Source organism: Rhinichthys klamathensis, unplaced genomic scaffold, assembly GCF_029890125.1.
Source record: "Rhinichthys klamathensis goyatoka isolate OS25496 unplaced genomic scaffold, OSU_Roscu_1.1 h1tg000040l_1, whole genome shotgun sequence".
Classification (NCBI taxonomy): Eukaryota; Metazoa; Chordata; class Actinopteri; order Cypriniformes; family Leuciscidae; genus Rhinichthys; species Rhinichthys klamathensis.
The window spans coordinates 6,016,495-6,087,680 of NW_026606587.1; the positions used below are offsets into that span (position 1 = coordinate 6,016,495).

At 39.3% G+C, this 71,186-nt stretch overlaps 2 protein-coding genes across 2 annotated transcripts; both read right to left on the bottom strand.

The window, feature by feature from the left end:
- Positions 1-804: 804 nt before the first annotated feature.
- On the bottom strand, positions 805-38,457 carry LOC130081766 (uncharacterized). Its single transcript, XM_056246473.1, has 20 exons — positions 38,350-38,457; positions 37,057-37,166; positions 36,938-36,982; positions 36,701-36,836; positions 36,478-36,593; positions 36,207-36,251; positions 35,981-36,119; positions 35,772-35,880; positions 12,429-13,493; positions 11,435-11,489; positions 4,722-4,781; positions 3,600-3,644; positions 3,386-3,515; positions 2,093-2,202; positions 1,974-2,018; positions 1,737-1,872; positions 1,514-1,629; positions 1,243-1,287; positions 1,017-1,155; positions 805-916 (listed from the first exon to the last, which is right to left on the bottom strand). Exons 1-20 carry the CDS (start codon positions 38,373-38,375, stop codon positions 805-807), a joined length of 2,784 nt encoding a protein of 927 aa, XP_056102448.1. The 5' UTR covers positions 38,376-38,457.
- A 24,996-nt stretch (positions 38,458-63,453) lies between these two features.
- On the bottom strand, positions 63,454-68,994 carry LOC130081767 (L-rhamnose-binding lectin CSL2-like). The gene is made up of 11 exons (XM_056246474.1): positions 68,984-68,994; positions 68,051-68,118; positions 66,938-66,982; positions 66,724-66,853; positions 64,740-64,849; positions 64,621-64,665; positions 64,384-64,519; positions 64,160-64,275; positions 63,889-63,933; positions 63,663-63,801; positions 63,454-63,565 (listed from the first exon to the last, which is right to left on the bottom strand). The coding sequence occupies exons 1-11, from the start codon at positions 68,992-68,994 to the stop codon at positions 63,454-63,456; spliced, it is 957 nt and encodes a 318-aa protein (XP_056102449.1).
- Positions 68,995-71,186: the final 2,192 nt, after the last annotated feature.

A 71,186-nucleotide genomic window follows, 5' to 3' on the forward strand; every position in this document is an offset into this window, starting at 1 on the left:
CATCTTGAGCACGTGTTCACCAAAGACTTTCAGGCATTTAACCAAAACATCATTTCATACAACCCATGACTTCAGGACAATGGAGCCCAAAGTACTAAGATACCAACTCATTTCTGGGTTTTGTCCTATGAAAACCATGTTGATGCGGATTTTGCGGAAGAGATCAAGTAATGATCACAATTTTCTACAGAGCTGCTTTAGTTGAATTGAACTAATTTCATAGATCTTTACAGTTATTGAACTGAATCACTGAACAATGAATACCACTTTCTCTTTAGAGCTGTGCTAAAGCAGCATTTATCCATTTGCACCATTAAACAATTTCAATGTATAAGTGCTACAAAAGTTGAGTCGACTAAGGGGGGTATGGTTAGTTCAAGAGATGGTCATGCCTCCGTTACAAGCTTTTTATAAATTGATCAGTGGTACAATTTGAATGGGAACAGTTTCCCAAATGTTTCCCTCACACTACAAACAGTTAGAGCAAAAATAAAATATAGCATATTTAGGCTAGTTATATTTGCTGGCATTTGTTTTACTTTGCAGTATAACTGGTGTACGTGATGGTTTGTGAAATGATCAAACTACTAGGAAGCACTCCAACAAGAACAAATGTCTTCCAAGGCATTTATTGCAAAGAAACAACTTTGAAATAGGTTTGAAGCTAAATTCCACAAGTCCAGACACTGTATTCTCCAAGAAAGAAAACGAATCATGAAGCGAGCTAACAATCTAGCGTCTTGAATAATCCTAAAAACAAGGTTGTACAAAAAAAACCCCAGCAATTTCACTAGACAGTAACACTTAGTCATCTACACAGCTGTAAGAGACATACAGAAACTTGAATGTGCCGAAACATGGATCTGAGAAGACACCATTGGAGGCTACTAGGTCACAGCTATTGATTCCTTCACACCTATAAAAAGGGAGAAATAAGAGAAATAAGTCGGTCAAGGTTCTATGAAAAAAAAAAAAACACTGCATTTAAACTGAATTTATAAAAAGAATAAACTCACTCATCAGTAACCATTGCCAGGGAGTTTGAGGAGTAGCAGTCTGTTTTGGCAGTCTGAGAAGCAGGTTTTCTGATAGAACATGTGCTGCGATCAGTTCGCCCATAGTTAGCAGTGTGAACGTTAATGACAGTCCCTGGCTCTAAAAACGACAACAATTCAGCTTCAAAATCAACTTGCTCTAAAAACAATTCAACTTTAAGCAACATTCATGTAGCATTATACACACCACATTTCAGAGTAGCATTTGCATTTTCGCAGATCACACTTGAACCTACAGAAAACAGAGGATGTTAGATCATTAGTAAAGTGAGTAGTAGTCTTTCAAATAAAAGGCTTGAGCTTGTGTAAAGTGATCATGCTTTTGAAAAGCATGTCTGGTGGTGACTGGTTTGTGCGTCGCTGGTGAACAGGAGACAAATAACTAAATATTTCACCATTAGCTCAAACACTTCCTGGATCAAAGTGAATTGGAAGTAGACATGTTGAGGGATACTCACGGAGTGCAGTTGGGAGGCAAAAATAGGAGACTGTGAGGTACTTATACGTGCCAACGCAGGGATCAGTAAAGACTGTTTGTGTCGCAAACAACTCACAACTTGCCAAGCCATTGCAGCTTTACAGAAAAAAAAAGAAAAGAAAAGATCCTTACATTCGTCATTACTAAAGACAAGGTACAGCAGAAGTTACATACAACAGTATTAAACTTTCTTTTCATCAAACCTTTTCGACACAGGAGCCAGTGCATTGGGAGAATAGCAGTTGGAGTTTTGGAGCTCACTCGATGGACGTCCTTCCGAGCAGGTGAATTTATCTGTACGTCCATAGTGTGCAGAATTCATCTGAATCGTACCACTTTCTACAGAGATTTAACAAACAAAAATATGCATCTTGCATGAACATGTGGAAAAGTTCAAGATAACCTACATTTTCCAAATTGAACATGGAAAAATAGCTCACCACATGTCAAGTAAGAGTATCCACCATGACAAGTTACACTTTTTTCTGGAAGAGGAAGACCATTACAGGCTTGCACAGAAAGTTGAAGAAATGGAGGAAGAGACAAACAAAATCCAAACCTGCTTGGATGCAAATATAGTTGGTAGTGTAGTACTTGTAGGTGCCATCACAAGGATCTCGTGCTGCAAGTCCTTGCGTGCTTAACTCACACACGCTCAGTCCATCACACCTGTTTAAAAGGACAAAGATGCAGTCCTGACTGGACTCTTGGAAACCTTAAATCTACATAACTAACCTGTTAAAAAAAAAAAAAAAAGCGCAGAGGGAGCTGAAACTCAACATAGCTAAAAATCAATGCAAGGAATCCATAGAAAAGGACTTGTGCAAATACAAAGAAACTGTGGGCCATCATGAAATCCATTACAAATATGACTCCCACTAGGAAACCATTACACAAAACTGATGACAATACTATGGCAAATGATTTGAATAACTGCTAGATTAGGTTTGATTCACATGACTTATCTTTTAAACTATACCATAAGTGATGATTGGGTTCCAATGATAGACAATAGTCCCTTGGAAGTCACAAGACTTTTTAAAAGAACAAACACTATAAGGCAACAGGCCCTGATGGCGTCTCAGCTTTCCTTTTGAAGACATTTGCAGAGGAACTTACACCAGATGGGTCCTTGTCTTTCAAAGGTCTGTTAATTCACACAATAACATCTCTGGGAAAAGGCAATCATTACTCCCAAAAAACCTGTTCCACAAGAAAATGATTAGACCAGTAGCCCTGACTTCCATTATAATGAAAGTATCTGGAAAAGCTAATGGCATGGATGCTGAGGTCAAACATAAAGGGACCGCTAGATCCGTATCGGTTTGCCTATAAAGACTATCGGGGCACTGAGGATGCTATACTAACCAGAATACACCATTTAGCAAAACCCAAGGCCTACACCAGACAGCCATTTCTAGACTTCAGCTCTGCTTTTAATACTCTGCAGCCACACATCCTTCTCAGTAAACGCAGACAGATGTCTATTAACCAGTACATCATCTGAGGCCTGTTGCATGAAGCTAGTTGAACAAACTGAGTTTCAGAGTAGGTTTAGAGTTGACAGATCCATATAAATCCAACCTGGTATAGGTTAGGTTCACAACGCTCGGTATAAACTTGTTTTGGTGTCTGTATTTTTGTTTTGGTGTCTGTACACTGTATTTTTTGAATTGGCTGTATCTATTGCTGTATTTTTATGTGGCAGCCTTTATGTCCAAGACAAATTTCCCTAGGGACAAATAAAGTAACCTCTTGAATCTCAAGAACGATGAAATCGAGCAACAGAGCAAGCAGACTCAATTCTACCCATAATTGTTCTGTCTCAAGTCACAAAGAAAGAGATCCTTACCGTTTAGAGACTTCAGGAACACCCATTGAACACTGAGTATTAATCGTTTGTCCTTGTGGTCGTCCAACACTGCAAATGTTGCTGTTTGTCCGGCCAAAGGTTGCTGATTCCACATGGATCACACCAGAGGCTAAATGGAAGAAAAACATCAGGACATTGATTACTCAAGAAAAAAAGTAAAATATTTTAGTTGAATGACATTACAACATCTTACCACAACTGAGACGCTGGACAAACCCATCACATGTGACAACAGTCTCTGAAAAGATAAGATTCCAGCTTCAGGTTTTATTTGTAGTAAGGTGAGACTGACAAACTATAAGGGGAGAGAAACTCCAGATACTACATCTGCAAAATACTAAATACTGTGAGAAAGAAAACCTTATACAGTAATGTGGGTTTTAGAGTGAATGATACATAACAAGGAATGTTATTGGATTACCACGATGCATCATTTACAGGATCTTTAACTCCAAGTTCTTCAAAAAAAAGTGGCAGTTAAGAGTGAGCATATCTTAAAGCAAAACTGCTTTCTTTATGCCTTCAGAACAATATGCATTGTCTGATTTAAGCTTTATGACTTAAAATACCATTACGGCAGAGCGCTATAGTGTGAGGATCTTAAAGATGCTGAGCCCCAACTGTTTTTATATGCAGGGCTTGAATGCCTTGCTTACAGATTTGACCATGCTCAGCACCAGCCAAAGCACAAAAGCAAACTTGAATATAGTCATTGACCCACACTGAATGTTCTAATCACACTGTGTGATCGTACACAAAAGGTTTAAGATAAAAAAAAAAAAAAAAGTGCATTCACGCAATGTATATAATTGAGATTCCATCTTGTACCACCTGACCGCTGCAAATTCATTTAGGTGTTGACATAAGTCTGAGGACATGAACAGCTCCAAGTAGAACCTCACATGTCATCTCATAATAGACCTTAGTCAGGGTAGCCCCATATCTTTTGACAGGAATGAAAACTAGGCTGTGAGGGATAGAAGTACAAGTGGGTTCAATGGATCCTACTGTTGTTTAACGCAATTGTCCAGCTAACAAAAAGAAATTCAATAGACAAACTCGATAAATTGGTTTTGAAAGTTATGTTACGAAAATTACATGATCTAAGACCTTTTTTAGCCCATTCAGTGTGCGGTCTGCTCACCATTGTAAAGACTGCAAGTCAATCCCTCAGAGCCCTGATTTTCATCCAGGTTACAGTAAATTCAATATGGCATCTACCCTGACTAAGGTATATTATCTTAATTACAGCATGCTGTGCACACAGCATAAGTAATTGTGTAACTGCTGATTGGCAACTGGACTGATGAAGTACCGGCAGATATCAGCAACCTGGAGTTTAGAAGCACTGTAAAAAAAAAAAAAACACAAGTCACTAAATTAATGACAAATCATACATTTCATTACCCATAAAAATGTACTAAAGTTACATTTCAGAACTTCCAGAAGAGATGGAAGTGCATCAAATTAAAAATGAAACACTGTAGGTTATGGTACGATTACAAAGACGACCTGTATATTGATAAGGAGGAAAAAAGTCGGACGGAGAGGCAATGGTACCATATAGTTTGTTTTATTTTTAATTTTACGAAAGCTTTATGTGCAGATAATTATTCGTCATGCTATACATGCAAATTGACGAGGGCGGATACACATTCTGAAGCATTTTTTTAGGTCCAAAAGAGGACATGTCCGGGCGAAAAAGGACTTAGTCAACCAGCTAGGATCAAAGATAAACTGAAATGTACGGCGCTTTACCTGCGCACGGATTGAAGCCCGTTATTGGACCTAACAAAAGCTCTGCTAACGTGGACTTTAAGTTCTAATTTAACAATTTATGAACTTATCGAACACTTACATTTTTAAAACACGAAAGGAATTGAATCAAGAATACACACTTACAGGTAAAGATGATGACGCTCAAATAAACCATGTTGATGATAAAGGAAGAAATTCTATCTCTGCTTAGTTGATATCAGATGAGAGGATCTACTTGTACAAGTTCGTTCCGACGTCACGACCAATTGGGTCCTTCAAACGCAGGTGATGCTGTTTGTAATTTAATTTAATTGAATTAGGATACCTCGGCCGTTTCTCAATATGCGTTCTTGTCTGTACTTGTGTTCTTGTGGACTTGTGAAACGTCATCAGTCACTGCCCAAGTACTGTTCCAATTCAAAGTTCACATCTAGCCAAGTCCATTTCAAATCCCCGGATGTGTTCTTGATCCGCCCCGTTTACCGAGGATGCATCGAGAGGTGACCATACCCAGAGAGAGAGAGTTGCGACACTCCCATAGCAGGCGCGGAGTTTGCGGGGGGGCAGGGGGAGCATTGCTCCCCCCTGGTGGCTGAAACCCGTTTAAATTTTTTTTTTGCATTGTAAAAAAATATATATATTATAAATATTTTAAATAACACAAAACAACTAAATGGTGGTAGGTAATATACATCTGATTTTATATACTGCTTTAGTAAAAAAAAAAACTGCAATGGAAACAGGTTTTGCAGCCCCGGGGCCCGAACAAGGAGGGGGCCCTTGATTGGCTGTGGAGCAGATACTAGGCTTGTTTGAGATGCGCCTTGCCTCGCCTGCAATGTAGTCGAGAGTAGGCGGCTGCAGTGAGAGGAGGAGTGAAAAAAGCGCAGGCAAGCCGGACAGATCTCGCTTCTCGCAGTGGATCAGACACCTGTGAGATCAAAGGCGGATATCGCGGGATTCACGGGATTCACGCCCGTGCACGGTGTTGCTAATAAACTGGATGTAATTGAAGTTTTGTTGCTTGAATATGAAAATAAATATAAGGAACAAGACACCCAAAGTACTTATTTTAATTCCATTTTAAATAGGCCTATGTGTTTATCAATCATTTTTTCTTTAATACAGATATGTGTTTTTATTTTTTATTTGTATTTTTCTAAATTACATCACATAGATCACACTGTCAGAGAGTTTGGGAATATCCACACATAATTTATACACATAAAACATGATATCAGAGTTTTAAAATCAAACATTTTAAAAGAGAACAATACATCACGGTTGTTTAAACCAATGAGCATTAAGCTGTGTCGTCAGCAAGTCGTTTCCCATCGTGCTTTTGATCAGTGCAGTCGGTGGAGAGCAACTGCGCGCGGCTGCAGAATCCGACACGTGCGCCTTGCGGTCGCGAGAGTTTTTTGACATACGTCGGCATGACATCAGAGCAAGGCGGACCGCACTCGGACACATTTCTAACCGGCATGCATCTCGCGCTGATCACCGGTGATCGGTTCTGCGCAGATTTTGCTCATCTCAAACAAGCCTACTACTACCCTTCTGATTGCCAAAGCCTTACCACGCAACGCCCCCCACAAATTAGCCCTGTTATTTAGTAGTGCTTTGCCGAATATTCCATGCATTATCATGGAATCATTATCATTAATATTATAGTGACCGCTCGCAAAGACCCGCCTTTTTTAGTTACTGTGTGACAAGCCAGGCGGCTCTCACGAGTCACGCACATTCTCACTCATGCACTGAAAAATAGTAGCCTACATCGCGGGGCAAAGACTAATAGGCCGGGAGCCAGGTCCACTCATCAGGATGTTTTTTGCTACCTTTTTTTCACTATTATTTCCTATTATTTTATACCTTGGGCCATCACAAGTTGATAATGACCACCCCCAACTCGGCCCCGTTTGGTCTCAGGGGCCAAAAAACACCCTTTTTGGGGAAAGATTTTGGCGGAATGATGTAATTGTGAATATTAAGGTACTGCAGCTACATAAATTGTCATATAACCCCCAAATTTTGCATGGTGTATCCTGACACATAGGGTAAACTAGCAGAAAAAGATTCTGGGGATTGCTGCTTTTTTGCTGTCAAATATCACCCTCAACATACCCCAAAAGACAAAAAAATGTCTGTCCGCCTGACAAATTGTCATCACAAGTGACCATTTTCAAGCATTTTATTATACACATCACTGCCCCAAATGTACATGAAAAACTTCCCAAGTTTATAAGCTTCAATTTAAGTCCAAGATGACCTTTCTATCTAGAGGATTGCAGATGGTATAACCAAAGTTCTCCACTGTACCTCCAATCGGAGAAAATGGAACTTTCAAACATTACCATTCCATAGGGAATTGAAGGTACAATATGCAGGATTTTTCGCCACCAAGGGTCGCAAACCTCTTACAATAACAAAGGCATATATTGATGACGTATATTCCGCATTAAGCGAAATTATGGATCTTGTCGTCAAGCTGATGGATCTTTTATGGATGAGTGAATACATTGATGTTTTTAACATGACTGTTGTGTGAAGCAGGGCGCGATTGCTAGACGTATACCAGCGCCACACGCAATGCGAGTCCCGCGGATATAAAGCATAAGGACATTTCATTCTACCGACTACACGCAAGTGCTGCATTACTACTCACACAGGTCAGTTTATTAAACTAATGAAACTTGAGGTAACGCAGCGCTGTTTCACTTGCTCTAACAGTTACACTATCACACTAAATGGCATTTGAGTTTGTTGAATGTTGTTAGTTAGGTTGTTTGTATGAGACTAAGTAAGCTAGATCAACATTAGAATAACATACAGATCATATTCTAACATTTCATCATGTTGAACTAAATAACGTGTGTCGCCATGGTTACTATTGCAGTACGAACTCAAACCTGGCGGAAACCAGGGCTAATGCGGATATGACGCCATTGACTGGCGACTCCTCACCCCTGCTCACACACCCCGTTTCCTTGGTTAAAATCGCAATTTTCTCACGATTTACAAATAGTTGGAAAATTTGGGATATTGTAAGTAGCCTAATCAACTAAACAAAATATATAACATGGGCCTAGTGGTTTTTGGATATTTTACTGCAAAAATCCTGGATATTGTACCTTTAACCCTCTGGGGTCTAAGGTGTTTTTGAGGTCCTTGAGATGTTTGGACATGCCCTGACATTTGTGCTTTTTTCAGTTGTGCTTTTTTTCAGCAAAGGTGTAATTACACTCTATTTAGCACAAACAGGGCTACCATAATATGTGAGCAACATGTATGTACATGTTTGTATTTTTGAGAGAATATCGTTTATGCATGGTTATTGAAAAAACTAAAAATTAAAGTTTCTGAAATAAGGCCACAAAACACATACAAAATATCTGTCCACAAGACTTTTGACTAATGGATGTTGTCGCCTAGAGTTTTTGCTTCAAAATGATCTGAAAATCATCCTGCCTAATCATTCACATAACACAATAGATTGCTTTAAATTGTGAAAAACATTTTTTTGTTTGGAAAGGCAATATGCGGATGGGACAGCCCAACCACTTATCATGAATAATTAGATGGTTCACACCTGAGAAGACCTGCATAATAATGAGCCTTTCATTTAGTTGTGTCACACAAGAAGGAATGCAAGGGTATATATATATATATATATATATACACTCACCGGCCACTTTATTAGGTACCCCATGCTAGTAACGGGTTGGACCCCCTTTTGCCTTCAGGACTGCCTCAATTCTTCGTGGCATAGATTCAACAAGGTGCTGGAAGCATTCCTCAGGGAGTTTGGTCCATATTGACATGATGGCATCACACAGTTGCCGCAGATTTGTCGGCTGCACATCCATGATGCGAATCTCCCGTTCCACCACATCCCAAAGATGCTCTATTGGGTTGAGATCTGGTGACTGTGGAGGCCATTTTAGTACAGTGAACTCATTGTCATGTTCAAGAAACCAATTTGAAATGATTAGAGCTTTGTGACATGGTGGAAGTAGCCATCAGAGGATGGGTACATGGTGGCCATAAAGGGATGGACATGGTCAGAAACAATGCTCAGGTAGGCCGTGGCATTTAAACGATGCCCAATTGGCACTAAGGGGCCTAAAGTGTGCCAGGAAAACATCCCCCACACCATTACACCACCACCACCAGCCTGCACAGTGGTAACAAGGCATGATGGTTCCATGTTCTCATTCTGTTTACGCCAAATTCTGACTCTAACATCTGAATGTCTCAACAGAAATCGAGACTCATCAGACCAGGCAACATTTTTCCAGTCTTCAACTGTTCAATTTTGGTGAGCTCTTGCAAATTGTAGCCTCTTTTTCCTATTTGTAGTGGAGATGAGTGGTACCTGGTGGAGTCTTCTGCTGTTGTAGCCCATCCGCCTCAAGGTTGTGCGTGTTGTGGCTTCACAAATGCTTTGCTGCATACCTCGGTTGTAACGAGTGGTTATTTCAGTCACTGTTGCCCTTCTATCAGCTCGAACCAGTCTGGCCATTCTCCTCTGACCTCTGGCATCAACAAGGCATTTCCGCCCACAGAACTGCCGCTCACTGGATGTCTTTTCTTTTTCGGACCATTCTCTGTAAACCCTAGAGATGGTTGTGCGTGAAAATCCCAGTAGATTAGCAGTTTCTGAAATACTCAGACCAGCCCTTCTGGCACCAACAATCATGCCACGTTCAAAGTCACTCAAATCACCTTTCTTCCCCATACTGATGCTCGGTTTGAACTGCAGGAGATTGTCTTGACCATGTCTACATGCCTAAATGCACTGAGTTGCCGCCATGTGATTGGCTGCTTAGAAATTAAGTGTTAACGAGCAGTTGGACAGGTGTACCTAATAAAGTGGCCGGTGAGTGTATATATATATATATATATATATAAAATCAAAATATAAATGAAAGTCAAAAGCACATTTTTAGTCATATCTGAAAACAAATCCTGTTTAAATAGGCTATATGGGCCATTCTACAATTCTGTAGAATGGCCCATATAGCCTATTTGAACAGTTTCAAAGTTAGAGTTGGAAACATCTTGAAAAGAAAATGGTATTTTTCCATTAAAAATGTCTTAAAGTATTATTTTTTAAAGTAGGCTAATACATTATTATACATATTTCAAAGTTAAGTTCATTATTCATTATTAAAATTCATTATTTTGATATAGCTTGCATTGGAACAAACACTAGAACATCTTAGTTGATTAGTTTATTTTTGACAAAACATACTATATATTTAACATATGAGCAGAAACTGCTAACAAAAGCTTATTTGATGTCTATTTTAGAGTAAAAACTTTATAATCTATCCAAAACTAGTCAACGAAATGACTCGCATTCATTCACTCACACACAGACACCCGATTCATATTTAAACAATATTAGTAAACAACAGCGCCCATCTGTGTCGTTAATTCATTCACACACAGAAACGTGATTCAAATTTAAACAGTATTTTTGCGTTTACAGACACTATCTATATCGCGATTAGAACAAAGCACAAAAATAAAAAACGTACACAATTCTCAGCTGGATGCTTTGGATAAACCAGCACTTATTCTGAGGTAAATGTCCCAGGATTATTCCTCACAACCTCGCAAGACGACATAGTACATTAATCTGATTATACTCGATGTGTTTTACCGAGTTTATGTGGGCGTTTACACGTCTCCATGTGATGCTTCAGATAATTTGCGTTTGAATAGTGCGCGCTCTCCGTGGGCATGTCACATTAGCAGAATAATGAGCTGCGAGAACGATAATGAGAATCTCTCTCTTTTTATATAGATTACATAAACAGAGAATATTTATTTTAGTTTGGAATTAGATCATTTAAAAGTACACACTTAAATGATTATAAAGATATATTGCTCATGCCTGGGGGAATAGTATTCGCTGAGTTTTGTTTAAATTTAGAGACGTGCTCCAGAAAAGAGTTAACGGAGACAGAGAGGCAGAAACCACACCCTGTTTATTTTCTTTAATTTACAAAAGCACAATGTTTTATTTCGATTGTAAGTAGACACATAAAAAAATAGACATTTAACAGTTTATTTTTTCATATTTCTTAAGTCTGTATGACCAGAAATTATGGAGTATTTTCAGTCAATTTTTCTGCTATGTGAAAAAAAATCGAGTTTGTCGCGCCGGCGCGATAGCCGACCCCAGGGGGTTAAGCATATTTTTTGCATATGAACAATATTTCTGAAACAAGTTGAGACTTAACTTATGTACTGCTATACTGTCACGGGTGCGTTGCGGAGAATGGAGCGAGGACTCAAATGCAGAGGTGAAAGCCTTTAATTAAGTAAAACATAAATTAAACAAAGGAAATCCAGGTTGATAAACTAATTGCTAAATCCAGAAACACGACATGGCAGGAACAGAACAACACACAACTCAAAATCCCAAGTAACAAACAACGAACGAGCACAGGACAACAAACACAGGAAGACTAAATAGGGAGGCAAACAAAGGAGGGTAACGAGGCTGACAGGTGGAACAAATAAACCAATAACCAGATAACAAGGGGGAGGGATCAAACAATGACAAGAGCACATGGCTCAAAATAACAAAACACCCATGTGCATCACAAGACAGGACAGACATGTGACATTACCCCCTCCCTACGGAGCGGCTACCAGACGCTCCATCAGACCAGGGCGGGACAGGAAGGAAACACCAGGGCGGGACGGGAGGGACAGACCAAGGTGGGACAGGAGGGACAGACCAGGGGGGAATGGGAGGCCAGGGTGAAGCGGACAGTCCATTGGGCGGCCAGGGCGAAGCTGAAGACCCCTCGGGCGGCCAGGGCGGCGAAGACCCCTCGGGCGGCCAGGGCGGCGAAGACCCCTCGGGCGGCCAGGGCGGCGAAGACCCCTCGGGCGGCCAGGGCGGCGAAGACCCCTCGGGCGGCCAGGGCGGCGAAGACCCCTCGGGCGGCCAGGGCGGCGAAGACCCCTCGGGCGGCCAGGACGGCGAAGACCCCTCGGGCGGCCAGGGCGGCGAAGACCCCTCGGGCGGCCAGGGCGGCGAAGACCCCTCGGGCGGCCAGGGCGGCGAAGACCCCTCGGGCGGCCAGGGCGGCGAAGACCCCCCGGGCGGCCAGGGCGGCGAAGACCCCTCGGGCGGCCAGGGCGGCGAAGACCCCTCGGGCGGCCAGGGCGGCGAAGACCCCTCGGGCGGCCAGGGTGGTGACCTATAGCCCCCCCGCAACCAAATCTTGGGGAGAGAGACAGGTTCAGGGACAGGCTCTGGCTGGGCAGATATGACGTGGGCAATCTCTGGCATGGCGTGGCTGGCGTGGACAATTACTAGCACGGCGTGGCTGACATGGACAGTCTCTGGCACGGCGTGACTGACGTGAAACGCCGGCTCGGCGTGACTGACACGAACAGTCTCTGGCTCGACAGACGTAAGGATCTTGGGCGGCGCTGGCAGGGCAAGACGTCTGGGTGGCGCCAGCAGGGCGAGACTCTTTGGTGGCGCCAGCAGGGCGAGACGTCTGGGTGGCGCCAGCAGGGCGAGACGCTTGGGTGGCGCCAGCAGGGCGAGACGCTTGGGTGGCGCCAGCAGGGCGAGACGCTTGGGTGGCGCCAGCAGGGCGAGACGCTTGGGTGGCGCCAGCAGGGCGAGGCGCTTGGGTGGCGCCGGGAGAGCAAGGCGTTTGGGTGACTCGGTTGCAGTTCCCACTGGATGCTTCGAGGTCCCGGCTGAAGGCTTCGGAACAACCTCCGGATCTCGTGGTTGACTGGAAGCTTTCCTCCTTCTCCGTTTACGTGAGCGAACGGTCTTTATAGGTTCCTCGGCCACCAATGGTGGCGCTGCAGGGTAAGGGAACCGCTCTGGGACAACCGGATCTGAGACCACTGAAGTCACCTCCTTAGGGACCCCCGGACTTGGGACCACCGAAGTCAAGTCCCCCTGAACAACCAGGCTTGAGACCACCGAGCTTGTGACCACCGAACTTGGGACCGCCGAAGTCGCATCCTTCGGGACCCCCGGACTTGGGACCCCCGGACTTGGGACCACCGGCGCCGGATCCTCCTGGACCACCGAAGTCAGATCCCCTCGGCCCACCAAGGATGGATTCTCCCAGGCCACTGAATCAGGAGGAACTTCATGACGTTCAAGGAGTATTATAAATTCCCCAAACGTCAAACTCTGCAAACTTCTCATAATACCAAAAGGTATGGGGTCATCAAGTGCATAATTAAGTAGATCCTTCAGAGCCCCCTCACTAAGCTTCAGTCCCACTGCCACTGCAGAGAACTTCCGGGCAAAGTCCCTCACCTTAGTCCCCTGTTGCCGAAGAGAGGTCAATTCCCTGAATTTCATAATCCGTTCGTATTGCGGACATGATGAAGGAAAGACTGGTGGTTCCTTTGAATTCTTCCTCCGCTGAGTCCTCATGATGGCTCGTTCGTTCTGTCACGGGTGCGTTGCGGAGAATGGAGCGAGGACTCAAATGCAGAGGTGAAAGCCTTTAATTAAGTAAAACATAAATTAAACAAAGGAAATCCAGGTTGATAAACTAATTGCTAAATCCAGAAACACGACATGGCAGGAACAGAACAACACACAACTCAAAATCCCAAGTAACATAAACAACGAACGAGCACAGGACAACAAACACAGGAAGACTAAATAGGGAGGCAAACAAAGGAGGGTAACGAGGCTGACAGGTGGAACAAATAAACCAATAACCAGATAACACGGGGGAGGGATCAAACAATGACAAGAGCACATGGCTCAAAATAACAAAACACCCATGTGCATCACAAGACAGGACAGACATGTGACATATACTATATGAAGTGAATTGCATGAAAAGTGAGTAATGTTATGCCCCTAGGTGGACTGGGGTCAGGGTGCAACATAGGGTACTTTCATACAAATCAATTAACCAAATGTGAGACTTATTAAATAGAAAACATTTCTTTGGTTCTTAGATCTTTTTGCTGCTTATCCATGCTGTACTTAGACGAATGGTCACGTTAGTGTATTGTATTAGTGTACAATATAAACTCTCAATCATCATTTTCCTCCTCTTCCTCCTCTTCACCTATATTCGTATGGATTTCATCAGTCAAGTCCTCTTCATTTGTTTCATTTTCTGCCAAGACATCAACAAGGGCTTGGGGGATGACGTCCCCCTCAAACCATAGTGGTTCTAGCTTGCCTGTCTCTGTGTTTATGTGACATCCATTGAAATACGATTGAAATCATAGAAGCGACACGTGAAGTCTTGAACACCGCTGAGAATCTGTTCATCGAGCTCCCAAGAGTTCCCCACTTCAGCAAAGATCTGAATAAACTTTGAATTCTGACTAAGAATCTTCATCGGACGGACCTTCCCTCTGCCTTTGAATGCTGAAGTGCAGTCAGCACCAGTGAACAAATGCAAGGCCAGAAGAGCTGAATGTGTTCCTGTGAATAATCTTCAGCCAGCTGGTTGATGTTGATTAGTCTATCTCCCATGTCAAAGATGATGTTGACAGTTGATGACTTGGCATAATACAGGAGGATCAAGAGTCTTTTGCTCTAACTGTTCTGATGTGAGGCATTTTGGTTTGGATATACTGCATGTAAATGATCACCCTCACATCTGTTTCTTCATGTTTTGAACAGATCTCTGGTAGAAGTTCTTTTGACATAACTCCATTGCATTCTATCTTGAAAGCTTGACCAGCCTCTATGAAAATGACAGGCCTTCGGTAAAAACTGTAAAATTGTAACAGCCTTTAAAACCTCTGAGCCACCTTGGCCTCTGAGGGCTCATGATCTCCATGATCCAAATGAGGCTGAAATGGGTTGATAAAACTCTGAAAAGCTTGTACTGTTTGCTGCACTTGCTCCTCAGACCGAGTGATTTCACGTGGTCAGAGATCCGTTGCTTCTCTGTTTGTTCGCCTCGGCCACTTGTCATTTCCCACATGGCTTCTACAAACTCTCATTTGGCATGCATGCAGTCAGGAAATGATCAGTAGAATGAGTCTCAGTGTGGCTCAGAGGTTTTACAGGCTGTTACAATTTTCTTGTGAAGACCATGGCTGACCTCTTTGCTCCAATCAGTAATTTCCAACTCATAAACTGAATGCACTGTCCTCTCAAAAGAGAAGTTCATACGTGATCGACTTCAAACAAAAAAGGTCATTTTCTTTGAACCCATCAAGAGGAACAGATTCAAGACAATGTCATCTACCACACCTAAAAGGAAGCTTGTGGCATCAAACCAGAAAGTGATCCAGTACAAGGCCACAAGTGGGTTTATCTTTCAGATCTTCATCAAATCACAAGAACTTAAAATCACAAATAAGCATCTCTGACCTAATGACCTATCCCTTGACGCCATACTCCATCTCAACAATCGATTGCTTTTTTTTTTTGGTCAAGCTTTCAAGATAGAATGCAATGATGAGTTATGTCAAAAGAACTTCTACCAGAGATATGTTCAAAACATGAAGAAACAGATGTGAGGGTGATCATTTACATGCAGTATATCCAAACCAGGAAGAGCAAAGAGCAAAAGACTCTTGATCCTCCTCTATTATGCCAAGTCATCAACTGTCAACATCATATTTGACATGGATTTCACATAAACACAGAGACATGCAAGCTAGAACCACTATGGTTTGAGGGGGACGTCATCCCCCAAGCCCTTGTTGATGTCTTGGCAGAAAATGAAACAAATGAAGAGGACTTGACTGATGAAATCCATACGAATATAGGTGAAGAGGAGGAAAATGATGATTGAGACTTTATATTCTACACTAATACAATACACTAACATGACCAGTCGTCTAAGTACAGCATGGATAAGCAGCAAAAAGATCTAAGAACCAAAGAAATGTTTTCTATTTTATGCTTTAATAAATCTCACATTTGGTTAATTGATTTTGTATGAATTTTGTATGTTGCACCCTGACCCGTCCACCTAGGGGCATAGCATTACTCACTTTTCATGCAATTCACTTCGTATAGTATAGCAGTACATAAGTCAAGTCTCAACTCGTTTTAGAAATATTGTTCATATGCAAAAAATATGCTTAAAGGTAAATTGTGTGAAAATTGCTATTTTAACCAAGGAAACGGGGTGTGTGAGCAGGGGTGAGGAGTCGCCAGTCAATGGCGTCATATCCGCGTTAGCCCTGGTTTCCGCCAGGTTTGACCTCGTACTGCAATAGTAACCATGGCGACACACGTTGACAACTGGGTGCCCAGCAGGACGCTCACGCTGTTGTTTTGTTCAAACATTATGGACCATGGCAAGCAGACTTTGAGACAAACATCTTTCGAGATGCCGAGAGCTGCATGTCCGCGACTAACTTCAACGTGACAGAGACGCGAGTGTTGCATGTTCTTTATTAGACAGGTGAGCAAATGTACATAAAACTAATCAATGTTATTTAGTTCAACATGATGAAATGTTAGAATATGATCTGTATGTTATTCTAATGTTGATCTAGCTTACTTAGTCTCATACAGCCAACAAACAACCTAACTAACAACATTCAACACACTCAAATGCTGTTTAGTGTGATAGTGTAACTGTTAGAGCAAGTGAAACAGCGCTGCGTTACCTCAAGTTTCATTAGTTTAATAAACTGACCTGTGTGAGTAGTAATGCAGCACTTGCGTGTAGTCGGTAGAATGAAATGTCCTTATGCTTTATATCCGCGGGACTCGCATTGCGTGTGGCGCTGGTATACGTCTAGCAATCGCGCCCTGCTTCACACAACAGTCATGTTAAAAACATCAATGTACTCACTCATCCATAAAAGATCCATCAGCTTGACGACAAGATCCATAATTTCGCTTAATACAGAATATACGTCATCAATATACGCCTTTGTTATTGTAAGAGGTTTGCGACCCTTGGTGGCGAAAAATCCTGCATATTGTACCTTTAATTCCCTATGGAATGGTAATGCTTGAAAGTTCCATTTTCTCCGATTGGAGGTACAGTGGAGAACTTTGGTTATACCAGCTGCAATCCTCTAGATAGAAAGGTCATCTTGGACTTAAATTGAAGCTTATAAACTTGGGAAGTTTTTCATGTACATTTGGGGCAGTGATGTGTATAATAAAATGCTTGAAAATGGTCACTTGTGATGACAATTTGTCAGGCGGACAGACATTTTTTTGTCTTTTGGGGTATGTTGAGGGTGATATTTGACAGCAAAAAAGCAGCAATCCCCAGAATCTTTTTCTGCTAGTTTACCCTATGTGTCAGGATACACCATGCAAAATTTGGGGGTTATATGACCATTCATGTAGCTGCAGTACCTTAATATTCACAATTACATCATTCCGCCAAAATCTTTCCCCAAAAAGGGTGTTTTTTGGCCCCTGAGACCAAACGGGGCCGAGTTGGGGGTGGTCATTATCAACTTGTGATGGCCCAAGGTATAAAATAATAGGAAATAATAGTGAAAAAAAGGTAGCAAAAAACATCCTGAGGAGTGGACCTGGCTCCCGGCCTATAACGTTACACAATTGACTACGAGAGAGAGTTCAGAGCAGCTTACTGTTGATATGAAACAAAGTCTCAACTTTCAAATATTGTAATTTAAATAATTTAAACCATACCGTTTTCAAGTTCAAGTCCACCGACGTTAATCTACTGACAGCTTTGTTGTCTGACAAAATTGCGTATTCGGCGTTATGATTGGCCAGGTCGCCTGTCAATCAAACCCCCGTGGGCACCAGGACAGGGCATGGTGAAATGAAACGTCACGTTTTAATTTAACATAATACATTTATTCTATATTTAACTTGTGAACGATCGACCTGCTGTTGCACATAGGCCTATATAGATGGCTGCCTGGAGTGCCTGCGCCTTATTAGAATATAGCTACGCATCAACCAATAAATCGCCTCCACCCTTCACTCTAGAGTCTAGACTATTTTTTAAAACACAGCGTCATCGTCGACCCCACAAATTTTCGGTAAGTTTGATTATTAACTTGATGGATGTTTGATCTTGCTTTTTGTGTTTGATCAAACTCTATATTCGCCTAAAGGGCTGGCGATAATAGTATATCCGGTAGAAATATGTAAATTTTGCTGAGACATCATGATGTAAGTTTATAAATTAAACACGTTTTTAATAATTGTGGTTTGGAAGGATACAAATTATTTTAAATGATAACTTGAGGCGGTTTTGCACAGCGCACTTGAGTTCCGACCTGAGGTCTTAAAGTGACAGTAGCTGCTAATAAAGCTGCTGTCGCCATTTGTGTAATGTTAATCAAACATCAGAAAGAAAGTAATTTACTGCCCTTGAATGAATCACTTTTGTAAAATTAATAAGAATGAATGTTGAATTTATACTGAAAACTATGTTTTGTATATTTGATTAGGGCTACTTTATACAATATAATATTATTCAGTGCTTTAAATTTTTCAAGGTCGATTTCTTATGTGCCTTTGTTCTATTGTTATTTGTGACTCTTGTCATCGGTAAGCTTGAGATTCTTTTCTTAAGTTACTATTATTGAAATTGGTCACAAGAATTATGAAATGTTAGTCCCATTAAATTTTGATATGATAAAAAATCGTTTTAAAAGTAATATAACTTAACTGTGAAGTATATCATAGATGGATAAAATGACTCATAATGATAGAACATTTAGCTCATGTAGGCTAGTTGGTGACCTGTAGTGGTGGGGGGCCCTGCAGTAACTCATAGCCCCGGGGCCCAGTGAGCTCTTAATGCGGCCCTGGCTGACTTAGAGAAGACGCGGGGATAATAATAATAATTATCATCATTATTATAACATTTATTAGGCTATATATGTAGAAGACGCTTATCAAAAAAAAAGGAACAAAGCAATTCGTCACATATCATTCATAATACAGGGCTAAGATGATCACAAATAGGCTAAACAAGATTTTGACGCATATCCAAGTGTGTGTGCGGAATGTGGAGTGCGCACTGGATGGCACGGAGGCGCGGGGCGCGGGGCGCGGGCGCGAACACTTGCATTTTCCTATCAACAGTGGAAACAACTTAAAATAGGCTAGCCTACTCTATCATTTCTGGTCAGAAAATAATAATACATTATTCGCAACTACTTTTATTTGTGTACACTCACAATAACAAGAAAACGTTGTGCTTTTGTAAAATAAAATAAAACAATCAGGCGCGCTTCATGGTCTCCGTGAACTGAAGCGCTATAACTGAAACAAAATAGCCTAAGCTAAAGCTTGAAATGTCCACTTTAAAACGAACAAATTCGAATCGAAAGCTAATACCTTCTGATTATGTAATCCGTATGAGAGGTGCATTTCTCTCTAAAGGTGCATCCTTACAGCGGAGATGGAGATATGTTTTAGCCGACACTAATTTTTTATTAATAGGCTAAACAATTAAAATGCCTTGTTATTTTTTCAGACACATTTATTAATTATTATAGCCTATAACTCACCTATAAATCCCCTTTCTGTAGCCTGTGGTTATCTTCTCATTCAGCACTACGGGAAAAATATAATTTCCAGGTTCTAATTTGGCCTTAGAAAACCAGTTAAATCTACATTTTTTTTTCATATTAATTTGTCAATATTTTAAATGTTTAATAAAGGGGCAAAAAGTCATAAACAAAAATCTGAAAATTCGTCCATATTAATTATTTTGCGCAGCATTTGGTGTGTAGCAGTTAAAATTAAAATTTTGGTGTTCGACTTTGCGTTTTAAAAATACAACCGTTTATTTTTCGTTTTGCAATCACGGGTTAAATAAGGAAAAACGAATGGACACAAAAGTACACTGACCGTTTGGACATAATACGAGACAGAGTTCTTTATTAAATTCATAAAAGAAACAATAATTACAGGAATACTGGATTCTAAACCTCAAAGAAATGCCACAATCAAGACCTCGGAGCAGAAATGAGGGAGAAACAGCCAGGAACTCTTAGGCTATAGGCTATGTGCCGTTCGCAGTATAAGGGTCTGCCATTAATGCTTGGATTACACCACGTCTCCTTCCATTACCGTTTGGACATAATACGAGACAGAGTTCTTTATTAAATTCATAAAAGAAACAATAATTACAGGAATACTGGATTCTAAACCTCAAAGAAATGCCACAATCAAGACCTCGGAGCAGAAATGAGGGAGAAACAGCCAGGAACTCTTAGGCTATAGGCTATGTGCCGTTCGCAGTATAAGGGTCTGCCATTAATGCTTGGATAACACCACGTCTCCTTCCATTAATAATAATGTCTAGTGCGGTGGCTGTGATATAGCCTAGGCTTTAAACCTACCATCCGTTTACCATGATTTTTGGAATGACTTTTATCGCGAGAGGAAAAAAATATATTTTAGTCGCATAACATCGGTTAATTAATGGAAACGCCGTCATTTCGCAATAGTTTTTTTATGGACATTTAGAAAAAGTCGCAAAGGTTTTGCGCAAATCTGTAATGGAAACGCGCCTAATGATTACTACATGAATGAATGAATGCTACAATGATTTTTTTTTTGCCCCCCCTGGCTCGAATGTCAAACTCCGCCTATGTCCCATAGCCTGACTTCGTCATACTCATATTCTAGTCAGAATGTGAGTCTGATACTGCTTCATAGGGCTTTGATTATGAGGCGTGTCTTAACCGAACCAGGAAAAAAAAAACTCTGCACTCAATTGGATAGACCTACAACCAATGTGAGCAACGCAGTAAGTCAACTACTTTGCATAGCACAGTTGTCAACTACAGAACTCAAATGCACGCACGCTGGAAGAAGTAAAATAACGAGTGTTGCTTCTTTTACTTGGCCCTCTATGAGTGCGACCAAAGGAGAAACTACAACGACCACAGGGTTTTCATTGCGTCCCATCTTCTTAGTTACCATCGGAGCCAGCTGATAAATTAAACTTTTGCCGAATCCCGTGAGACACCCCTCGCTGCAGCCTGTAGCACGATGACGTAGCTGGATGGTCCAAGACGTAGCTATTGGATGGAGGTGTGTTTTGCTGACGTCATATACGCATGCGCAGTGTCGATCTCTGGATTATAATTCGCATGCGCTGGTTTTAAGTGACATGTATGCTCAATATTGTACTGATATGATGTTCTAACCTGTGTAGTATAGTACTGCTAAATAGTAATTATTGATAAATAAGTAATTATTTACATAAATGGGATGCTTATCCGAGTTTCACACATAGGCTATGCAAAATAATTAATTTTACAACATTTTAAATCACATGATTTTAAACCTAAATTTGATAGATTAATAGCATGTCCTCAGCACCGCAAGTTTTTTTTTTTTTTTAAAGCCATTTTATTTTATTCAGGTCACATTTGCTGTTGAGTGGAAGCAAAAATGAATCAAGTAGCCTAATTGTCTTTGTAATTTTAAAGGTAGCCTACAATACAATAAAGTCTGTAAACGTTTTAAAATACCAGTACACATTCAAGGGAAAATGCAAAAATAATAACAGCATCAAGAAAATAAATCTCGTCAGATGTAAAAAAAGAAAGAAAAAAAAGTGCTTGATATTTTGCCTGGTAAGAGTTCCTTCTTTAATGGCTATACTCATTTTCCCACAGTGATCTGTAGCCTATGGTTCCTCTTAATTTGCTGTTCAGTGTCTGCAATACATATGGTAGGCTATAGAAGCTTGTTTTCGCCACAAATAAAAAAGGTAACTTTTTATCTCACTACTCTGACTTTTTATCTCAGAATTGAAGTCGCAATTGCAGGTTATAAAGTAAGAATTGCGTGATATAAAGTCGCAATTGCGTGTTATTAAGTCAGAATTATGAGATATAAACTCGCTATTGCGAGGCTACTTGAAATTCTGGCTTTATAATACGCAAATTGGAGATATAGGCTAAAGTCAGAATTGCATGATATAAAGTCGCAATTGTGTTATAAAGTCGGAATTGTGAGAGAACTATTCTGAGGTAAAATTTGACTTTATAACTCGCAATTGCGAGTTTATATCTCACAATTCTAAGAAAATATGTCAGAATTGGGAGATATAAAATCTTAATTATGTGTTATAAATTCAGAATTGCGAGAAAAAAGTCAGAAATTTCGACTTTATAATACCAATTGGGAGATATAAAGTCAGAATTGCATGATAAGTCGCAATTGCGTGTTATAGCCTAAAGTCAGAATTGTGAGATATTAAACTATTCTGAGGTTAAAAAAATAAGTAATTTTTTCCCTTAGAATTTGACTTTATAATTCGCAATTGCGAGTTTATGTCACAATTATGAGAAAAAATGTCAGAATTGGGAGACGTAAACTCCCAATTATGTAGGCCTATTATAAATTCAGAATTCTGACTTTATAGCACGCAATTCTGACTTTATAACATGCAATTGAGACTTTACATCTTGCAAACTGACTTTATTTCTCAGAATTGTGAGATATAAAGTCAGAACTGCGTTAAGTAAACTCGCAATTGTGAGGAAAAAGTCACAATTATATATTTCTAAATGTTTTATTCTGTGGCGGAAAAGAGCTTCCATACTCAAGTGACCATTTATATTTAACTTTATTCTTCTTGGAAGATCAAAGCACGTGCGATCGTTCACCAACTCTCTACTCTCTCTACACCTACTCTAACTATAGAATCAATTCTTAATGCGCATATGAACGCCATCAGCGTTTATCACAGGTTCTTAAACATTATTTAAGAACCGCTATAAAGCCAAAACAATCTCATTTACCTTAAATTATATGTTTATCTATGCTTTGAAACAATCTACATTGTTAAAAGCGCTATAAATGAAGTTGACTTGACTTGACTAGTGCGCATGCGTCTATGACGTCCCCAAAACACACCTCCATCCACTACGTATTGGACCATCCAGCTACGTCATCGTGCTACAGGCTGCAGCGAGGACCTCTTGAATCCCGTAGGAAGGACGGCAAACACATCTTTCCGATCGACAAATGCCTTGATTGCAGTTCTATGTTCGTCTTTTAAAATGAATGCGCTGTCGATTTCTTTTACAACAGACGCGATAGCGGAATCTATACATATCAATTCTCCAGCGGCAGTCATCTCTGAGGGAAACCAGTTCAACCCAAGCGCTCTTTGATAACGTGAGGATTACGTCCAAGGGGGTAATCCATCGACCGGAAGTTGAAGCCGGCCGGGTGCCGCCATGTTGTAGCAGAACTTCACTTGCGTTAGCATTTCCATTGACTCCCATTCATTTTGGCGTCACTTTGACAGCGAATAACTTTACATCTGAGGCGTTTAAAGACTCCATTTGTCCATTATTTATTTCTAAAGAAACACGACAATGTATAAAGTGCTCCATTACCTTCTATGTTACATTATGGCCCCGTAGAAACAGTTTTAGTAAAAATAGGCTAACGATTGCGTCATAACCACTCGACTCTCTGTCGCGCTGTACAGAAATTACCGTACAGACAGGAGGAGAAGCTCGCAGGCAATCGGGGGGACGTCCCGTCAAGGGAGAAGCCCATATGAGTCCATAAAAGCAACGGAATACTTATTCCTGCTCACTCACGCCAAAGAACTCTTTGCTCAAGTTCCCTGTCTCTGCAAGATTAACGTTGGCAATTTTCACGCACAGCTACTAGAAGAGTAACGTCTGTCAGACAGGTTGCTCACGTCATCAAGCTTAGTTTGAGTCGGTTTGAGTCTGCGCGTCAGGAACGGAAGTGCTCAGAAATCGCTAAAAATGGGCTTCAACTGTCTCAACTGAGTTCCAATGAGATGGCTCTGTCCATTTCTTATACTGTCTATGATTACGTCCCTGCAGATCATCTGTCCATCATCGTATAAAGCCCGCCCTGGCAATTTGATTGGCCCGACGATTTCTGAACCGATCATAATTACTCCTCAATGGAGCGAGTCCAGACCGAACTTCCCGATCAAAAAATGTTGTGGGTGGGGTTCGGGCTGGCATCCAGGCTAACACTATAGACCGCCATAGGAACTTTGGAATGCGGAAGTAACGCGTGTCGTGGAGCGGCCAATAGTTCCAAACACTGATAGTTTCTCCATTGAACCCCATTCATTGTCAGTGCTTCCGAAGTACGCTCGCTGGTAAATTAATGAAATTACTGTATTTTTTTACTTTTACACACATTAGCCGACCTCTCGTGAATCTAGTCTGTAGTTATATTTTATGTAGACCGTTTTAGTAAATGTTTATTGGAAGATAATAGTTAATTGCAGCGATAGCTTACGTGACCAACACTTCACTAACGTTAGCTAACTGGTAACCTGATGTATATAATATATAATATTTTTAATAATATTTTATATATATATATATATATATATAGCCTATATATAATATTATATACATACACACAGACACACACACACACACACACACAATTCATTTATTTAAATGGGTTAGGGTTATGCATATATGTGCTTATGTATTTAGGAACATAGTTAATTCACTCATTAACTATCTCTCCGGTTTAATTTTATGAAGAATATTTTTCGGTTGAATATTTACCGATCATTGCTGTATATAGTCGTTGCTTTCTACGTTATGGGAGCAGTCTATTTCCCTCCTAAATCATTCATTTGTACATGCACAGCGTAATTATTTATATTTTATGTTGGTTGGAATTCTGAACGGACCGCAGACCTCTTTGCGTGATCACGAAGCGGAATTTATAAGCAAGATCACGGGAATCAATCAATAGCCTAATACAGCCCAGTTGTGCTAAAATAAATATCATGAGACGTCCATCATCAGATGAATGACATGGAAAAGTTAAGTTAGAGCCGCTAAAGCCAGTGCTACCCATGCGAACATGAACACTAGCGTTTCCCTCCAAAAATATAGCCTAAAACTTATCTAAGTTGTCACCCTGCCTCTCCAAATGCAAAACTGACATTAACAAAATGCAATAACAGCTGAAAAAGTACTTGGGTGTGTGTTTTATTTTATATTTACCGTTTAATAATGCAATCGCTGCTGTCTGTCCATAGAAGAACATGACTTTAGACTTTGTGAACATAGACTTTGTGAGATCATAATGGCAGCCTCTAAATTTGGTAAAACAATTGAGATTTGGTCAAACTTGCCCATTTATGTTGAATGTATTTGTGCTTGTGGAAGTTTTCATTTTTCATAAGATTAATTAGCCTAATAAAGACAATAAAGAGCATGTATCTTTCCAATGGCTGGATCTCACAAACCTACAGGGAAATGTTACTATTATATTATAAATGTATGGGCTAATGTACTTCTCTCATTCAGCACAAATCCAAATGTTTCCATGGTTGTGATGTAACATTAAATTGCTAACCTATTATTTATTTGGGAAAAAGCTGTGTGCTTCACTCGTGTGGTAATGTTCACATAAAACATCATTCACATACGAAAAGCTGTTTTGGTGTACCACCACCGGTGGTTAAGTTGACCGGCACAGCCCTATTTTAAGTTTTCCATCAAAGGAAACTTTAGGATGACCATGGCACTCTTTAAAATTAAAAAGCCTTCATTGTCAGATGGCTACATACAAAAACTCTAAAAACTCTCCAACACGTTTCGGCCCATGCCTTCCTCAGGGAGAGCAACACAACAATCTCAGTCACAGGTGCAAGCAGTTTCATTTATTAAGACATCTGATAGGTTAACAGTTGTCATGTGATCAACATCTCTTTGCAGCATTAAACATTCACCAATACATTTTCAAAAGCACCACAAAAAGTAAAGGACATCAAAAGAAAGGAGTAAAATCCAAGTCTTCGTTCAATTCTGGATATTTATTGGCCTTTAATTTATAAATCCAAAATGTCTCCCTCTGATTCAGTTTAAGTTCTCTATTCAATTTCCTGATAGTACTGTACTGTTCACATGATCAAAACCTAATATTCTCAGGATAGAAGGGTTACTGTTATGCATTCATTTAAAATGTCTTGCCATAGGATATTCTTCATTGCATATTTATGTTCAGCCAATCGATCCAATAACTGTCTATTTGTTCTTCTAATGTAAAATACTTTACATTGAGGACATTCCAGTCTATGAATTGCATGAGTAGTTTGACAATAAAATGTTTAATAGAATAGATCTTGTTTGCCTGTACATCTAGAAACGTTTTATTTTGTATAACATTATCACAATGATTACAGTGATGGCATTTAAAGCAAGCCTTAGGTTTAACCCCTAACCAGGAGCTTCCACGAGTGGGTGGTAAATAGCTATGAACTAATTTGTCACTTTGTAAAATGCCCCAATTTTTTTAAATAATTATTTTAATTTTTTCAGCGACTGTACTGTATTTAGTCACAAAATAGACTTTGTTAGATCTCTCTGCTCTTGTTTTTCTCTTTAACAAATCTTCCCTTGTCATATCTTTTGCACGTATCTTAGCTTTTTTGAATAGTTTTAAACTTATACCCTCTATTTAAAAATCGTTTTTCCATACCCTTAGCTTTGTCCTCGAAATATTGCTCTTTGTCACAAATTCTACGTAATCTTTGAAATTGCCCGAAAGGTATATTCTTAATCAACTTTGGGGGATGGAAACTTCTAGCAGAAAATAAGCTCTGTGACAAACGTTTGATTCTTACAGGTTGTTTAAGAATTCACAATTGAACGGGCACATGACCAAGCTCACAATGTCAGCACTAAGCCAGAAGCTACTGGCAACTTGCAATCTTTTATTTAAAAATGTTTGTGACCAGATAAGTTTTTGATTCTTGCATGTTTTGCTCATCAGGATAATCTTAAGAATCAAATGAATTTTGAAGCCTAAAACAATCTCCAGAAGTAAAACACTAATCGTAGGCTATACCCTCCTGCTTCCAGCTTAGCTACTGTTCGGACTCTCTTGCTTACTGCTCCGTGCTTTACTCTACCGCTTTTATATTTTATCTCCTAATTTTAACTTCAGAAAATCAGCACAGTAATCAAACGACAAAGCTTAGCAAAGCTTGTGACTGGAAGATTACTACAAAAAGGGGGGATTTTTATTATCCAAACAGCCTCCCACGGACAGCAGCCATCAGCTTACTCTCCTGAAAAGGGATGTCTCTTCTGGAATCTACTTGCTGCACAAACTGCCACAGACTTCTACAAAGCATTGAGGTTCTTGAAACAAAGTTACTTGCGGGACTACCAGACGGAACACACAACCGAGCTTAGTCATGGATGCCCTCAGCATACAGCCGGTGAGTCCCATGAATCTAGCGCTCCTCAACAGGCCATACTGTGTAGAGAAACAAACCGTAACTGATCAACACACTAATCAATGGAACAAACAGGGAGCAAGATTGTCAGATTGTCACGAGAATCACATATTGCTGCAGTAACATCCTCTACCCCAGATACGGCTATGACAAGGATTGCAAACACTGGTTTCCTACCATCGCCTATACGTCTTAAGAACAGATTTGAAGTATTAATGAATGTGGGTGAGGAATCCCCAGAGGTGATGAATGTAGGTGAGGAATCCCCAAACATGATCAGACATAGATCAAATCAGCCAGTACCTAACACTGATGCTAACTGCCGCTCAAGATTGAGCAGACAGCGGCACTCAGCTCAGAACGCAGCCGAGCATAGGACTCTGATAGTGGGTGACTCCATAATCAGAAACATTAGTAGTAGGACAGCTACATGCTGCCTTCCACAAGCAACAGTTTCTGATGTAAACATGTTTCATCAGAATGGTCTGAAGTTCCCTAAGACTGCAAATCGACTTATCAAGCATGTGGGAAAGAATGAAATTCGGAAAGAGCAGTCAGAACTCCTCATGGGGAATTTCAATGAACTTTTTGAAACACTTAGAAGACCGTTCTTCCATAGAAGAAGTTCAGCCATTCATTCGTGGACCACTCCCAGCAAGGGGAACAAACAGGTTTTTACTTGGGCTTAACCTGCAACATAAAAGGAGTGAACTTCAATCTTTTCTGGTGTCAGAGACAACTGTTTCAACAGGATGGTCTCCACCCAAACAAACTTGGTGCAAGAGTGCTAAAGGACAATATCTACTTCTCTCTCCATCATCCTTCGGCAGTGTGTGCCAATCCAGTCAACCTGAATGGCACACACACACCTGGACAGTGTATGAATGACCACAGCAATTCAGCACCTGAATGGACATCCGGTTGACACATCCCACAAGGACAAAGATAACACCAAGCAGCCACAACAACCACTGCTCAAAAGGTTAGACTGTTAAGTTAGCACTTATAAACATTCGCTCACTTAAAAATAAATCACTCCTAGTCAACAACTTAACCACAAACAACCTGGATTTTATGTTTCTAAATGAAACGTGGCAAGAAGACAGCTGCAGTGCAACAGTCCTCAATGATAAAGTCATTTGGTGATTAGTTTTCATTCGAATATCTGGGTATTGTGTTAAAAGGTGTTTCACGCATTCTACTTATTATTTACAGGCCTCCAAAATACTCTCCAGCCTTTGTTGAGGACCTTGATGAAAGTGTTGATAACAGCTCGGTAGAGTTTGACTGTTTTGCTATTGCTGTGGATTTTAATATTCACATACACTCACCTAAAGGATTATTAGGAACACCTGCTCAATTTCTCATTAATGCAATTATCTAATCAACCAATCACATGGCAGTTGCTTCAATGCATTGAGGGGTGTGGTCCTGGTCAAGACAATCTCCTGAACTCCAAACTGAATGTCAGAATGGGAAAGAAAGGTGATTTAAGCAATTTTGAGCGTGGCATGGTTGTTGGTGCCAGACGGGCCGGTCTGAGTATTTCACAATCTGCTCAGTTACTGGGATTTTCACGCACAACCATTTCTAGGGTTTACAAAGAATGGTGTGAAAAGGGAAAAACATCCAGTATGCGGCAGTCCTGTGGGCGAAAATGCCTTGTTGATGCTAGAGGTCAGAGGAGAATGGGCCGACTGATTCAAGCTGATAGAAGAGCAACTTTGACTGAAATAACCACTCGTTACAACCGAGGTATGCAGCAAAGCATTTGTGAAGCCACAACACGCACAACCTTGAGGCGGATGGGCTACAACAGCAGAAGACTCCACCGGGTACCACTCATCTCCACTACAAATAGGAAAAAGAGGCTACAATTTGCAAGAGCTCACCAAAATTGGACAGTTGAAGACTGGAAAAATGTTGCCTGGTCTGATGAGTCTCGATTTCTGTTGAGACATTCAGATGGTAGAGTCAGAATTTGGCGTAAACAGAATGAGAACATGGATCCATCATGCCTTGTTACCACTGTGCAGGCTGGTGGTGGTGGTATAATGGTGTGGGGGATGTTTTCTTGGCACACTTTAGGCCCCTTAGTGCCAATTGGGCATCGTTTAAATGCCACGGCCTACCTGAGCATTGTTTCTGACCATGTCCATCCCTTTATGGCCACCATGTACCCATCCTCTGATGGCTACTTCCAGCAGGATAATGCACCATGTCACAAAGCTTGACTCATTTCAAATTGGTTTCTTGAACATGACAATGAGTTCACTGTACTAAAATGGCCCCCACAGTCACCAGATCTCAACCCAATAGAGCATATTTGGGATGTGGTGGAACGGGAGCTTCGTGCCCTGGATGTGCATCCCACAAATCTCCATCAACTGCAAGATGCTATCCTATCAATATGGGCCAACATTTCTAAAGAATGCTTTCAGCACCTTGTTGAATCAATGCCACGTAGAATTAAGGCAGTTCTGAAGAGGGGTCAAACACAGTATTAGTATGGTGTTCCTAATAATCCTTTAGGTGAGTGTAGATAAGTGTTTTTGCTGTATCGATTTCTGCATTAACACTTTTGATCTGACTCAGCATGTACATGGACCCACACACACAATCGTGGAAACACTCTAGATTTACTGATCAGGGTCTAAAAATTTCATCGATTGTTAAGGATGTGGCACGGTCTGATCGTTTCTGTATTTTCTTTGATATATTGATCTCTCCTACTACTGAAGCTAGATCTGTCTCTCAAGAAGAGATGCTTAAATGAGAACACTAGTGTGCTATTTATGAAGGCTATATCTTTAACACCAAGCATATCCGCGGACTCTGATTTTCTCCTTGATTCCTTTAACTCAAAAGTTAAGAGTGTAATTTAAGATATTGCTCTTGTGAAAGTCAGGAAGAATAGTGGCAGAAAAAAGCACCTTGGAGAAACACAACACCAGTGCAAAATATGAAAAGACAATGCAGAAAAACTGAGCGTATGTGGCGGAAGACAAAACTTGTAGTTCATTATAACATCTATAAAGACAGCCTTCATGCTTTCAATGTGGAACTAGGCAAAGCTAGACAGAACTTGTAGTTCATTTTAACATCTATAAAGACTTCCTTCATGCTTTCAATGTGGAACTAGGAAAAGCTAGACAGACCTTCAAAAATATTATAAACAGCAACTTAAACACGCGCACTCTTTTTGCAATTGTTGAAAGACTAACCCCCCCCAAAAAATTATTTTTTGGAAGAAACAGTTAAGCACCTAAAAACATCAACCCTTGACACACTTCCCAGTCCCACATCTTTTTTTTTCAAAAATGTGTTTACCACTTCTAGGAGATCTGCTTCTAAACAGGTCAAACGCCTCACTTCTTTCTGGGACTTTTCCAAAGTCCCCATAAAAACTGCAGTAGTTAAGCCCCTCCTGAAAAAGAGCAATCTGGATAACACCATACTGAGCAACAGACCAATCTCAAATTTTCCTTTCATAGGCAAGATCATTGGAAAGGTTGTTTTCAATCAGCTGAATAAATTCTTAAGCTTAAATGGATACTTTGACAATTTTCAATCTGGTTTCCGACCACATCACAGCACAGCTCATTAAGATAATAAATTATATTCGCTTAAAAATGTATACAGGAAAAATATCAATGCTGGTACTACTCGACCTCAGTGCTGCATTTGACACAGTCGACATACTTCTTGACAGGCTGGAAAACTGGGTCGGGCTTTTTGGGATGGTCCTAAAATGATTCAGGTCATACTTAGAAGGGAAAGGTTATTATGGGAGTATAGGTGACCATAAGTCTGAGTGGACGTCAATGACATGTGGAGTCCCTCAAGGCTCAATTCTTGCACCGCTCTTGTTCAACCTGTATATGCTCCCACTGAGCCAAATAATGAGAAAGAACCAAATTGCTTACCACAGCTATGAAGATCAGATTACCACAAGATTACCAGCTATGAAGATCAGAAGATCAGTCAATGGGGCTGCAGTCGTTAGGCGACAGGGCTAAGTAGATGATTTATGCTTAATGATATAACTGCTCATATGAAGCCCACCAGGTCTCCTGGTGATGTGCTCCCTTCTTCTCTGTTTAAGAAGGTACTTGATTCAATTGGCCCAAGTATTCTGTCTATTATGAATACTAGTCTGTCATCTGGTGTTGTTCCGGTTAGTTTTAAGCATGCGGTTATTGAGCCCCTTTTAAAAAAAAACGGCTTAGACCCCTTTGACATGAGTAGTTTTCGTCCGATTTCAAAATTGCCTTTTATTTCTAAGATACTGGAAAAAATTGTGAATGCACAACTTAATGACTTTTTAATGAGAAATAACATTTTCGATAGATTCCAGTCAGGTTTTAGAGCTGGTCATAGTACAGAATCTGCTCTTCTGAGGGTCTCTAATGATATCCTACGAGGTGTTGATTCCGGAAATCGTGTTGTTTTGCTTTTGTTAGATCTTACAGCGGCATTTGATACAGTTGATCATAACATTCTCATTGATCGTCTTAGGGATCAGGTTGGTATTCAGGGCTTAGCCCTGAAATGGTTCTCTTCCTATTTGAAGGATAGGACTTTTTCAGTCAGTTTAGGGAATTATTTTTCTTCCGTTGCCCCTCTTGTGTGTGGGGTTCCACAGGGCTCTATACTGGGGCCAATTTTATTTTCCCTTTATATGCTTCCTCTAGGTTCGATTTTTGAGAAATTTGGGATTCAGTATCATCTGTATGCAGATGATTCTCAAATTTATTTACCACTGAAATATGGCCATAATTGTGCCATTCAGTCTCTTCATGCATGTTTGGCTGAAGTTAAGTGTTGGCTTGCGAATAACTTTCTCCAATTAAACGAGGATAAGACAGAGATGATTTTATTTGGAAATAAGGGGTGTGTGGATGATGACTGCCTGGGGTTGTTTCCCGGGAAAAAACTGTCTAGCGTGAGGAACCTTGGTGTCATTTTTGACTCTGAGCTTAAATTCGATCGTCAAATCAATGCTGTCGTTAAGAATAGTTTCTTCCATCTTAGATCAATATCTAAATTGAAATCTATCCTTTATTTTGACGATATGGAGAAGGTTGTTCATGCCTTTGTGTCATCTCGTTTGGATTATTGTAATGTGTTGTATCTGGGTGTGAGTCAGGCCTCTCTCTCCCGTTTGCAGCTCGTTCAGAACTCAGCTGCCAGGCTTTTAACGGGCACTAAGAAGAGAGAGCACATTACTCCGGTGTTAATTAAACTACATTGGTTACCCATACGATACAGAGTTCAATACAAAGCGTTGCTGTATGTTTTTAAGTCTCTGCATGGCCTAGCACCAGAGTATGTTACTGATTTAATCAGCCGCTGTCAATCCAGTAGATCTCTGCGCTCAAATGATCAATTGCTTCTCATGGTTCCGCGATCCCGTTTAAAATGTAAAGGTGATCGGGCATTCTCTGTTGCAGCTCCCAGGCTCTGGAATGAGCTTCCTCTGTCTGTAAAAACTTGTCCTTCATTGGGTGTTTTTCAGAGTGCGCTTAAAACTTATCTATTCTCTTTAGCATTTGATAATGCTTTGTAAGTTGTGTATGTCATGTTTGCATTGTTTTTATGTCTTTGTTTTTATTTAATTTTTTATACCTTCTGTACAGCACTTTGGTTCCACTTGTGGTGTTGAAAGTGCTATATAAATAAAGTTGAGTTGAGTTGAGTTGAGTAGATCTGCTTTGCCCTATTGCCTAACGACTACAGCCCCATTGACTCCCTGTGCCAATGCATTGTTTAACTGAAGAAAGTTTTGGCACACATCCAACTGTTAACTTCATCAAAGACAAAAATGAAGTCATTGCATTTGGACACAAAGATAAAGTTCTCAAGGTGAACGCATACCTTGATGCTAGGGGTCAAACAAACTAAAAATTAAGTCAGGAATCTTGGTGTAATTTTGGAGTCATACCTTAGTTTCAGTAGTCATGTCAAAGCAATAATTAAATCAGCATACTATCATCACAAAAATATTGCACTAATTAGATGCTTTGTTTCCAGACAAGACTTAGAGAAACTCGTTTATGCTTTTATCACCAGAAGGGTGGACTATTTTAACGAACTCCTCACTGGCCTTCCCAAAAAGACCATAAGACAGCTGCAGCTCATACAGAACGCTGCTGTCAGGATTCTAAGCAGAACCAGAAAATATGAACATATTACACCAGTCCTCGGGTCTTTACAGTTACATTTAGGATTGATTTTAAAGTATTATTGTTTGTTTATGAATCACTCAATGGCCTTGGACCTCAATACATTGCAGAATCACTGAATATAAACAGATCACTCAGAACACATTAGCTAGAAATACCAAGGGTTCACTCAAAGCACGGTGAGTCCGCTTTTAGCTATTATGCCCCCCATAACTGGAATCAGCTTCCAGAAGAGATCAGATGTGCTTCAACAGTAGTCACATTTAAAACCATACTCAAAACACATTCGTTTAGCTGTGCATTTACTTAATGAGTACTGTAATACGTCCGACTGATCTTTTTATTCTTTTAATAACCGTTTTAAATATCCTTGTTCTTAATTTTTGGCTAAGATTTTATTTATTGGTAGGAAGATTTCATTAAGGCTGTCGGTTTAAGCATTTGGGGCTTTACATCCTGGTGGGACCAGGAAGATTTGTCTTCAAGGGTAGTTTAACAATAACTCAACAAATATTTTGTAGTAGTCATTCCCTCTGGGTGCAGAAGATCCGTGTAAATCTGCTCTGGCGGACAACAAAGTTGCACTCTAATTGGGAGCACTGAAGCCATATACAAGTGAAACCCAAAAAATTAATATTGTGCAAAAGTTCATTTATTTGATTGATTCAACTTAAAAGGTGAAACTAATATATTAAACAGACTCATTACATGCAAAGTGAGATTTCAAGCCAATATTTGTAATAATTGATTATGGCTTACAGCTATGAAAACCTTTTCACAATATTCTAATTTTGAATTTGATGTTCTCATAGCTGTAAGCCATAATTAAAATTATAACAAAAGGCTTGAAATCTCACTTTGTATGTAATGAGTCTAAATAATATATTAGTTTCACCTTTTAAAGTTTAATTACTGAAATGAACTTTTGCACGATATTCTAAATTTGAGTATCACCTGTATGGCAGGCAGTGAATTGTGCGCAAACACTCCCACGAAAGTTGACACTAGAATGAGCATGTCTAGTGTAAAATTGCAAATCTGACTCCATTTCTTCCATTCCAGATGGGTTTAAAAAAAAAGATTGGAACTTAATTCCTTTTCTGTAAAGCACTTTGAAATTACCATTGTGTATGAAATGTGCTATATAAATAAACTTGCCCATAAGCAAAATACACCATTAAGCTTCTGAACTCAAACTTAAGGAAAATGTATTTTAAAGGCTGAGTTAGAATAATTTGCAATACCACAGTTAAATAATGAGGCTGTTAAAGCCGACTAGGTGAGTTTACTTGTTTGGTGTGATGACATTTAAATATCCCCAACAACCTCTGCAGGCCCATTTAGCCACTTAACAACTGCCTCTTGAGACAAGTAAAAGCTTAACAGGAGGGTATTACTGATGCATTTATTCCATAAAATAAAACATGAAAACATCTTGAGCACGTGTTCACCAAAGACTTTCAGGCATTTAACCAAAACATCATTTCATACAACCCATGACTTCAGGACAATGGAGCCCAAAGTACTAAGATACCAACTCATTTCTGGGTTTTGTCCTATGAAAACCATGTTGATGCGGATTTTGCGGAAGAGATCAAGTAATGATCACAATTTTCTACAGAGCTGCTTTAGTTGAATTGAACTAATTTCATAGATCTTTACAGTTATTGAACTGAATCACTGAACAATGAATACCACTTTCTCTTTAGAGCTGTGCTAAAGCAGCATTTATCCATTTGCACCATTAAACAATTTCAATGTATAAGTGCTACAAAAGTTGAGTCGACTAAGGGGGGTATGGTTAGTTCAAGAGATGGTCATGCCTCCGTTACAAGCTTTTTATAAATTGATCAGTGGTACAATTTGAATGGGAACAGTTTCCCAAATGTTTCCCTCACACTACAAACAGTTAGAGCAAAAATAAAATATAGCATATTTAGGCTAGTTATATTTGCTGGCATTTGTTTTACTTTGCAGTATAACTGGTGTACGTGATGGTTTGTGAAATGATCAAACTACTAGGAAGCACTCCAACAAGAACAAATGTCTTCCAAGGCATTTATTGCAAAGAAACAACTTTGAAATAGGTTTGAAGCTAAATTCCACAAGTCCAGACACTGTATTCTCCAAGAAAGAAAACGAATCATGAAGCGAGCTAACAATCTAGCGTCTTGAATAATCCTAAAAACAAGGTTGTACAAAAAAACCCCCAGCAATTTCACTAGACAGTAACACTTAGTCATCTACACAGCTGTAAGAGACATACAGAAACTTGAATGTGCCGAAACATGGATCTGAGAAGACACCATTGGAGGCTACTAGGTCACAGCTATTGATTCCTTCACACCTATAAAAAGGGAGAAATAAGAGAAATAAGTCGGTCAAGGTTCTATGAAAAAAAAAAAAACACTGCATTTAAACTGAATTTATAAAAAGAATAAACTCACTCATCAGTAACCATTGCCAGGGAGTTTGAGGAGTAGCAGTCTGTTTTGGCAGTCTGAGAAGCAGGTTTTCTGATAGAACATGTGCTGCGATCAGTTCGCCCATAGTTAGCAGTGTGAACGTTAATGACAGTCCCTGGCTCTAAAAACGACAACAATTCAGCTTCAAAATCAACTTGCTCTAAAAACAATTCAACTTTAAGCAACATTCATGTAGCATTATACACACCACATTTCAGAGTAGCATTTGCATTTTCGCAGATCACACTTGAACCTACAGAAAACAGAGGATGTTAGATCATTAGTAAAGTGAGTAGTAGTCTTTCAAATAAAAGGCTTGAGCTTGTGTAAAGTGATCATGCTTTTGAAAAGCATGTCTGGTGGTGACTGGTTTGTGCGTCGCTGGTGAACAGGAGACAAATAACTAAATATTTCACCATTAGCTCAAACACTTCCTGGATCAAAGTGAATTGGAAGTAGACATGTTGAGGGATACTCACGGAGTGCAGTTGGGAGGCAAAAATAGGAGACTGTGAGGTACTTATACGTGCCAACGCAGGGATCAGTAAAGACTGTTTGTGTCGCAAACAACTCACAACTTGCCAAGCCATTGCAGCTTTACAGAAAAAAAAAGAAAAGAAAAGATCCTTACATTCGTCATTACTAAAGACAAGGTACAGCAGAAGTTACATACAACAGTATTAAACTTTCTTTTCATCAAACCTTTTCGACACAGGAGCCAGTGCATTGGGAGAATAGCAGTTGGAGTTTTGGAGCTCACTCGATGGACGTCCTTCCGAGCAGGTGAATTTATCTGTACGTCCATAGTGTGCAGAATTCATCTGAATCGTACCACTTTCTACAGAGATTTAACAAACAAAAATATGCATCTTGCATGAACATGTGGAAAAGTTCAAGATAACCTACATTTTCCAAATTGAACATGGAAAAATAGCTCACCACATGTCAAGTAAGAGTATCCACCATGACAAGTTACACTTTTTTCTGGAAGAGGAAGACCATTACAGGCTTGCACAGAAAGTTGAAGAAATGGAGGAAGAGACAAACAAAATCCAAACCTGCTTGGATGCAAATATAGTTGGTAGTGTAGTACTTGTAGGTGCCATCACAAGGATCTCGTGCTGCAAGTCCTTGCGTGCTTAACTCACACACGCTCAGTCCATCACACCTGTTTAAAAGGACAAAGATGCAGTCCTGACTGGACTCTTGGAAACCTTAAATCTACATAACTAACCTGTTAAAAAAAAAAAAAAAAGCGCAGAGGGAGCTGAAACTCAACATAGCTAAAAATCAATGCAAGGAATCCATAGAAAAGGACTTGTGCAAATACAAAGAAACTGTGGGCCATCATGAAATCCATTACAAATATGACTCCCACTAGGAAACCATTACACAAAACTGATGACAATACTATGGCAAATGATTTGAATAACTGCTAGATTAGGTTTGATTCACATGACTTATCTTTTAAACTATACCATAAGTGATGATTGGGTTCCAATGATAGACAATAGTCCCTTGGAAGTCACAAGACTTTTTAAAAGAACAAACACTATAAGGCAACAGGCCCTGATGGCGTCTCAGCTTTCCTTTTGAAGACATTTGCAGAGGAACTTACACCAGATGGGTCCTTGTCTTTCAAAGGTCTGTTAATTCACACAATAACATCTCTGGGAAAAGGCAATCATTACTCCCAAAAAACCTGTTCCACAAGAAAATGATTAGACCAGTAGCCCTGACTTCCATTATAATGAAAGTATCTGGAAAAGCTAATGGCATGGATGCTGAGGTCAAACATAAAGGGACTGCTAGATCCGTATCGGTTTGCCTATAAAGACTATCGGGGCACTGAGGATGCTATACTAACCAGAATACACCATTTAGCAAAACCCAAGGCCTACACCAGACAGCCATTTCTAGACTTCAGCTCTGCTTTTAATACTCTGCAGCCACACATCCTTCTCAGTAAACGCAGACAGATGTCTATTAACCAGTACATCATCTGAGGCCTGTTGCATGAAGCTAGTTGAACAAACTGAGTTTCAGAGTAGGTTTAGAGTTGACAGATCCATATAAATCCAACCTGGTATAGGTTAGGTTCACAACGCTCGGTATAAACTTGTTTTGGTGTCTGTATTTTTGTTTTGGTGTCTGTACACTGTATTTTTTGAATTGGCTGTATCTATTGCTGTATTTTTATGTGGCAGCCTTTATGTCCAAGACAAATTTCCCTAGGGACAAATAAAGTAACCTCTTGAATCTCAAGAACGATGAAATCGAGCAACAGAGCAAGCAGACTCAATTCTACCCATAATTGTTCTGTCTCAAGTCACAAAGAAAGAGATCCTTACCGTTTAGAGACTTCAGGAACACCCATTGAACACTGAGTATTAATCGTTTGTCCTTGTGGTCGTTCAACACTGCAAATGTTGCTGTTTGTCCGGCCAAAGGTTGCTGATTCCACATGGATCACACCAGAGGCTAAATGGAAGAAAAACATCAGGACATTGATTACTCAAGAAAAAAAGTAAAATATTTTAGTTGAATGACATTACAACATCTTACCACAACTGAGACGCTGGACAAACCCATCACATGTGACAACAGTCTCTGAAAAGATAAGATTCCAGCTTCAGGTTTTATTTGTAGTAAGGTGAGACTGACAAACTATAAGGGGAGAGAAACTCCAGATACTACATCTGCAAAATACTAAATACTGTGAGAAAGAAAACCTTATACAGTAATGTGGGTTTTAGAGTGAATGATACATAACAAGGAATGTTATTGGATTACCACGATGCATCATTTACAGGATCTTTAACTCCAAGTTCTTCAAAAAAAAGTGGCAGTTAAGAGTGAGCATATCTTAAAGCAAAACTGCTTTCTTTATGCCTTCAGAACAATATGCATTGTCTGATTTAAGCTTTATGACTTAAAATACCATTACGGCAGAGCGCTATAGTGTGAGGATCTTAAAGATGCTGAGCCCCAACTGTTTTTATATGCAGGGCTTGAATGCCTTGCTTACAGATTTGACCATGCTCAGCACCAGCCAAAGCACAAAAGCAAACTTGAATATAGTCATTGACCCACACTGAATGTTCTAATCACACTGTGTGATCGTACACAAAAGGTTTAAGATAAAAAAAAAAAAAAGTGCATTCACGCAATGTATATAATTGAGATTCCATCTTGTACCACCTGACCGCTGCAAATTCATTTAGGTGTTGACATAAGTCTGAGGACATGAACAGCTCCAAGTAGAACCTCACATGTCATCTCATAATAGACCTTAGTCAGGGTAGCCCCATATCTTTTGACAGGAATGAAAACTAGGCTGTGAGGGATAGAAGTACAAGTGGGTTCAATGGATCCTACTGTTGTTTAACGCAATTGTCCAGCTAACAAAAAGAAATTCAATAGACAAACTCGATAAATTGGTTTTGAAAGTTATGTTACGAAAATTACATGATCTAAGACCTTTTTTAGCCCATTCAGTGTGCGGTCTGCTCACCATTGTAAAGACTGCAAGTCAATCCCTCAGAGCCCTGATTTTCATCCAGGTTACAGTAAATTCAATATGGCATCTACCCTGACTAAGGTATATTATCTTAATTACAGCATGCTGTGCACACAGCATAAGTAATTGTGTAACTGCTGATTGGCAACTGGACTGATGAAGTACCGGCAGATATCAGCAACCTGGAGTTTAGAAGCACTGTAAAAAAAAAAACACAAGTCACTAAATTAATGACAAATCATACATTTCATTACCCATAAAAATGTACTAAAGTTACATTTCAGAACTTCCAGAAGAGATGGAAGTGCATCAAATTAAAAATGAAACACTGTAGGTTATGGTACGATTACAAAGACGACCTGTATATTGATAAGGAGGAAAAAAGTCGGACGGAGAGGCAATGGTACCATATAGTTTGTTTTATTTTTAATTTTACGAAAGCTTTATGTGCAGATAATTATTCGTCATGCTATACATGCAAATTGACGAGGGCGGATACAAATTCTGAAGCATTTTTTTAGGTCCAAAAGAGGACATGTCCGGGCGAAAAAGGACTTAGTCAACCAGCTAGGATCAAAGATAAACTGAAATGTACGGCGCTTTACCTGCGCACGGATTGAAGCCCGTTATTGGACCTAACAAAAGCTCTGCTAACGTGGACTTTAAGTTCTAATTTAACAATTTATGAACTTATCGAACACTTACATTTTTAAAACACGAAAGGAATTTTCAGATCATTTTGAAGCAAAAACTCTAGGCGACAACATCCATTAGTCAAAAGTCTTGTGGACAGATATTTTGTATGTGTTTTGTGGCCTTATTTCAGAAACTTTAATTTTTAGTTTTTTCAATAACCATGCATAAACGATATTCTCTCAAAAATACAAACATGTACATACATGTTGCTCACATATTATGGTAGCCCTGTTTGTGCTAAATAGAGTGTAATTACACCTTTGCTGAAAAAAAGCACAACTGAAAAAAGCACAAATGTCAGGGCATGTCCAAACATCTCAAGGACCTCAAAAACACCTTAGACCCCAGAGGGTTAAAGGTACAATATCCAGGATTTTTGCAGTAAAATATCCAAAAACCACTAGGCCCATGTTATATATTTTGTTTAGTTGATTAGGCTACTTACAATATCCCAAATTTTCCAACTATTTGTAAATCGTGAGAAAATTGCGATTTTAACCAAGGAAACGGGGTGTGTGAGCAGGGGTGAGGAGTCGCCAGTCAATGGCGTCATATCCGCATTAGCCCTGGTTTCCGCCAGGTTTGAGTTCGTACTGCAATAGTAACCATGGCGACACACGTTATTTAGTTCAACATGATGAAATGTTAGAATATGATCTGTATGTTATTCTAATGTTGATCTAGCTTACTTAGTCTCATACAGCCAACAAACAACCTAACTAACAACATTCAACACACTCAAATGCTGTTTAGTGTGATAGTGTAACTGTTAGAGCAAGTGAAACAGCGCTGCGTTACCTCAAGTTTCATTAGTTTAATAAACTGACCTGTGTGAGTAGTAATGCAGCACTTGCGTGTAGTCGGTAGAATGAAATGTCCTTATGCTTTATATCCGCGGGACTCGCATTGCGTGTGGCGCTGGTATACGTCTAGCAATCGCGCCCTGCTTCACACAACAGTCATGTTAAAAACATCAATGTACTCACTCATCCATAAAAGATCCATCAGCTTGACGACAAGATCCATAATTTCGCTTAATACAGAATATACGTCATCAATATACGCCTTTGTTATTGTAAGAGGTTTGCGACCCTTGGTGGCGAAAAATCCTGCATATTGTACCTTTAATTCCCTATGGAATGGTAATGCTTGAAAGTTCCATTTTCTCCGATTGGAGGTACAGTGGAGAACTTTGGTTATACCAGCTGCAATCCTCTAGATAGAAAGGTCATCTTGGACTTAAATTGAAGCTTATAAACTTGGGAAGTTTTTCATGTACATTTGGGGCAGTGATGTGTATAATAAAATGCTTGAAAATGGTCACTTGTGATGACAATTTGTCAGGCGGACAGACATTTTTTTGTCTTTTGGGGTATGTTGAGGGTGATATTTGACAGCAAAAAAGCAGCAATCCCCAGAATCTTTTTCTGCTAGTTTACCCTATGTGTCAGGATACACCATGCAAAATTTGGGGGTTATATGACCATTCATGTAGCTGCAGTACCTTAATATTCACAATTACATCATTCCGCCAAAATCTTTCCCCAAAAAGGGTGTTTTTTGGCCCCTGAGACCAAACGGGGCCGAGTTGGGGGTGGTCATTATCAACTTGTGATGGCCCAAGGTATAAAATAATAGGAAATAATAGTGAAAAAAAGGTAGCAAAAAACATCCTGAGGAGTGGACCTGGCTCCCGGCCTATAACGTTACACAATTGACTACGAGAGAGAGTTCAGAGCAGCTTACTGTTGATATGAAACAAAGTCTCAACTTTCAAATATTGTAATTTAAATAATTTAAACCATACCGTTTTCAAGTTCAAGTCCACCGACGTTAATCTACTGACAGCTTTGTTGTCTGACAAAATTGCGTATTCGGCGTTATGATTGGCCAGGTCGCCTGTCAATCAAACCCCCGTGGGCACCAGGACAGGGCATGGTGAAATGAAACGTCACGTTTTAATTTAACATAATACATTTATTCTATATTTAACTTGTGAACGATCGACCTGCTGTTGCACATAGGCCTATATAGATGGCTGCCTGGAGTGCCTGCGCCTTATTAGAATATAGCTACGCATCAACCAATAAATCGCCTCCACCCTTCACTCTAGAGTCTAGACTATTTTTTAAAACACAGCGTCATCGTCGACCCCACAAATTTTCGGTAAGTTTGATTATTAACTTGATGGATGTTTGATCTTGCTTTTTGTGTTTGATCAAACTCTATATTCGCCTAAAGGGCTGGCGATAATAGTATATCCGGTAGAAATATGTAAATTTTGCTGAGACATCATGATGTAAGTTTATAAATTAAACACGTTTTTAATAATTGTGGTTTGGAAGGATACAAATTATTTTAAATGATAACTTGAGGCGGTTTTGCACAGCGCACTTGAGTTCCGACCTGAGGTCTTAAAGTGACAGTAGCTGCTAATAAAGCTGCTGTCGCCATTTGTGTAATGTTAATCAAACATCAGAAAGAAAGTAATTTACTGCCCTTGAATGAATCACTTTTGTAAAATTAATAAGAATGAATGTTGAATTTATACTGAAAACTATGTTTTGTATATTTGATTAGGCCTACTTTATACAATATAATATTATTCAGTGCTTTAAATTTTTCAAGGTCGATTTCTTATGTGCCTTTGTTCTATTGTTATTTGTGACTCTTGTCATCGGTAAGCTTGAGATTCTTTTCTTAAGTTACTATTATTGAAATTGGTCACAAGAATTATGAAATGTTAGTCCCATTAAATTTTGATATGATAAAAAATCGTTTTAAAAGTAATATAACTTAACTGTGAAGTATATCATAGATGGATAAAATGACTCATAATGATAGAACATTTAGCTCATGTAGGCTAGTTGGTGACCTGTAGTGGTGGGGGGCCCTGCAGTAACTCATAGCCCCGGGGCCCAGTGAGCTCTTAATGCGGCCCTGGCTGACTTAGAGAAGACGCGGGGATAATAATAATAATTATCATCATTATTATAACATTTATTAGGCTATATATGTAGAAGACGCTTATCAAAAAAAAAGGAACAAAGCAATTCGTCACATATCATTCATAATACAGGGCTAAGATGATCACAAATAGGCTAAACAAGATTTTGACGCATATCCAAGTGTGTGTGCGGAATGTGGAGTGCGCACTGGATGGCACGGAGGCGCGGGGCGCGGGGCGCGGGCGCGAACACTTGCATTTTCCTATCAACAGTGGAAACAACTTAAAATAGGCTAGCCTACTCTATCATTTCTGGTCAGAAAATAATAATACATTATTCGCAACTACTTTTATTTGTGTACACTCACAATAACAAGAAAACGTTGTGCTTTTGTAAAATAAAATAAAACAATCAGGCGCGCTTCATGGTCTCCGTGAACTGAAGCGCTATAACTGAAACAAAATAGCCTAAGCTAAAGCTTGAAATGTCCACTTTAAAACGAACAAATTCGAATCGAAAGCTAATACCTTCTGATTATGTAATCCGTATGAGAGGTGCATTTCTCTCTAAAGGTGCATCCTTACAGCGGAGATGGAGATATGTTTTAGCCGACACTAATTTTTTATTAATAGGCTAAACAATTAAAATGCCTTGTTATTTTTTCAGACACATTTATTAATTATTATAGCCTATAACTCACCTATAAATCCCCTTTCTGTAGCCTGTGGTTATCTTCTCATTCAGCACTACGGGAAAAATATAATTTCCAGGTTCTAATTTGGCCTTAGAAAACCAGTTAAATCTACATTTTTTTTTCATATTAATTTGTCAATATTTTAAATGTTTAATAAAGGGGCAAAAAGTCATAAACAAAAATCTGAAAATTCGTCCATATTAATTATTTTGCGCAGCATTTGGTGTGTAGCAGTTAAAATTAAAATTTTGGTGTTCGACTTTGCGTTTTAAAAATACAACCGTTTATTTTTCGTTTTGCAATCACGGGTTAAATAAGGAAAAACGAATGGACACAAAAGTACACTGACCGTTTGGACATAATACGAGACAGAGTTCTTTATTAAATTCATAAAAGAAACAATAATTACAGGAATACTGGATTCTAAACCTCAAAGAAATGCCACAATCAAGACCTCGGAGCAGAAATGAGGGAGAAACAGCCAGGAACTCTTAGGCTATAGGCTATGTGCCGTTCGCAGTATAAGGGTCTGCCATTAATGCTTGGATTACACCACGTCTCCTTCCATTACCGTTTGGACATAATACGAGACAGAGTTCTTTATTAAATTCATAAAAGAAACAATAATTACAGGAATACTGGATTCTAAACCTCAAAGAAATGCCACAATCAAGACCTCGGAGCAGAAATGAGGGAGAAACAGCCAGGAACTCTTAGGCTATAGGCTATGTGCCGTTCGCAGTATAAGGGTCTGCCATTAATGCTTGGATAACACCACGTCTCCTTCCATTAATAATAATGTCTAGTGCGGTGGCTGTGATATAGCCTAGGCTTTAAACCTACCATCCGTTTACCATGATTTTTGGAATGACTTTTATCGCGAGAGGAAAAAAATATATTTTAGTCGCATAACATCGGTTAATTAATGGAAACGCCGTCATTTCGCAATAGTTTTTTTATGGACATTTAGAAAAAGTCGCAAAGGTTTTGCGCAAATCTGTAATGGAAACGCGCCTAATGATTACTACATGAATGAATGAATGCTACAATGATTTTTTTTTTGCCCCCCCTGGCTCGAATGTCAAACTCCGCCTATGTCCCATAGCCTGACTTCGTCATACTCATATTCTAGTCAGAATGTGAGTCTGATACTGCTTCATAGGGCTTTGATTATGAGGCGTGTCTTAACCGAACCAGGAAAAAAAAAACTCTGCACTCAATTGGATAGACCTACAACCAATGTGAGCAACGCAGTAAGTCAACTACTTTGCATAGCACAGTTGTCAACTACAGAACTCAAATGCACGCACGCTGGAAGAAGTAAAATAACGAGTGTTGCTTCTTTTACTTGGCCCTCTATGAGTGCGACCAAAGGAGAAACTACAACGACCACAGGGTTTTCATTGCGTCCCATCTTCTTAGTTACCATCGGAGCCAGCTGATAAATTAAACTTTTGCCGAATCCCGTGAGACACCCCTCGCTGCAGCCTGTAGCACGATGACGTAGCTGGATGGTCCAAGACGTAGCTATTGGATGGAGGTGTGTTTTGCTGACGTCATATACGCATGCGCAGTGTCGATCTCTGGATTATAATTTGCATGCGCTGGTTTTAAGTGACATGTATGCTCAATATTGTACTGATATGATGTTCTAACCTGTGTAGTATAGTACTGCTAAATAGTAATTATTGATAAATAAGTAATTATTTACATAAATGGGATGCTTATCCGAGTTTCACACATAGGCTATGCAAAATAATTAATTTTACAACATTTTAAATCACATGATTTTAAACCTAAATTTGATAGATTAATAGCATGTCCTCAGCACCGCAAGTTTTTTTTTTTTTTTAAAGCCATTTTATTTTATTCAGGTCACATTTGCTGTTGAGTGGAAGCAAAAATGAATCAAGTAGCCTAATTGTCTTTGTAATTTTAAAGGTAGCCTACAATACAATAAAGTCTGTAAACGTTTTAAAATACCAGTACACATTCAAGGGAAAATGCAAAAATAATAACAGCATCAAGAAAATAAATCTCGTCAGATGTAAAAAAAGAAAGAAAAAAAAGTGCTTGATATTTTGCCTGGTAAGAGTTCCTTCTTTAATGGCTATACTCATTTTCCCACAGTGATCTGTAGCCTATGGTTCCTCTTAATTTGCTGTTCAGTGTCTGCAATACATATGGTAGGCTATAGAAGCTTGTTTTCGCCACAAATAAAAAAGGTAACTTTTTATCTCACTACTCTGACTTTTTATCTCAGAATTGAAGTCGCAATTGCAGGTTATAAAGTAAGAATTGCGTGATATAAAGTCGCAATTGCGTGTTATTAAGTCAGAATTATGAGATATAAACTCGCTATTGCGAGGCTACTTGAAATTCTGGCTTTATAATACGCAAATTGGAGATATAGGCTAAAGTCAGAATTGCATGATATAAAGTCGCAATTGTGTTATAAAGTCGGAATTGTGAGAGAACTATTCTGAGGTAAAATTTGACTTTATAACTCGCAATTGCGAGTTTATATCTCACAATTCTAAGAAAATATGTCAGAATTGGGAGATATAAAATCTTAATTATGTGTTATAAATTCAGAATTGCGAGAAAAAAGTCAGAAATTTCGACTTTATAATACCAATTGGGAGATATAAAGTCAGAATTGCATGATAAGTCGCAATTGCGTGTTATAGCCTAAAGTCAGAATTGTGAGATATTAAACTATTCTGAGGTTAAAAAAATAAGTAATTTTTTCCCTTAGAATTTGACTTTATAATTCGCAATTGCGAGTTTATGTCACAATTATGAGAAAAAATGTCAGAATTGGGAGACGTAAACTCCCAATTATGTAGGCCTATTATAAATTCAGAATTCTGACTTTATAGCACGCAATTCTGACTTTATAACATGCAATTGAGACTTTACATCTTGCAAACTGACTTTATTTCTCAGAATTGTGAGATATAAAGTCAGAACTGCGTTAAGTAAACTCGCAATTGTGAGGAAAAAGTCACAATTATATATTTCTAAATGTTTTATTCTGTGGCGGAAAAGAGCTTCCATACTCAAGTGACCATTTATATTTAACTTTATTCTTCTTGGAAGATCAAAGCACGTGCGATCGTTCACCAACTCTCTACTCTCTCTACACCTACTCTAACTATAGAATCAATTCTTAATGCGCATATGAACGCCATCAGCGTTTATCACAGGTTCTTAAACATTATTTAAGAACCGCTATAAAGCCAAAACAATCTCATTTACCTTAAATTATATGTTTATCTATGCTTTGAAACAATCTACATTGTTAAAAGCGCTATAAATGAAGTTGACTTGACTTGACTAGTGCGCATGCGTCTATGACGTCCCCAAAACACACCTCCATCCACTACGTATTGGACCATCCAGCTACGTCATCGTGCTACAGGCTGCAGCGAGGACCTCTTGAATCCCGTAGGAAGGACGGCAAACACATCTTTCCGATCGACAAATGCCTTGATTGCAGTTCTATGTTCGTCTTTTAAAATGAATGCGCTGTCGATTTCTTTTACAACAGACGCGATAGCGGAATCTATACATATCAATTCTCCAGCGGCAGTCATCTCTGAGGGAAACCAGTTCAACCCAAGCGCTCTTTGATAACGTGAGGATTACGTCCAAGGGGGTAATCCATCGACCGGAAGTTGAAGCCGGCCGGGTGCCGCCATGTTGTAGCAGAACTTCACTTGCGTTAGCATTTCCATTGACTCCCATTCATTTTGGCGTCACTTTGACAGCGAATAACTTTACATCTGAGGCGTTTAAAGACTCCATTTGTCCATTATTTATTTCTAAAGAAACACGACAATGTATAAAGTGCTCCATTACCTTCTATGTTACATTATGGCCCCGTAGAAACAGTTTTAGTAAAAATAGGCTAACGATTGCGTCATAACCACTCGACTCTCTGTCGCGCTGTACAGAAATTACCGTACAGACAGGAGGAGAAGCTCGCAGGCAATCGGGGGGACGTCCCGTCAAGGGAGAAGCCCATATGAGTCCATAAAAGCAACGGAATACTTATTCCTGCTCACTCACGCCAAAGAACTCTTTGCTCAAGTTCCCTGTCTCTGCAAGATTAACGTTGGCAATTTTCACGCACAGCTACTAGAAGAGTAACGTCTGTCAGACAGGTTGCTCACGTCATCAAGCTTAGTTTGAGTCGGTTTGAGTCTGCGCGTCAGGAACGGAAGTGCTCAGAAATCGCTAAAAATGGGCTTCAACTGTCTCAACTGAGTTCCAATGAGATGGCTCTGTCCATTTCTTATACTGTCTATGATTACGTCCCTGCAGATCATCTGTCCATCATCGTATAAAGCCCGCCCTGGCAATTTGATTGGCCCGACGATTTCTGAACCGATCATAATTACTCCTCAATGGAGCGAGTCCAGACCGAACTTCCCGATCAAAAAATGTTGTGGGTGGGGTTCGGGCTGGCATCCAGGCTAACACTATAGACCGCCATAGGAACTTTGGAATGCGGAAGTAACGCGTGTCGTGGAGCGGCCAATAGTTCCAAACACTGATAGTTTCTCCATTGAACCCCATTCATTGTCAGTGCTTCCGAAGTACGCTCGCTGGTAAATTAATGAAATTACTGTATTTTTTTACTTTTACACACATTAGCCGACCTCTCGTGAATCTAGTCTGTAGTTATATTTTATGTAGACCGTTTTAGTAAATGTTTATTGGAAGATAATAGTTAATTGCAGCGATAGCTTACGTGACCAACACTTCACTAACGTTAGCTAACTGGTAACCTGATGTATATAATATATAATATTTTTAATAATATTTTATATATATATATATATATATATAGCCTATATATAATATTATATACATACACACAGACACACACACACACACACACACAATTCATTTATTTAAATGGGTTAGGGTTATGCATATATGTGCTTATGTATTTAGGAACATAGTTAATTCACTCATTAACTATCTCTCCGGTTTAATTTTATGAAGAATATTTTTCGGTTGAATATTTACCGATCATTGCTGTATATAGTCGTTGCTTTCTACGTTATGGGAGCAGTCTATTTCCCTCCTAAATCATTCATTTGTACATGCACAGCGTAATTATTTATATTTTATGTTGGTTGGAATTCTGAACGGACCGCAGACCTCTTTGCGTGATCACGAAGCGGAATTTATAAGCAAGATCACGGGAATCAATCAATAGCCTAATACAGCCCAGTTGTGCTAAAATAAATATCATGAGACGTCCATCATCAGATGAATGACATGGAAAAGTTAAGTTAGAGCCGCTAAAGCCAGTGCTACCCATGCGAACATGAACACTAGCGTTTCCCTCCAAAAATATAGCCTAAAACTTATCTAAGTTGTCACCCTGCCTCTCCAAATGCAAAACTGACATTAACAAAATGCAATAACAGCTGAAAAAGTACTTGGGTGTGTGTTTTATTTTATATTTACCGTTTAATAATGCAATCGCTGCTGTCTGTCCATAGAAGAACATGACTTTAGACTTTGTGAACATAGACTTTGTGAGATCATAATGGCAGCCTCTAAATTTGGTAAAACAATTGAGATTTGGTCAAACTTGCCCATTTATGTTGAATGTATTTGTGCTTGTGGAAGTTTTCATTTTTCATAAGATTAATTAGCCTAATAAAGACAATAAAGAGCATGTATCTTTCCAATGGCTGGATCTCACAAACCTACAGGGAAATGTTACTATTATATTATAAATGTATGGGCTAATGTACTTCTCTCATTCAGCACAAATCCAAATGTTTCCATGGTTGTGATGTAACATTAAATTGCTAACCTATTATTTATTTGGGAAAAAGCTGTGTGCTTCACTCGTGTGGTAATGTTCACATAAAACATCATTCACATACGAAAAGCTGTTTTGGTGTACCACCACCGGTGGTTAAGTTGACCGGCACAGCCCTATTTTAAGTTTTCCATCAAAGGAAACTTTAGGATGACCATGGCACTCTTTAAAATTAAAAAGCCTTCATTGTCAGATGGCTACATACAAAAACTCTAAAAACTCTCCAACACGTTTCGGCCCATGCCTTCCTCAGGGAGAGCAACACAACAATCTCAGTCACAGGTGCAAGCAGTTTCATTTATTAAGACATCTGATAGGTTAACAGTTGTCATGTGATCAACATCTCTTTGCAGCATTAAACATTCACCAATACATTTTCAAAAGCACCACAAAAAGTAAAGGACATCAAAAGAAAGGAGTAAAATCCAAGTCTTCGTTCAATTCTGGATATTTATTGGCCTTTAATTTATAAATCCAAAATGTCTCCCTCTGATTCAGTTTAAGTTCTCTATTCAATTTCCTGATAGTACTGTACTGTTCACATGATCAAAACCTAATATTCTCAGGATAGAAGGGTTACTGTTATGCATTCATTTAAAATGTCTTGCCATAGGATATTCTTCATTGCATATTTATGTTCAGCCAATCGATCCAATAACTGTCTATTTGTTCTTCTAATGTAAAATACTTTACATTGAGGACATTCCAGTCTATGAATTGCATGAGTAGTTTGACAATAAAATGTTTAATAGAATAGATCTTGTTTGCCTGTACATCTAGAAACGTTTTATTTTGTATAACATTATCACAATGATTACAGTGATGGCATTTAAAGCAAGCCTTAGGTTTAACCCCTAACCAGGAGCTTCCACGAGTGGGTGGTAAATAGCTATGAACTAATTTGTCACTTTGTAAAATGCCCCAATTTTTTTAAATAATTATTTTAATTTTTTCAGCGACTGTACTGTATTTAGTCACAAAATAGACTTTGTTAGATCTCTCTGCTCTTGTTTTTCTCTTTAACAAATCTTCCCTTGTCATATCTTTTGCACGTATCTTAGCTTTTTTGAATAGTTTTAAACTTATACCCTCTATTTAAAAATCGTTTTTCCATACCCTTAGCTTTGTCCTCGAAATATTGCTCTTTGTCACAAATTCTACGTAATCTTTGAAATTGCCCGAAAGGTATATTCTTAATCAACTTTGGGGGATGGAAACTTCTAGCAGAAAATAAGCTCTGTGACAAACGTTTGATTCTTAAAGGGTGTTTAAGAAATCACAATTGAACGGGCACATGACCAAGCTCACAATGTCAGCACTAAGCCAGAAGCTACTGGCAACTTGCAATCTTTTATTTAAAAATGTTTGTGACCAGCTAAGTTTTTGATTCTTGCATGTTTTGCTCATCAGGATAATCTTAAGAATCAAATGAATTTTGAAGCCTAAAACAATCTCCAGAAGTAAAACACTAATCGTAGGCTATACCCTCCTGCTTCCAGCTTAGCTACTGTTCGGACTCTCTTGCTTACTGCTCCGTGCTTTACTCTACCGCTTTTATATTTTATCTCCTAATTTTAACTTTTTACTAATTAACTAATTAACTAATTTTAACTCCTAATCAGCACAGTAATCAAACGACAAAGCTTAGCAAAGCTTGTGACTGGAAGATTACTACAAAAAGGGGGAATTTTTATTATCCAAACAGCCTCCCACGGACAGCAGCCATCAGCTTACTCTCCTGAAAAGGGATGTCTCTTCTGGAATCTACTTGCTGCACAAACTGCCACAGACTTCTACAAAGCATTGAGGTTCTTGAAACAAAGTTACTTGCGGGACTACCAGACGGAACACACAACCGAGCTTAGTCATGGATGCCCTCAGCATACAGCCGGTGAGTCCCATGAATCTAGCGCTCTTCAACAGGCCATACTGTGTAGAGAAACAAACCGTAACTGATCAACACACTAATCAATGGAACAAACAGGGAGCAAGATTGTCAGATTGTCACGAGAATCACATATTGCTGCAGTAACATCCTCTATAGATACGGCTATGACAAGGATTGCAAACACTGGTTTCCTACCATCGCCTATACGTCTTAAGAACAGATTTGAAGTATTAATGAATGTGGGTGAGGAATCCCCAGAGGTGATGAATGTAGGTGAGGAATCCCCAAACATGATCAGACATAGATCAAATCAGCCAGTACCTAACACTGATGCTAACTGCCGCTCAAGATTGAGCAGACAGCGGCACTCAGCTCAGAACGCAGCCGAGCACAGGACTCTGATAGTGGGTGACTCCATAATCAGAAACATTAGTAGTAGGACAGCTACATGCTGCCTTCCACAAGCAACAGTTTCTGATGTAAACATGTTTCATCAGAATGGTCTGAAGTTCCCTAAGACTGCAAATCGACTTATCAAGCATGTGGGAAAGAATGAAATTCGGAAAGAGCAGTCAGAACTCCTCATGGGGAATTTCAATGAACTTTTTGAAACACTTAGAAGACCGTTCTTCCATAGAAGAAGTTCAGCCATTCATTCGTGGACCACTCCCAGCAAGGGGAACAAACAGGTTTTTACTTGGGCTTAAAACATAGCTGCAAAAACCTGCAACATAAAAGGAGTGAACTTCAATCTTTTCTGGAGTCAGAGACAACTGTTTCAACAGGATGGTCTCCACCCAAACAAACTTGGTGCAAGGGTGCTAAAGGACAATATCTACTTCTCTCTCCATCATCCTTCGGCAGTGTGTGCCAATCCAGTCAACCTGAATGGCACACACACACCTGGACAGTGTATGAATGACCACAGCAATTCAGCACCTGAATGGACATCCGGCTGACACATCCCACAAGGACAAAGATAACACCAAGCAGCCACAACAACCACTGCTCAAAAGGTTAGACTGTTAAGTTAGCACTTATAAACATTCGCTCACTTAAAAATAAATCACTCCTAGTCAACAACTTAACCACAAACAACCTGGATTTTATGTTTCTAAATGAAACGTGGCAAGAAGACAGCTGCAGTGCAACAGTCCTCAATGATAAAGTCATTTGGTGATTAGTTTTCATTCGAATATCTGGGTATTGTGTTAAAAGGTGTTTCACGCATTCTACTTATTATTTACAGGCCTCCAAAATACTCTCCAGCCTTTGTTGAGGACCTTGATGAAAGTGTTGATAACAGCTCGGTAGAGTTTGACTGTTTTGCTATTGCTGTGGATTTTAATATTCACATACACTCACCTAAAGGATTATTAGGAACACCTGCTCAATTTCTCATTAATGCAATTATCTAATCAACCAATCACATGGCAGTTGCTTCAATGCATTTAGGGGTGTGGTCCTGGTCAAGACAATCTCCTGAACTCCAAACTGAATGTCAGAATGGGAAAGAAAGGTGATTTAAGCAATTTTGAGCGTGGCATGGTTGTTGGTGCCAGACGGGCCGGTTTGAGTATTTCACAATCTGCTCAGTTACTGGGATTTTCACGCACAACCATTTCTAGGGTTTACAAAGAATGGTGTGAAAAGGGAAAAACATCCAGTATGCGGCAGTCCTGTGGGCGAAAATGCCTTGTTGATGCTAGAGGTCAGAGGAGAATGGGCCGACTGATTTAAGCTGATAGAAGAGCAACTTTGACTGAAATAACCACTCGTTACAACCGAGGTATGCAGCAAAGCATTTGTGAAGCCACAACATGCACAACCTTGAGGCGGATGGGCTACAACAGCAGAAGACTCCACCGGGTACCACTCATCTCCACTACAAATAGGAAAAAGAGGCTACAATTTGCAAGAGCTCACCAAAATTGGACAGTTGAAGACTGGAAAAATGTTGCCTGGTCTGATGAGTCTCGATTTCTGTTGAGACATTCAGATGGTAGAGTCAGAATTTGGCGTAAACAGAATGAGAACATGGATCCATCATGCCTTGTTACCACTGTGCAGGCTGGTGGTGGTGGTATAATGGTGTGGGGGATGTTTTCTTGGCACACTTTAGGTCCCTTAGTGCCAATTGGGCATCGTTTAAATGCCACGGCCTACCTGAGCATTGTTTCTGACCATGTCCATCCCTTTATGGCCCCCATGTACCCATCCTCTGATGGCTACTTCCAGCAGGATAATGCACCATGTCACAAAGCTTGAATCATTTCAAATTGGTTTCTTGAACATGACAATGAGTTCACTGTACTAAAATGGCCCCCACAGTCACCAGATCTCAACCCAATAGAGCATATTTGGGATGTGGTGGAACGGGAGCTTCGTGCCCTGGATGTGCAACCCACAAATCTCCATAAACTGCAAGATGCTATCCTATCAATATGGGCCAACATTTCTAAAGAATGCTTTCAGCACCTTGTTGAATCAATGCCACGTAGAATTAAGGCAGTTCTGAAGGGGGTCAAACACAGTATTAGTATGGTGTTCCTAATAATCCTTTAGGTGAGTGTAGATAAGTGTTTTTGCTGTATCGATTTCTGCATTAACACTTTTGATCTGACTCAGCATGTACATGGACCCACACACACAATCGTGGAAACACTCTAGATTTACTGATCAGGGTCTAAAAATTTCATCGATTGTTAAGGATGTGGCACGGTCTGATCGTTTCTGTATTTTCTTTGATATATTGATCTCTCCTACTACTGAAGCTAGATCTGTCTCTCAAGAAGAGATGCTTAAATGAGAACACTAGTGTGCTATTTATGAAGGCTATATCTTTAACACCAAGCATATCCGCGGACTCTGATTTTCTCCTTGATTCCTTTAACTCAAAAGTTAAGAGTGTAATTTAAGATATTGCTCTTGTGAAAGTCAGGAAGAATAGTGGCAGAAAAAAGCACCTTGGAGAAACACAACACCAGTGCAAAATATGAAAAGACAATGCAGAAAAACTGAGCGTATGTGGCGGAAGACAAAACTTGTAGTTCATTATAACATCTATAAAGACAGCCTTCATGCTTTCAATGTGGAACTAGGCAAAGCTAGACAGAACTTGTAGTTCATTATAACATCTATAAAGACTTCCTTCATGCTTTCAATGTGGAACTAGGAAAAGCTAGACAGACCTTCAAAAATATTATAAACAGCAACTTAAACACGCGCACTCTTTTTGCAATTGTTGAAAGACTAACCCCCCCAAAAAAATTATTTTTTTGGAAGAAACAGTTAAGCACCTAAAAACATCAACCCTTGACACACTTCCCACATCTTTTTTTTTTTCAAAAATGTGTTTACCACTTCTAGGAGATCTGCTTCTAAACAGTTCAAACGCCTCACTTCTTTCTGGGACTTTTCCAAAGTCCCCATAAAAACTGCAGTAGTTAAGCCCCTCCTGAAAAAGAGCAATCTGGATAACACCATACTGAGCAACTACAGACCAATCTCAAATTTTCCTTTCATAGGCAAGATCATTGGAAAAGTTGTTTTCAATCAGCTGAATAAATTCTTAAGCTCAAATGGATACTTTGACAATTTTCAATCTGGTTTCCGACCACATCACAGCACAGCTCATTAAGATAATAAATTATATTCGCTTAAAAATGTATACAGGAAAAATATCAATGCTGGTACTACTCGACCTCAGTGCTGCATTTGACACAGTCGACATACTTCTTGACAGGCTGGAAAACTGGGTCGGGCTTTTTGGGATGGTCCTAAAATGATTCAGGTCATACTTAGAAGGGAAAGGTTATTATGGGAGTATAGGTGACCATAAGTCTGAGTGGACGTCAATGACATGTGGAGTCCCTCAAGGCTCAATTCTTGCACCGCTCTTGTTCAACCTGTATATGCTCCCACTGAGCCAAATAATGAGAAAGAACCAAATTGCTTACCACAGCTATGAAGATCAGATTACCACAAGATTACCAGCTATGAAGATCAGAAGATCAGTCAATGGGGCTGCAGTCGTTAGGCGACAGGGCTAAGTAGATCTGCTTTGCCCTATTGCCTAACGACTACAGCCCCATTGACTCCATGTGCCAATGCATTGTTTAACTGAAGAATGTTTTGGCACACATCCAACTGTTAACTTCATCAAAGACAAAAATGAAGTCATTGCATTTGGACACAAAGATAAAGTTCTCAAGGTGAACGCATACCTTGATGCTAGGGGTCAAACAAACTAAAAATTAAGTCAGGAATCTTGGTGTAATTTTGGAGTCATACCTTAGTTTCAGTAGTCATGTCAAAGCAATAACTAAATCAGCATACTATCATCACAAAAATATTGCACTAATTAGATGCTTTGTTTCCAGACAAGACTTAGAGAAACTCGTTTATGCTTTTATCACCAGAAGGGTGGACTATTTTAACGAACTCCTCACTGGCCTTCCCAAAAAGACCATAAGACAGCTGCAGCTCATACAGAACGCTGCTGTCAGGATTCTAAGCAGAACCAGAAAATATGAACATATTACACCAGTCCTCGGGTCTTTACAGTTACATTTAGGATTGATTTTAAAGTATTATTGTTTGTTTATGAATCACTCAATGGCCTTGGACCTCAATACATTGCAGAATCACTGAATATAAACAGATCACTCAGAACACATTAGCTAGAAATACCAAGGGTTCACTCAAAGCACGGTGAGTCCGCTTTTAGCTATTATGCCCCCCATAACTGGAATCAGCTTCCAGAAGAGATCAGATGTGCTTCAACAGTAGTCACATTTAAAACCATACTCAAAACACATTCGTTTAGCTGTGCATTTACTTAATGAGTACTGTAATACGTCCGACTGATTGCACTATTTTATTTTTGCACCCTCCTTTTGAATCTAAATTGTTCATCTATGTACAGTATCATCTTTTTATTCTTTTAATAACCGTTTTAAATATCCTTGTTCTTAATTTTTGGCTAAGATTTTATTTATTGGTAGGAAGATTTCATTAAGGCTGTCGGTTTAAGCATTTGGGGCTTTACATCCTGGTGGGACCAGGAAGATTTGTCTTCAAGGGTAGTTTAACAATAACTCAACAAATATTTTGTAGTAGTCATTCCCTCTGGGTGCAGAAGATCCGTGTAAATCTGCTCTGGCGGACACAGGGCCGGCGCTAGCTATAGGCAGAGCAGGCGATTGCCTAGGGCCTCGGGCTTTGAGGAGGGGCCTCCATAACCGTAACATCCCCTATATAGTCCACCACACGGCCAGAAATACTAGCCTCATTGTTCATTGGATATTGTTGAATTGTCACTCATTTGCAGTTAAACCAATTAATGTTTCCGTTTCAAAGCGGGCCGGCTTCTAAAGTTTGTGCGGCGGACGCATCCATCAGGTGCGAAGCAAAAGCCTAATAGGCATGCAAAGCACAGCTCGTAATGCAGGTGTGTGAGTTGTCGTCATCTATTTTGGAGTGATTGCAATGTATTCTAAATATAAACTTGTACTGTAGATCAGCGTAATTTCTGGAAAAATCATTCACCGCTTTATTACGAGTTTAAAAGAGCGCGAGCGTCATTACCGTGCCCAGACGCGACGCTTTGAATTTGCGCGTACAATGAATAACATCGCGTCGGGAGCTGACTAGTAAAAAAGCTACAAAAGTATAAGACAAGACGTTTGTATTCAAAGTTAAAAAGCCTACATATTTTTAAATGTTTCAAATAAAGGATCTCATGCCCACATAGCAAATGTTTTCTGGCCCAGCTCCGGGCCACACAATCACTTTTCCCTCGGCCCAAGTACCGCAAAGAATGACGGTACTGAAGTGGCCCAGAACTGGATTAAAGACAAGGGTCACACATGGGCCATAACCAGCCCGAATCTCAGCCAGTTAATCACCCTTAACTGGCCCTGAAGTGGCCCAGAACTGGATTAAAGACATGGGTCACACATGGGCCATAACCGGCCCGAATCTCAGCCAGTTAATCACCCTTAACTGGCCCTGAAGTGGCCCAGAACTGGATTAAAGACAAGGGTCACACATGGGCCATAACTGGCCCGAATCTCAGCCAGTTAACCCTTAACTGGCCCTGAAGTGGCCCAGAACTGGATTAAGGACAAGAGTCACACATGGGCCATAACTGGCCCTGAATAGGACCAAAACAGGTTTTATTATTGGTACCAAGTCTCAGCCATAAGTTAACCTTATCAACACCAGAAACCCCAAAACTGAGCCATAACCCAGCCTAATCTTACCAAACCATATGAACAAATAAGTCACAGGAAAATTCAATTCTGAAAATTGCTTTATTTAACAATAATGTACACGCCAAAAATACATTTTTAAATTACATCTAGAATTGTGTAACTGTGTGAAGGCTATTTTAGTACATTCAAAGCATAACATCTTATTAGCACCTCAAAAAAGTGCATTTAATTTCAAAATGTTCTTGTCTGTCTTTAACCGTTACTTATTGTAGTAATGCACAAGCCAAAACATTTAATAATAATGAAAATTCAAATCTAGAATTGTGTAACTGTGTGAAGGCTATTTTTTTTTTTTTTACATTCAAAGCGCAACATCCTATTACCTCAAAGTGCATTTAATTTCAAAATGTTCTGGTCTGTCTTAAAGGAACACTCCACCGTTTTTTCATATTAAACTATGTTATTCCCTTAACTAAGACGAGTTGATACCTCTCTCGTCTCACTGCGTGCACTATATCGCTCTGGCGCGCGGCAACACTTTGATAGCACTTAGCTTAGCCCAGTTCATTCATTAGGATCCAAACAGAGATGAAGTTAGAAGCGACCAAACACCTCCACGTTTTCCCTATTTAAATACAGTTACACGACCAAGTATGGTGAAACAAAATAAAACATGGCACTTTTCTAAGCGGGTAAAATGGATAATAATGTATGGCGGAATAGCACTTGAACTCGGCGCAGTAATATAACTATATCATCGGGAGAGGATTATGAGTGATGATATTACTGCACCGAGTTGAAGTGCTATCAAGTGCTATTCTGCCATACATTATAGTTATCCATTATATGTTATAAGGCAATAACATAGTTTAATGGTCTGTTTAATAAAAAAAAAAAAAAAGTTTAATATGAAAAAAACGGTGGAGTGTTCCTTTAAACAGTAGCTTACTTATTGTAGTAATATTGTAGTAATACAGCTAGAGTTGTGTGAACACTATTTTAGTTGCCTGAACAGCCAAGTATACAACATTTTCCAATTCTAACTAAATTAATCTATGAATGAATCTAGCACTGAAATGTAACCATATTATAATGTAATTTTACTCTCAACAAACATAGAGCAAATTAAAACAATTACTTAAAACAAATTTACACATCAGAATTTTTGTATGTGTGAGGGAGAAAAAAAATAGTTCTCAGGAAGTGAAGTACATCTCTGCAGCCCCTCTTTTCTCCTCAAGCGCTCTCTCCTTCCTCCATCTCTATCAGGAGCAAGCTGAAGCCATCTTGTATAGTTGCTTCTATCTCCTGATCGGGAGCATGTTGTGTCAGACGATTTTTTTCTCACAGCAGCTAAAAGACAAAATATTAAATTAATACAAAATTAATAAATACATATACAAACATTAATCCACCTGTAGGTAACAAAATAAAATAAGGTTGCTTTGGTTACATTTTATACAGGAAATGGTTGCTTATAATGTGGCACTATTGAATGACTGTCAAAATACTGTTGTCAAACTCACAACAGTATGACAACAGTATTTTGACAAACAAAACCTTTTTAGCAAACAAAAACCTTAAAAATGTTTAGATATGAAAACTGTGGTGTAAACACATGCTTATCTGTGAATTAACTTTTAATTTATTAACTGTTAAAATAAAACGGCAATTATCCACTAAAGGAATAGTTCAACCAAAAATTTTAATTCTGTCAACATTTCCTCACCTCCACTTGTACGATGCCTGTATGAGTTTCTTCCTTCTGTTGAACACAGCAGAAAAAAAAATAAAAAAAAGTTTAATCAGTAGAGAACCACTTTCCAATTTAATGTTACATTCCAGTTACCTGTCTGGTCACCAACATTCCTCAAAATGTGTTCTTTGTGTTCATCAAAAGAAACCATAAGAGAAAATGATGAGTAAATTTTCAGTTTTGTTTGAACTTCCTTTAAAAAACAAGAACAGACATAACGTTACACACACACACAAAAAATAGCAGACATATCCTGATTATCAAAGTCACAGATTAGATTTAGATATAATTAAATCTGATTATACAGCCATTGAATCACTTTGAGCTTTAAAAGTCAATTACTGTTGTTTGTTGCTGATTTCGCTGTGATTTTTCCTATCATTTTAACAGCATTAACTTACATTACATCCCGCAGGCCGGTCTATCGCACCGGTCGCGTCAGTCTGTACTCGCATTCTCAAGGGGCAGTGGATCCGCTACCATATAAGCAAAAGTTCACTTCAATAAAGAACAAAGTGACATCCGAGTTTGAATTCTGGTATTTAAAAAAAGCACAAAGAAAGAGAGCGACGAACTTCACTTACCTGAACAGCAGTTGTCTGACAGTGACACAGACGTCTTCACCCTTCAGCGGGAGAAATTTCAAACGACGCATACATCACGTGAACCTCATTAACCAACCAGAAAAGCTGCTGTTACCGTGGAGATCGCGCCAAAATAAGCATTTTTTAAATGATATTTTTTTTCAAACGTTTTTTAATAAACTGATATATATATATATATATATATATATATATATATATATATATATATATATATATATATAGTTCGTTTTTAACATGTATATATATATAGTACGTTTTTAACATGATTTTGTGGTGCTTAAACTAAAAAGTATGGAAAATGTTGACTATTTTGTATGTGAATTAATTTTTCTTTAAACTATAATTTATTTATTTTTAAAAAAAACAAACAATTATCATGTTAGGAAAATGTATATTTTGTTCAGGTCAAATGGATTTGGGAATTGTTTAATGATTATTGAATTTTGTGAACATTGCTGAAAACTAATAGGCCTAGCAGCCCTAAATACTTATAACTGTCCAGTACACAAAGGCCCATAATCGCTACACTGATCTGGGCCATAATCGCTAAACTGATCTGGGCCACACACCTCCCATCCACAATCGGCCCAAATGTTGTCTGCCGTCATGCATGCAGTGCCATCATTGCCACGCATGGCCCAGAGTTGGCTGACATGATCTGGGCCACACACCTCCCATCCACAATCGGCCCAAATGTTGTTTGCCGTCATGCATGCAGTGCCATCATTGCCACGCATGGCCCAGAGTTGGCTGACATGATGCATGCCAGTGCCGGCAACACGCCAGCAGTGCCATTTTGAGGCCACATTTGGGCCAAGTCTGTTTGCTATGTGGGTGGGTCTATCTTCTAAATTCTGCTGATGATACCCTGACATCATCGCCTACTTACGCCAATAATCAGTTTAGATTTGTTTTTTTTCTAATCAGTAGCGATCGTGTCTTTCTCTTCCACTTGATTTGTGTATAGCATATTTAAGCTAACAATGCAATGCATAATATCATATTACTCATATTAATAATTATGACAATATCTGCAGTCAATATTGATTAAATGGGAGGGAAAAATCCTGCCCATACCGCAGCTATGAAAAAAAATGATAAAAGCACTTATCTCCTGAAGTGGTATTCTGGAACTGTGAATAAATTGAATAAAACAGCAAAACAACAACAATAACATCTTCATTAAACAAAAAAGAGATGACCTTAGATAATCTTTTTTAAAACAACTTTTTAATAATCCAAAAATCCTGAAAAAAAGTATCACAGGTTATAAAATAGGCTAAATATTAAGCACCATTTCTAACATTTGATAATAAATCAGAATATTATAAAGTTTTCTGAAGGATCACGTGACACTAAATTTTTGCATCACAGAAATATATTTTAAAGTATAGTAAAATAGTATTTCTGTATTCTTGATCAAATAAATCCAAGCTTGATGAGCATAAGAGACTTCTTTCAAAAACATTAAAAATAGTAATGTGTCCAAACTTATGTACTGTGTAAGTAAAAATATACAAAGGTTAGGAATCATTTTTGTTTCAAGAGTTTTTTATTGGGGGTGGGGGGCCTCCAACATGAATATTGCCTAGGGCCTCCAAATGTCTAGAACCGGCCCTGGGCGGACAACAAAGTTGCACTCTAATTGGGAGCACTGAAGCCATATACAAGTGAAACCCAAAAAATTAATATCGTGCAAAAGTTCATTTATTTGATTGATTCAACTTAAAAGGTGAAACTAATATATTAAATAGACTCATTACATGCAAAGTGAGATTTCAAGTCTTTATTTGTAATAATTGATTATGGCTTACAGCTATGAAAACCTTTTCACAATATTCTAATTTTGAATTTGATGTTCTCATAGCTGTAAGCCATAATTAAAATTATAACAAAAGGCTTGAAATCTCACTTTGTATGTAATGAGTCTATATAATATATTAGTTTCACCTTTTAAAGTTTAATTACTGAAATTAACTTTTGCACGATATTCTAAATTTGAGTATCACCTGTATGGCAGGCAGTGAATTGTGCGCAAACACTCCCACGAAAGTTGACACTAGAATGAGCATGTCTAGTGTAAAATTGCAAATCTGACTCCATTTCTTCCATTCCAGATGGGTTTAAAAAAAAAGATTGGAACTTAATTCCTTTTCTGTAAAGCACTTTGAAATTACCATTGTGTATGAAATGTGCTATATAAATAAACTTGCCCATAAGCAAAATACACCATTAAGCTTCTGAACTCAAACTTAAGGAAAATGTATTTTAAAGACTGTGTTAGAATAATTTGCAATACCACAGTTACATAATGAGGCTGTTAAAGCCGACTAGGTGAGTTTACTTGTTTGGTGTGATGACATTTAAATATCCCCAACAACCTCTGCAGGCCCATTTAGCCACTTAACAACTGCCTCTTGAGACAAGTAAAAGCTTAACAGGAGGGTATTACTGATGCATTTATTCCATAAAATAAAACATGAAAACATCTTGAGCACGTGTTCACCAAAGACTTTCAGGCATTTAACCAAAACATCATTTCATACAACCCATGACTTCAGGACAATGGAGCCCGAAGTACTAAGAGACCAACTCATTTCTGGGTTTTGTCCTATGAAAACCATGTTGATGCGGATTTTGCGGAAGAGATCAAGTAATGATCACAATTTTCTACAGAGCTGCTTTAGTTGAATTGAACTAATTTCATAGATCTTTAGTTATTGAACTGAATCACTGAACAATGAATACCACTTTCTCTTTAGAGCTGTGCTAAAGCAGCATTTATCCATTTGCACCATTAAACAATTTCAATGTATAAGTGCTACAAAAGTTGAGTCGGTATGGTTAGTTCAAGAGATGGTCATGCCTCCGTTACAAGCTTTTTATAAATTGATCAGTGGTACAATTTGAATGGGAACAGTTTCCCAAATGTTTCCTACACACTACAAACAGTTAGAGCAAAAATAAAATATAGCATATTTAGGCTAGTTATATTTGCTGGCATTTGTTTTACTTTGCAGTATAACTGGTGTACGTGATGGTTTGTGAAATGATCAAACTACTAGGAAGCACTCCAACAAGAACAAATGTCTTCCAAGGCATTTATTGCAAAGAAACAACTTTGAAATAGGTTTGAAGCTAAATTCCACAAGTCCAGACACTGTATTCTGCAAGAAAGAAAAGGAATCATGAAGCGAGCTATCAATCTAGTGTCTTGAATAATCCTAAAAACAAGGTTGTACAAAAAAACCCCCCAGCAATTTCACGAGACAGTAACACTTAGTCATCTACACAGCTGTAAGAGACATACAGAAACTTGAATGTGCCGAAACATGGATCTGAGAAGACACCATTGGAGGCTACTAGGTCACAGCTATTGATTCCTTCACACCTATAAAAAGGGAGAAATAAGAGAAATAAGTCGGTCAAGGTTCTATGAAAAAAAAAAAACTGCATTTAAACTGAATTTATAAAAAGAATAAACTCACTCATCAGTAACCATTGCCAGGGAGTTTGAGGAGTAGCAGTCTGTTTTGGCAGTCTGAGAAGCAGGTTTTCTGATAGAACATGTGCTGCGATCAGTTCGCCCATAGTTAGCAGTGTGAACGTTAATGACAGTCCCTGGCTCTAAAAACGACAACAATTCAGCTTCAAAATCAACTTGCTCTAAAAACAATTCAACTTTAAGCAACATTCATGTAGCATTATACACACCACATTTCAGAGTAGCATTTGCATTTTCACAGATCACACTTGAACCTACAGAAAACAGAGGATGTTAGATCATTAGTAAAGTGAGTAGTAGTCTTTCAAATAAAAGGCTTGAGCTTGTGTAAAGTGATCATGCTTTTGAAAAGCATGTCTGGTGGTGACTGGTTTGTGCGTCGCTGGTGAACAGGAGACAAATAACTAAATATTTCACCATTAGCTCAAACACTTCCTGGATCAAAGTGAATTGGAAGTAGACATGTTGAGGGATACTCACGGAGTGCAGTTGGGAGGCAAAAATAGGAGACTGTGAGGTACTTATACGTGCCAACGCAGGGATCAGTAAAGACTGTTTGTGTCGCAAACAACTCACAACTTGCCAAGCCATTGCAGCTTTACAGAAAAAAAAAAGAAAAGAAAAGATCCTTATATTCGTCATTACTAAAGACAAGGTACAGCAGAAGTTACATACAACAGTATTAAACTATCTTTTCATCAAACCTTTTCGACACAGGAGCCAGTGCATTGGGAGAATAGCAGTTGGAGTTTTGGAGCTCACTCGATGGACGTCCTTCCGAGCAGGTGAATTTATCTGTACGTCCATAGTGTGCAGAATTCATCTGAATCGTACCACTTTCTACAGAGATTTAACAAACAAAAATATGCATCTTGCATGAACACGTGGAAAAGTTCAAGATAACCTACATTTTCCAAATTGAACATGGAAAAATAGCTCACCACATGTCAAGTAAGAGTATCCACCATGACAAGTTACACTTTTTTCTGGAAGAGGAAGACCATTACAGGCTTGCACAGAAAGTTGAAGAAATGGAGGAAGAGACAAACAAAATCCAAACCTGCTTGGATGCAAATATAGTTGGTAGTGTAGTACTTGTAGGTGCCATCACAAGGATCTCGTGCTGCAAGTCCTTGCGTGCTTAACTCACACACGCTCAGTCCATCACACCTGTTTAAAAGGACAAAGATGCAGTCCTGACTGGACTCTTGGAAACCTTAAATCTACATAACTAACCTGTTAAAAAAAAAAAAAAAACAAGCGCAGAGGGAGCTGAAACTCAACATAGCTAAAAATCAATGCAAGGAATCCATAGAAAAGGACTTGTGCAAATACAAAGAAACTGTGGGCCATCATGAAATCCATTACAAATATGACTCCCACTAGGAAACCATTACACAAAACTGATGACAATAATATGGCAAATGATTTGAATAACTTCTAGATTAGGTTTGATTCACATGACTTATCTTTTAAACTATACCATAAGTGATGATTGGGTTCCAATGATAGACAATAGTCCCATGGAAGTCACAAGACTTTTTAAAAGAACAAACACTATTGGCACTTTTCCACTGCTGGTACGGCTCGGTTCGGCTCGGTACGGTTCGACTCGGCGCGGAACGGTTCGGCTCGCTTCGCTTTTCCACTGCGTGGTACGACTCGACTCGGTACGGCACGGTTCGGTTCGCTTTAGCTCGGTTGCTTTTCCACCGCAGTTAGTACCTCTTCAAAGTGGGTGGGACTGATCGTTATTTTGTCCCTACACTTGTAGGTCCGGTGATAGCCGTGTGCGGCTAAGAGCTGAGCTACTTCTTGGAACACTTTTTCATTCCGTTTTGCCCCATCCAGCTCTCGCTGGATCCGCTCCTCGGCAACCAACGAGAGGAACGTCTGCACCTCGTCCACTGACCACGATTCAGCCATTTGTTTTTAAAGTTTAAAAAACAGATGCTACCGCGTTGGCTGTTGTCTACTGGTTATTTAAATCTAGCGGGTTTAGTGTCCAATGACGCTGGTAGTGACGATTCTGTCTGACCAATCAGTGATCTGCAGTGTTTTTACGTCACATTTTAGTACCGGTACGGTACGCTTGGAACCTCAACAGACCAGGTACCATTTAAAGCGAGCCGAAGCGAGCCGTACCGTACCGGACCATGCAGTGGAAAAGCACCACAAGTGAGCCGTACCGAACCGTACCGTACTATGCAGTGGAAAAGCGCCAAAGCGTGCCGAACCGAACCGTACTATGCAGTGGAAAAGCGCCATATAAGGCAACAGGCCCTGATGGCGTCTCAGCTTTCCTTTTGAAGACATTTGCAGAGGAACTTACACCAGATGGGTCCTTGTCTTTCAAAGGTCTGTTAATTCACACAATAACATCTCTGGGAAAAGGCAATCATTACTCCCAAAAAACCTGTTCCACAAGAAAATGATTAGACCAGTAGCTCTGACTTCCATTATAATGAAAGTATCTGGAAAAGCTAATGGCATGGATGCTGAGGTCAAACATAAAGGGACCGCTAGATCCGTATCGGTTTGCCTATAAAGACTATCGGGGCACTGAGGATGCTATACTAACCAGAATACACCATTTAGCAAAACCCAAGGCCTACACCAGACAGCCATTTCTAGACTTCAGCTCTGCTTTTAATACTCTGCAGCCACACATCCTTCTCAGTAAACGCAGACAGATGTCTATTAACCAGTACATCATCTGAGGCCTGTTGCATGAAGCTAGTTGAACAAACTGAGTTTCAGAGTAGGTTTAGAGTTGACAGATCCATATAAATCCAACCTGGTATAGGTTAGGTTCACAACGCTCGGTATAAACTTGTTTCGGTGTCGGTTACTGTATTTTTTGAATTGGCTGTATCTATTGCTGTATTTTTATGTGGCAGCCTTTATGTCCAAGACAAATTTCCCTAGGGACAAATAAAGTAACCTCTTGAATCTCAAGAACGATGAAATCGAGCAACAGAGCAAGCAGACTCAATTCTACCCATAATTGTTCTGTCTGAAGTCACAAAGAAAGAGATCCTTACCGTTTAGAGACTTCAGGAACACCCATTGAACACTGAGTATTAATCGTTTGTCCTTGTGGTCGTCCAACACTGCAAATGTTGCTGTTTGTCCGGCCAAAGGTTGCTGATTCCACATGGATCACACCAGAGGCTAAATGGAAGAAAAACATCAGGACATTGATTACTCAAGAAAAAAAGTAAGATATTTTAGTTGAATGACATTACAACATCTTACCACAACTGAGACGCTGGACAAACCCATCACATGTGACAACAGTCTCTGAAAAGATAAGATTCCAGCTTCAGGTTTTATTTGTAGTAAGGTGAGACTGACAAACTATGAGGGAAGAGAATTTCCAGATACTACATCTGCAAAATACTAAATACTGTGAGAAAGAAAACCTTATACAGTAATGTGGGTTTTAGAGTGAATGATACATAACAAGGAATGTTATTGGATTACCACGATGCATCATTTACAGGATCTTTAACTCCAAGTTCTTCAAAAAAAAGTGGCAGTTAAGAGTGAGCATATCTTAAAGCAAAACTGCTTTCTTTATGCCTTCAGAACAATATGCATTGTCTGATTTAAGCTTTATGACTTAAAATACCATTACAGCAGAGCGCTATAGTGTGAGGATCTTAAAGATGCTGAGCCCCAACTGTTTTTATATGCAGGGTTTGAATGCCTTGCTAACAGATTTGACCATGCTCAGCACCAGCCAAAGCACAAAAGCAAACTTGAATATAGTCATTGACCCACACTGAATGTTCTAATCACACTGTGTGATCGTACACAAAAGGTTTAAGATTAAAAAAGTGCATTCACGCAATGTATATAATTGAGATTCCATCTTGTACCACCTGACCGCTGCAAATTCATTTAGGTGTTGACATAAGTCTGAGGACATGAACAGCTCCAAGTAGAACCTCACATGTCATCTCATAATAGACCTTAGTCAGGGTAGCCCCATATCTTTTGACAGGAATGAAAACTAGGCTGTGAGGGATAGAAGTACAAGTGGGTTCAATGGATCCTACTGTTGTTTAACGCAATTGTCCAGCTAACAAAAAGAAATTCAATAGACAAACTCGATAAATTGGTTTTGAAAGTTATGTTACGAAAATTACATGATCTAAGACCTTTTTTAGCCCATTCAGTGTGCGGTCTGCTCACCATTGTAAAGACTGCAAGTCAATCCCTCAGAGCCCTGATTTTCATCCAGGTTACAGTAAATTCAATATGGCATCTACCCTGACTAAGATATATTATCTTAATTACAGCATGCTGTGCACACAGCATAAGTAATTGTGTAACTGCTGATTGGCAACTGGACTGATGAAGTACCGGCAGATATCAGCAACCTGGAGTTTAGAAGCACTGTAAAAAAAAAAAAAAAAAAAAAACACAAGTCACTAAATTAATGACAAATCATACATTTCATTACCCATAAAAATGTACTAAAGTTACATTTCAGAACTTCCAGAAGAGATGGAAGTGCATCAAATTAAAAATGAAACACTGTAGGTTATGGTACGATTACAAAGACGACCTGTATATTGATAAGGAGAAAAAAGTCGGACGGAGAGGCAATGGTACCATATAGTTTGTTTTATTTTTAATTTTACGAAAGCTTTATGTGCAGATAATTATTCGTCATGCTATACATGCAAATTGACGAGGGCGGATACAAATTCTGAAGCATTTTTTTAGGTCCAAAAGAGGACATGTCCGGGCGAAAAAGGACTTAGTCAACCAGCTAGGATCAAAGATAAACTGAAATGTACGGCGCTTTACCTGCGCACGGATTGAAGCCCGTTATTGGACCTAACAAAAGCTCTGCTAACGTGGACTTTAAGTTCTAATTTAACAATTTATGAACTTATCGAACACTTACATTTTTAAAACACGAAAGGAATTGAATCAAGAATACACACTTACAGGTAAAGATGATGACGCTCAAATAAACCATGTTGATGATAAAGGAAGAAATTCTATCTCTGCTTAGTTGATATCAGATGAGAGGATCTACTTGTACAAGTTCGTTCCGACGTCACGACCAATTGGGTCCTTCAAACGCAGGTGATGCTGTTTGTAATTTAATTTAATTGAATTAGGATACCTCGGCCGTTTCTCAATATGCGTTCTTGTCTGTACTTGTGTTCTTGTGGACTTGTGAAACGTCATCAGTCACTGCCCAAGTACTGTTCCAATTCAAAGTTCACATCTAGCCAAGTCCATTTCAAATCCCCGGATGTGTTCTTGATCCGCCCCGTTTACCGAGGATGCATCGAGAGGTGACCATACCGAGGTGACTTGTGCGGACCTATGGTGCGGACTTGAGACAGCCAGGTATCCCAGAATGCATCTCGCACCAACCAGCAAGCGTCAATAGCAGAGGAGAAAACCCGCATAATATCAAAATACTACTGTTATTGTGTCATGAAATGTAATTTTAAGAGTGTTTCAGGCGAGAATGTGGTTGTTTAAAACTCAAATCTGTGGTTTATTTATAAAGATAGCGCCTATTTGAAAAATGTCGAGTGGGGGTTCAATCTTCAACTGGCTGGCAGGAGCCGCCACTGGCAGGTCACGTGACCTGTCAGTGGCTGGCTGGCAGCTGCCAGTCTGCCACTGACAGTTGCCAGTCTGACACTGGCAGCTGCCAGTCAGCCACTGACAGGTGCAGTGGCTGACAGTGGCTGGCTATAGTAGTCTATTTGGCAAGTTTCAGAAACCATCGATTTTGGACAGTTTTTGTGTTTTGTGTTCCTCCCTTTCTAGCTCATTTATTATGAATCTGTTGATATGAATAATGTTCTTTAGTATGATTGCTGTTTTGTGAACTGTTATCCCAATATAACCAGTCAAATGGCCGTGATCAGACTGGCAGCTACAGACGCTCGCTGGACGCTCATCCAGTCAGCCGCGGCTGAGACTGCGAGTCTAACGCGTCGCCTGACACTCTCGCTACAAGGAAATACATTGTTTTCTTTTTATAAATATAATGCCATGCCTTTATTCTTGTGGAGGAATGATGTTTTAGGGACTGTTATCCCAATATAACCAGTCAAATGGCCGTGATCCGACTGGCAGCTTACAGACGCTTGCTCGACGCTCATCCAGTCAGTCGCGGCTGATAGTGCGAGGATAACGCGTTGCCTGACACTCTCGCTGCATTGAAATAAATTGTTTTCTTATTATGAATATAATGTCATGCCTTTATTCTTGTGCATGATTGATGTTTTGGGGACTGTTATCCCAATATAACCAGTCAAATGGCCGTGATCCGACTGGCAGCTTACAGACGCTTGCTCGACGCTCATCCAGTCAGTCGCAGCTGATAGTGCGAGTATAACGCGTTGCCTGACACTCTCGCTGCATTGAAATAAATTGTTTTCTTATTATGAATATAATGTCATGCCTTTATTCTTGTGTATGATTGATGTTTTGGGGACTATTATCCCAATATAACCAGTCAAATGGCCGTGATCCGACTGGCAGCTTACAGACGCTTGCTCGACGCTCATCCAGTCAGTCGCAGCTGATAGTGCGAGTATAACGCGTTGCCTGACACTCTCGCTGCATTGAAATAAATTGTTTTCTTATTATGAATATAATGTCATGCCTTTATTCTTGTGTATGATTGATGTTTTGGGGACTGTTATCCCAATATAACCAGTCAAATGGCCGTGATCCGACTGGCAGCTTATAGACGCTTGCTCGACGCTCATCCAGTCAGTCGCGGCTGATAGTGCGAGTATAACGCGTTGCCTGACACTCTCGCTGCAAGGAAATAAATTATTTTCTTATTATGAATATAATGTCATGCCTTTATTCTTGTGTATGATTGATGTTTTGGGGACTGTTATCCCAATATAACCAGTCAAATGGCCGTGATCCGACTGGCAGCTTACAGACGCTTGCTCGACGCTCATAGTGCGAGTATAAAGCGTTGCCTGACACTCTCGCTGCATGGAAATTAATTGTTTTCTTATTATGAATATAATGTCATGCCTTTATTCTTGTGTATGATTGATGTTTTGGGGACTGTTATCCCAATATAACCAGTCAAATGGCCGTGATCCGACTGTCAGCTTACAGATCTTGCTCGACGCTCATCCAGTCAGTCGCGGCTGATAGTGCGAGTATAACGCGTTGCCTGACACTCTCGCTGCAAGGAAATAAATTGTTTTCTTATTATGAAAATAATGTCACGCATCTATTCTTCTTTGCAACTGCACACTCTGTGTGTGTTGAATAATAGTTTAAGTGCGACAAGCAATGGCATATAGATTCTTGATTTTTATTTGTAAATATATTTTTTTATTTGTTTTTATTTGTAAATAGTTTTTTTCTTGGGTTTTATTTGTAAATAGTCTTTGTAAATTTGAAAATAGTGATACAGTCTGTGCTAAGTGATTTTACCGTTAAAGTTGGCATTCTTTTATTGAATTATTAAAAAGCTTTCTTTTATCAAATT

Bases quoted from the DNA above. Each gene is read 5' to 3' on its own strand.
- LOC130081766 (XM_056246473.1), bottom strand. From the start codon at position 38,375: ATGGGTGTTCCTGAAGTCTCTAAACG. The intron at 36,837-36,937 runs GTGAGCTATTTT...AAATCTCTGTAG, and splicing joins ATACTCTTACTTGACATGTG to AAAGTGGTACGATTCAGATG. The intron at 1,156-1,242 runs GTGTGTATAATG...TGTCGTTTTTAG, and splicing joins AAATGCTACTCTGAAATGTG to AGCCAGGGACTGTCATTAAC.
- LOC130081767 (XM_056246474.1), bottom strand. The intron at 66,854-66,937 runs GTAAGATGTTGT...TCTTCCATTTAG, and splicing joins TGTCCAGCGTCTCAGTTGTG to CCTCTGGTGTGATCCATGTG. The intron at 64,666-64,739 runs GTTTGGATTTTG...TTCCTCTTCCAG, and splicing joins CTATATTTGCATCCAAGCAG to AAAAAAGTGTAACTTGTCAT.